Raw genomic sequence first — 72089 nt, forward strand, 5'->3', positions numbered from 1 at the left:
GCTGTTGGCAGGGAAGGCGAGGAGCGCCGCGCCGGTGTCCACCACGAAGTCGGAGCCTATCACCATCACAGAGAAGTCGCTCCCCCACCGCCGCTGCCGGAGCCCGATGCGAGCGCCATGGCCGCCTCTCCTGCTCCACGCGTCCCCTCGTGCAGACGGAAGTCCAGATCGACGCCCTGGTGTGATCCGCGCGAGATCCCTCTTCTCTTCTGATGGGAGGAGGGAGGGAGGGGGTGGCGGGTGTGGGGGGAAGAGACCGGGAGCGGCGAACGGCGACGAGGTCGGACGGGGCGGTGGGTGGCGGCGGCGAGGTCAGACGGGACGGTGGGTGGCGGCGGCGATGTGTGGGTGGGAGGGCGCGGTCGACGTGTGGGACGTGCGCGCCGGATCTTGTCCAAGGGGAGGATGGAGCGGAGGGGAGGGCATCGGGCACCGTCGGAGGGTGCAGGAATCGGGCGGCATCGGGCGCTGTAGGTTGGAGATGAGGAGTGGTGCAGGGGAACGGGAGTAGGTGGCAGCGGCGAGGAGATGGGGATGAGGGAGGAGGGGTGCGACTGGGGGATCTGAGCTAGCTAGGGTTTGGGCTGCGGGTCAGGGTATGTCTTTTTATTTTCTTTTTTCTGTAGATAGATGGATGGATGGATGTGGGATGAAGAGATGGATGGATGGATGGATGGGCGTCATGTCATCGATCCGTGGGAAGAATTTTGATTGATTCGGAAAATCAGTGATTTAAAATAGTTTTCAATTACTAAAAATTGAGGTATTTTATGAAGAAGCTTACAAAAATATTTTGCAAAAGGGCACCACACAAATTTTCACTAGATTTAGACAACATTTTATGGACAAATTTGTATGCATTTTTGATCTTTCTAGCTATTTTTAATCATTTTCGAGTGTCTAAAATGAGGGTTTTTTCTGAAGAACCTACCAAATAATTGATGCAAAATTGGACCAATTCATTTTTCTAAAATACTAGGCCATATTTAATACACAACTGACCAAATGGTTGGGTGTAAAAAGTTTTGATCCATCTCTGATGAAAAAGACAAATTTTCATCGTTTGAGCTGGAAACGGGTCAAATTTGAACTGCGGCTGCCTCATAGTTTGCTATTTCTTTTTTCCAAAAATCATTCTTTGGGTACAAAAGTATCTATTTAATCAGAGAAACACCAAAAAAATCCAAGATTCAACCAGTAGCTAGGAACGGCCATGGCCGCCGTTTTGACCGCATTTTGAAACGGACATAAAAAATTCAAAAAAAATCAAAAAATTGGAAATCTTCGCATTGTGTCATTATATGTGGCCAAGTTTCCAGGAAAAATAACAAACTTGTAATATGGCAATTAATTTAAAAAAGTGTTCTCAGAAACGAGCTATCACGTGTGGAGATCAATGACTTTCAAGCCAAATGATCAATCTTATGCCCACATTCATGGTATAGTTTGTTCAAATGATCTCATATTGTGCACAAATGTGCATATTGGAATGTCAAACTATGTTGCCTAAGAAAGTTTTCATTTTCTTTGGACGGAAAAACCATTTTCCATTTTTCGAGTGTCCAAAAGAAGGTTTTTTTTACGAAGGACCTCCCAAATAATTGTTGCAAAATTGGACCAAATATAATTTCTAAAATACTAGGACATATTTAATGCACAATTGATAAAATGGTTGGGTGTAAAAAGTTTTGATTCACCTCTTGTGAAAAAGACAAATTTCCGTCGATTTAGTTGGAAGCGAGTCAAATTTGAACTACAGCTGCCTCGTAGTTAGCTATTTATTTTTTCCAAAAGTTATTTATAGTTACATAAGTACCTATTTAATCATAAATACATAGTTTGATGGCGATACGTTGAGGTTTGGGCGGTGGCCGAGAGCCCCAACTCTACAGCGCGTAAACTCGCATGCCCGCCGCGTGGTCACCGCGTGACCGTGGCGTTCCCATGTGTTCTGGGCGGCCTAGGCCTGTCTAGTGGGTTCAACACTCCCCAAGTAGGTGCTAGGAAGAAAATTATAACATAAGATTCTCACGAGGAGACCGATTGATGCTGAAACATGAATTAGCAGCCAAGTGTTTGATTAGCGATACAGGAAATGTACATGGCTAATGGGCATAAGTTTTGGATGAGGATGATCAGTTACTAAGAAGACCGTCTTCACAAATTTTCAGCTCAAAAGAAGGAGCCTAGATGGTACTTGCTTTGCAAAGTAACACACTGGACATAAATACGAATGTTGAAGCTGGGCTCAAAATAATGAATGGATTGAGCTGACATTTGGTGGAGGATGGTTATTTGGGTATAGGAAAGCACTGTCGAAAATGGATACTATTTGAACATGCCAAAGTGGTACTACCTTCACAAAGTGCTGCTCTGAACAGAATAGGAAAATGAATATTGTTGAATTATTTTTGAACTAGACAAGGAAGGTTTTTGACATATTTGATGAAGATATGATCCAAACTATTTATGAGAATTTTTTGGGAATTTTTTAAATAACAGAAATATAGGTTGCTTCACAATCTAGGGCAAAAATTGACACATGAACATGACACATAGGCAAAACTGATGAGATGACGTCTAGTCATCGCAACCATCACAATTTACAAGGCTATGACCATCTATATTGGTCGTTAACAACTAAAAATAAGTCAGTGGACTAGCGTTGTTTGCTTTATGACCATTTCGTGTAAGGAAATTACGACATTTCTGATCAAAATGGTCGCAATGGTTTAGGGTTTGGAGCCCCCCGAACAACTTTTGAGCAATTGGTCTCAAATGGTCATAGATCTATAACCAATTCTTCTGGGGTCACTGACAGAAGGTTACTAGTTGAAATATTTCTTGTAGTGATCGAGGCGCGCACTGGCGAGGTTGGCAGTTCGGCACGCGATATCTGCTGTGTGCGGCGGCGAGCTCCTGGACGTGGCCCTGGTACGCATGCGCGAGCTCAAGGGCCTCTCACTTGGCCTCGCGAAGCTGCACGCACAGCCGCTCCTCGGCCTCCTCCGCCGCCTCGGGGCGCAGTCACGCGGCCTCCAGCTCCACCCGCAACATCGCCACCTCCCACTCCAGTTCGGCGTCTACGCCGGTGCCGGAGAGCATGGCCTGGCACGGCCGGCAGTCAACAGAAAAGCGCGGGGAGGTGGCGACGCCAACAGAAACTAAGCCAATCACGGTGGACAGAGGAACGTCTGCTCGTGTGCCATGGAGGAATGGGTGCAACGCCCGCTGGACAGCAACAACAGCACCACCCTAGACGACATCCTCCCGTGCGCCGACGCAGCGGCAACCTCGGAGGCACTGCACCGAAGCAAGGAGGTGAACCACCAGCTGGTGGCCACCCTCAACGACGTGCTCGCCAATGTCTCCAACGCCAACGCCTTCCCGCCGGGCCGCCTCTCAACTACAACCAGTCGGGCCCGCCGGTGCCGCTCCTCTGCAGCCCCTAGCGCGCCGACCTGTCCGACCACCCCTACGCCGCCGGCGAGGTGCCGGCCGCCTTCGCGCCGCAGGCATGGCGGGGCCACGTGTGCCAGGTGGTGGGCGCGCCGGGCCTGGAGACGTGCGCGACCCCCGGGTGGCTCATGCCGTCGATATACGCCTAGGCGCTGGCCGTGGTGAACGCCAGCGCGGGGCTGGTTGGGTACGGGCCGGTGCTGGGGGAGCTGGCGGACTGCGGCGCCGCGGAGCCGGCACACAAGGAAGACGCGATGAGGACGACGAGGAGCAGGAGGAGTGCGCGCCGGCGTGGCTGGCTGAGCGGACGATGGTCAAGAGTCAAGACAAGAGTACTATTTCACTGGCTTGGGACCGAGATCATCAATTTTTTAATAACTAGTAGTTTTGCAAAAAAAAAAACAGCGTGCATGCGTATTCGAACTAGCTAGGCACATGTGGCAGTCACGCTTGACATCGGTTGACTAGAGCCAGCTCAGCACATACGTACACAAAACCGTATAATGGACCGTAGATGATCCCCTAGAGAAAGTTTGATGACCGTATTGCGGGTATTTGTAGCCACAGAGACTATAGCTGGCGCCAACGCAAGTAATAGAACCTATAGTGAATTTTTCTCTTTCTGCATCGATGGCAACATGGAGATGCGAGGCCATGGAGGTCGCATTGGGCATGCTGAATCGCCTAGTAGATGCATGGCAACGCTGCCACAACTGAACGCCGCAGCGAGACGACCTGCCTGGGTGGCGCGAGCGTTTCGCAGGAGCTATGAGCAGCCCCGTCGATGTTTATTGCATCTGATCGTTGTTTGCTGGTACTAAAATCCATGGTATCTTTGTCGCATCCGTTATCTTCCCCTTTTATGTACGTTCATGGTGCCCTTTGCTGTTGTCCTCAAAGAGGCGGTTTAGGTTCTAGTCGGTATTGAATTGTCTTTCATTTTCTATATTACAGTGTCGGAATGGGAGACCGAGCCCAGCTAATTCATCTTTTTAGGTAGATACTAACGAGCAGGTTGTATTTTGTGAGACATAACCAGAGTTATGTATTGTCAGTACATGCATCTATTTGATTGACTAGCAAAAATGTCCGTGCGTTGCACCGGGAGAGAAAAACACATGCATTTAGATCCATCACCGCTATACAAGGTTGGAAAAAGCGGTAGGTGTAAGCGACGCAGTTGACCTTCACCTAGTGCCTAGGCGGTGCTTAAGCGCCCTAGGCATGGCCTAGGCGGTAATATAGTTTTACTATCAGGGCATATTTGTTGATATGATATGCATGTCGATATTAATTTAGGGCATATAAATAAGTTAACTACCAACTACTACCATTGGCATATCGCCCATTTGGCATATATATGAATGTAATATGGCATCGTTTACCGCTTCGGGAGACAATTCTTTTCTTGCCCTGCCTAGACTTCCATTTATGCCATAGGCGAGGCGTTTGGCCATCGCCTAGCGCCTAGGCATGCCTAAGCGCCTCCTAGGCACTGCCTTTTCCAACAAAGCCGCCAATCATAAGTCGACTGCCCTCCGAAACATGACAACTCTTAGAAAGCCATTATATGGTGCACTGCTACCACGTACCAAGATATAGTAACAACCCATCTAAAAAAATATAGAGTAGCAGCTGGAACCTCGTCACATGATGACATGCGACGCGAACAGACCATGCAATGCAACAAACAGGGGAGCCATTATGCATTCAAATAGCCTCATATACTCAAATTATTTTCCCTTTATGTAGAAAGTCACTATACAGTTGTCATAGTAAAAGCAAAAGGGCATAAATAGCCTCATATGAAACCAACGCCTAGCTAGCAAATATAAGACTTACATGATTTCGAATTATATGACAAACTCATCATATATAGAATCAAAGTTGAACTATGATATATAGTAGATGAGCCCGAGCAGGGGCCATGCATGCACACACGATTAAGAATATCAACTGCTGCTAACATGAGGTCAGAACTAATGGCCCCACAAAAGATGATTAGTTGATCAAAACATAGTTCTCCAAAATATTCACCTTTGACAGTAGCAGCTACAACCGGATTCGATTGTCCATGCATGGGTAGATACTGCATTGCAACTGCACTACACCTAACGATCCTAATTAAGGTTGCCACCACAGCCACAACCGCGTCTAGAGATTAAAGGAGGCATCATGAGTGGATTAATTACTGAAAGGTTGCATAATGTCATCCACGAAGGTGAATACTCATAGAACAAAAAACGTGTTACTTAAGAAACAAAGTAGATGAATTAGAACATCGATGGATACCATATTACCATCTGCGTTTAGGTGAGCCAACCCGTTGACCCCGCCATGGTCTCTAGATGCAGCTGGCAGTCGTGGTCTGAAGCGACCCGGCCGTCGTCGACGGCGCGTAAATCGCTGAGGCCTCCGCCGACAACCGTTGTCTACCACCTCATCGGCAGCGTGGGGGCTTGCAGCTGCGCCAGTTACGCCGGGGCTGAGCTCGCGTGTCACCGCCGTCCCTAGACTGTGCACACCACCTCTGTAAGCTAGTGCGCCGATGTTCCTGTCTGTCTGAGCTGGTGCGTAGGCGAACACAACCTAGCCATGGGCATGCACACTCTTCTTGGAGCCGAGCCCAACACCTACGTCATGACATCAACCATCAAGAATCTTATTAGCCTGATATTGACCAGATCGATACACTACTAGGGAAAAGGCTATACACAGAATCTTACCAGCAGCGCGCTATAAAATCAGGAGCTGCTGCTAAGTAGCAGTAGCGCGGGCTGTGGAAACTCGCTGCTGAAACAAGTTTATCAGTAGCGCGCGCACTCCAAGCGGCGCTACTGCTAAAATTCCCACGACGCCGCTGCGAGGCCAGTTATAGCAGCAGCGCATTAAAATAGACAGCACTACTGCTACGTAACGTAGCAGCAGCGCATTCAGGCAATAATCGCTACTGCTAAATTAACTACAGATCTCACTAGCCTCATCCACAGATCACACTCACACACACTCACGGTCTCCTCCTCACCCCCCGCGCCGCCGGTCCTCCCCCGTCGCCCCTCCCCCGATCTGCGCCGCTGTCGCCTCATCCTCCTCGCTGGACTCGGTACCGGCCTCCTCCTCTGTCCTCCCTCCACTCACCGCTGGCCGCCCCCTCCTCGCTCCGCCTTCCTCCTCGATCCGTCCTCCCTCCACTCGCCGCCGGCCGGCCCCTCCTCGCTCCGCCTTCCTCCTCCGTCCTACTATCTTCTCCCTCCTCGAGTCGCCCCTCCTTGTCCCTCCTCCCTGATACATTTTGATTTAGTAGGCTTTCATATGTAACATTTTGATTTAGTTGATTTAGTATGCTAGTGGATTTAGTATGCTAGTTGATTTAGTATGCTAGTTGATTTAGTCGATTTAGTTGATATGATTCAGTTGATTTAGTAGGCTAGTTGATTTAGTTGATTTAGAATATTTTGATTTAGTTGATTTAGTAGGCTAAATTATTTAGTTGATTTAGTAGGCTAGTTGATTTAGAACATTTTGATTTAGTAAAATGGCGCCACCACCAGCACCACTATGTCGACTGTGCAAGTCAAGGTGCGCCAACGGCCTTGCAACTGGCAAGTTGTTCGGCATCTACTTCCATCCGAGTTTTCGTCATGCGGCGGTAAGAAATTAGATGAAATGTAACAACTATTTTATTTTTAGTGTTGGCATTACTGCATTGTGTCATTTTGCTTTTCTTACAAAAATCGTCCCATGCAATGTGAGGTTGAAATTCAACAAGCTGACAGGAGACACTGTGACGTTTGAGGCTCCTGGGGGGCCGTACACTATGGAGGTCGAGAAAGGACGCAATATGTCGTAGATTGGAGGAGATGGATGGGCCCGTTTCCTCGCTCGCATGCGTCTTACTGGTGGTAAGTTGATCAGATTCTCCTTCAGAGCAGAAAGACTCAAGCTGGTTGTCATTTATATCAACCTGGTGGAAGATGATGAAGATGACGAAGATGATGAAGATAATGAGGACCCACTCAATGAAGATGATGAGAACCCACTTCATGAAGCCATCATAGCTCAAAGAATGAGGCTGAGCGAGGAGGAGGTGTGCAACCTATGGGACATAATTCCGCCACGTGATGACTTTGTCGGCGTGCCATTCGTGACCCGCCTGACAAGTACCATGGTCGATCGGCATGAAATGGTATGTTATACGTACTGCATGTAGTAATTTGATGATATATATATATATATATGCTTTATTGTTATACTTACAAATGCAAATTATGCAATTATATGCTTAGTGAATCCGATGATATGCTTAGTGTAGAGTCCAATGATATGCTTTGTGGAATCTAGTCGATGATATACTTTAGTGTAGAGTCTGATCACATGCTTAGGCTATTTATTAATTGATATGTTTTTCTTATTCAGAGATTGCCAAAGAACCAATCTGTGAGTTGTGGTATCGAGCCTGATGAAGAAGGCTCAGTTGGACTACGCCTTACCGCAAGGGGCTCCGTCACCACATGTACTTACCGCATGGGCACAGATGGTCACACACACTTGAACTTGGTTGGGTGGAAGAGATTCCTCGTTGGCAAGAATCTTCGTGCTGGACAGGCCATCCTAATTACTATCAGGAACACCCACCGCCCAGGCTTGAGGATGATGATCGTCGTCGATATCATCTAGAACTACATATGATGATCATCGTCGATATCATGTAGAACTACATATGATGATCGTCGTCGATATCATCTAGAACTAAATATGATGATTGTCGTCGATGTCACCTTGTACTACTTGAGGATGCATGTTGAGTATATATGAAATTGTTATCTAATACTCCCTCGGTTCCAAATTACTCGTCGTGGTTTGAGTTCAAATTTGAACTAAAACCATGACGAGTAATTTTGAACCGAGGGAGTACTACCTAGTACCTATAATGCTTTATGAAATTGATATCTAGTAGTACCTAGTATCTAGAAATTGCAGTTTATCGAAGCCAGAATGGGGAAATGGTGAAAGATATAACAGTAGCGCTGGACCGGGAAATTGCTACAGCTAAGTAATAGCAGCGCGTTCCTGAAAAGCGCTGCTGCTATAGTCAATAGTGGTAGCGCGGGTACAGGCAGCGCTACTACTAAGAGTTAGCTGTAGCGCCTTATTGGTAGCGCGGGTACCCGCGCTGCTGATAGGCCTAAAACCCGCGCTGCTGCTAGCCTTTTCCCTAGTATTGATATGAGGATTGATGGAGACTCCGTCCATGGCAACCAATGGGACAATTTGTGAACTCAGATCATGTTGCACAGTCACGGGGTCCGTGACGGCGCACTTCATGGAGGCGAGGACGCATGGGAGACAGATGCATGGCATGCGACTCTATGATCGTGAATTCCGCAGGGAGTGTTGGCTATTGGGGTGCGGAGGACGACAACCACGACGGCGGCGGTGGCGGCTGCTCGTGGTCAGGCAGGGAAGCAACACGGCATCGGCGGCGACTGCTCGTGGTCGCGCAAGACGGCAACCACGACGGCGGCAGCGGCTGTTCGTGCTCGCACAGCAAAGCAACACGGCGTCGGCGGCGACTGCTCGAGGTCACGCAGGGAAGGAGCGCCTGGGACAGGGGGAACTCGAATCTAAGAGAGGAGAGGAGACGGGTTAGCCCCGGCTGGTTTTCTCCCGATTTATGTAGCAGATTTTTTTAGCGTAGCGTGCGCCTGCAGAGGCTGGTTCCTGTTGTTTTTTTATCTGACGGTGATAAACATACTAAACTTATCTTATTTGGTGACTGATTCCTGAGCCGGATATAGATGCGTGGTGAGTTGCAACACTTCGACGGCTTATAGGGAAAGATTGATTGTGGGTTAATTCTCTAAGACAATAGGGATTTTTTTGCAAAACTGTCGCGACGGTGAATCCGGAGACTCAATCCGTGTGTGTGTGTGTGTCTATATATATACATGAATAACATTACAATCATCCAATACAATCATGGTCCGACTACGGTACAAAAATAAAAGATCAACCCCCACATGCGACACGGTCCCGATCGCCCCAACTGGGCACCACTACTGATCATCTGGGAAAGACACATAGTAACGACAAGAGTCCTCATCGAACTCCCACTTGAACTCAAGCGCATCGTCTGGAACGGTATCATCGGTCCCTGCATCTAGTTTGGAAGTAATCTGTGAGTCACGGGGACTCAGCAATCTCGCACCCTCGCGATCAAGACTATTTAAGCTTATAGGTAAAGGCAGGGTAATATGTGGAGCTGCAGCAAGCGACTAGCATATATGGTGGCTATCCTGTTCGCAAAAGAGAGCGAGAAGAGAAGGCAAAGCACGGACGAATAACTATGACCAAGAAGTGATCCTAGAACAACCTACGTCAAGCATTACTCCAACACCGTGTTCACTTCCTGGACTCCGCCGAGAAGAGACCATCACGGTTACACATGCGGTTGATTCATTTTAATTAAGTTAAGTTACATGTTATCTACAACCGAATATTAACAAATTCCCATATGCCCATAACCGCGGGCACGGCTTTCGAGAGTTCAAATCCCTGCAGGGGTGTCCCAACTTAGCCCATCACAAGCTCTCACGGTCAACGAAGGATATTCCTTCTCCCGAGACATTCCGATCAGACTCGGCATCTCGGTTTTACAAGACATCCTCGACAATGGTAAAACAAGTCTAGCAACACCGCCCAAATGTGCCGACAAATCCCGATAGGAGCTGCACATATCTAATTCTCAGGGCACACTCAGATAAGCTCTCCATACAACTAAAACCAAACCTCGAGTTTCCCCAAGGGGGCGCTGCACAGGGCTCTAGTTCGGACCAACACTGAGAGGAGCACTGGCCCAGGGGGGTCTAAATAAAGATGGCCCTTGGGCTCCGGAAACCCAAGGGAACACGAGGCTAGATGGAAAATGGTAAAACCAAGGTTGGGCATTGCTGGAGGAGTTTTATTCAAGGCGAACTGTCAAGGGGTTCCCATTATAACCCAACCGCGTAAGGAACGCAAAATCCGGGAACATAACACCGATATGACGGAAACTAGGGCGGCAAGAGTGGAACAAAACACTAGGCAAAAGGCCGAGCCTTCCACCCTTTACCAAGTATATAGGTGCATTAAGATAAACAAGATAATATGGTGATATCCCAACAATAAACAATGTTCCAACAAGGAACGATCTCCAATCTTCACTTGCAACTAGCAACGCTATAAGAGGGGTTGAGCAATGCGGTAACATAGCCAATCAACGGTTTGCTAGGACATGGTGGGTTAGAGGTTTGACATGGCAATTTGGGAGGCATGATAAGCAATTGGTAGGTATCGTAGCATAGGCATAGCAAAAGAGCGAGCATCTAGCAAGCAAAGATAGAAGTGATTTCGAGGGTATGATCATCTTGCCTGCAAAGTTGTCAGAGTTGACTTGATCCTCGTAAGCAAACTGAACGGGCTCCTCGTTCGCGAACTCGTCTCCCGGCTCTACCCAAACAAGACAAACAAGCAAAAGGAACACAATCAACCACGTGCAATGCTCCACTACTAGGGAAAAGCCTAGCAGCAGCGAGGGTTTTGGGCCTCTCAGTAGCACGGGTGCCGGTGCTACTAATAAGGCGCTACAGCTAACGTATAGCAGTAGCGCCTGTTGTCCCACGCTACTGCTATACATGAATAGCTGTAGCGCTCTTTGGGAAAGGGTGCTACTGATATTATCTGCAGCGCTATTTGCTGGGACGCGCTACTGGTAAGGAGGCGCTACTGCTAAATTTCCCCCCTCGCTACTACTAGTTTATTTATTAGTTTTTTTCCAGCATATTTGTTTTGTATTTGTTTTATATTTGAATAGGCTTTATACAATAATCTTTAGCATATCATACACATACAAATGTAATCATAGCATATACATACAATTAGTCTCATAAAATCATGTCATCATCATAATCATCATCCAACACAAAGTGGTCTCTCGTCATCATCTCGAAAATAGCGATACAAGTCTCGATTACTTGCAAATACATCGTCATCCATTTAAACAATGATATACACGAGAAGAGCTATCACTTTGAGAACATGAGTTCGTATCCCTCTCTCGCATTAGCGTGAACCTAAACTAACTACTGCCTGTCGCTCGGAAACCGGAAACGGGTACACCTGGGCGGCCTGATGCTCCGGCCACTTGTCGTATATATACTCCTGGCGTAGCAGTTCTTTGCCATCACTGGTAGAAAAAGGGCCTATAGTCCCGGTTCGTAAGGGACTTTAGTCCCGGTTCAGGAACCGGGACTAAAGTGTCGGTACTAATACCTCCACCCTTTAGTCCCGGTTCAATCCAGAACCGGGACTAAAGGCCCTCCACGTGGGCAGTGCGCAGAGCCCAGTCAGGAGACCCTTTGGTCCCGGTTGGTGCACCAACCGGGACCAAAGGGTCTCCTGACTGGGCTCTGCGCACTGCCCACGTGGAGACCCTTTGGTCCCGGTTGGTGGCACCAACCGGGACCAATAGGCATCCACGCGTTAGCACTTCTGTGGCTGGGGTTTTTGTTTTTTTTTGAAGGGGGGGGGGTTGGGGGTTTTAGGGGGTTAATTTAGGTGTTTCATATATTGTGTTAGCTAGTTATAATTAATAGAGAGAAGTGTCCTCTGTTATGTCTGTACTTGGTCGACGCTACGTACTATACACGTATATAGAGAGGACTAGACACGCTAGCTAGCTAGTAAGCAAACGAAGGAAACAGAAGATCGTCATGAACATATATGCATATATACAGAGAGAAGTGATATCGACCACCTCTCCTTCTCCGAGAGATTGGTCGAACAACAAGTTCTCGTATATCTATCTGACACTACCGGCTACATATATACAGTAATTATCTCTTACAAATATAATCATACGGACTCAGGGTTAACATAGAATTCACGTCTTCAGGGATCACGTGGTCAAGAAAGAATGCTGCCAATTCCTCTTGAATTCCTCGCATGCGAGCTGGTGCTAGGAGTTCATCCCGCTTCCGAAACATCTAATTTAAAGAAGGGGGTCAATACATATATATATGAATGAATGAAACTCAACACAAATGATGGTAATAAAATAAAATTGTGAATGTTGTTATTTACGTACTTCATATTGTTCGTTAGTGTAGCCCCGCTCACAGGTCGTGTGGCGGATGGACTCGCAAACATAGTAACCACAAAAATCATTCCCTTGTTGCTGCCACAACCACTTTACAAGAAATAGAGGTTAATGAAACTGATAAGCAAGAATGCCAAATGGTATTGATGAAACTAGCGCTTGAATGACTAGTAGATGCGCTTAAAATGCTACTATAGCTAGTACTTACTTTCGGGTGTCTAAATTGCAGCTCCTTCGGCAGTCCCGGAGCTTTTCTGGTGAATTTTCTCCAAACCCTGCCAGACAAAGAAAACAATTACTTGATATATCAGGAAATGAACAAAGTTGCTGATATGGTGGATAATGATCGATTTAACTTACTTCTCGAGTATTTGAGTCATGTCTGCATAGTCCTTGGGATCTTTTCGTCTTGAGTCTAAGACGGTTACTAGTCCCTGCTCAAGCTTAATATGTAGGAGAATATAGTGGAAACTGCACACGCATGCATAACTCATCAATTACATTACTATAACCTTGACTAATATATAAGGGAAACCGAATACGCACAAGACAGTAACACTCACTTGAAGTTGTAAGGAAAGAGTATTATATCTTTGTTTTGATTTATTATCAACGATTCTAGCATGCTGGCCTCGGTTTCTGTGGCATGAAATTTAACCTGAGTTGCATCTATGAGATTTGTGTTAATGAACCCAATATCACCGACTTGTCTTTTCTTCAATTCGATGATCTTCAATCTGCATAATATAGTGAGGATGATTATAAATACATGCAATGAAAGAGCTAAGCTATACAGAGAAACTTAATGACAGAAGTAGTACTACTTACAGACAGTAGCAGGTGGCAGTTGCTTTATCGAGGGCCAATTGATTGAAGAACTGATAGAACTCCTCAAATGGAACAGGAAACAGATCAATTCCAACGAGGTCATGCTCCGGTTTAACTCTCGCATACAAAGTACTCCTCCCCCCAGAGTCTCTGCAGATTTTTAAGTACCAATCATGCAATCTTCGCATCATCGTTGATAGAGATCTTTCATCTTTGACGAGAGGCTTCCCGTACTCGTATCTTTGTATCTGCACGTCCATGGGGTCATAATGTACTTCGTCGGGCAGGTAATCTGCAGGATTGCTATAACCGGGCACCATCCTCGGATCATTATCGACGTTGTGGCTAGGCACCTTGAGCGGGGGGCACGATTGCTTCGCTTGTTCGCCGAGCTGGGCAATTTGTTTCCTAGCTCGTCGTTGTTTCTTCTTTTTTTCTTCTTCCTCTTCTTTTTTTATCCTCTTCTTCCTCTCATGTTCGATAGGATCGCCGAGGGGTCGGGAGGTTGCGTAGTGTCTCAGGATTCAACAAAACCATGTCTTCATCATTAGGCGAAAGTAACATGTGCATGATGGTACGAAGCTCTTCAAAGTTGTTCTGGAACGGACTCCCAGATAGGATAATCCGCCTTTTGGTACAAAGTTCAGCAAGAGCCTTCCGAATATCGCTATTTGGAAGGCCTTTGCTGAATTCATACCAAAAAGCGGATTATTCTATCCGGGACTCCATTCCAGAATAACTTTGCAGAACTTTGTACCAACATGCCCTGGTTACTTCCGGCTAATGATGAAGGCATGGATTTCTTCAATACTTTGACACTAGGAAACCTCTCTCTACTTCCGGCTAATAAGAAGAAGAAGAAGAAGAAGAAGAAGAAGAAGAAGAAGAAGAAGAAGAAAAGAAAAAAAAAGAGGAGAAGAAGAAAGGAATAGTGGAGAAAAGAGAAAATAGAATATATTCTATTTTCTCTTCTTCTCCACTATTCCTTTCTTCTTCTCCTCTTCTTTTTCTTCTTTTTTCTTCTTCTTATTTATTTCTCCTCTTCTTTTCGGTAGAGGAAACCCTAAATAGCTAGCAAGTTTCGTGGGTGTGAGATACATGTGGCCTTCGGTGTCGGACACTACATCCACGTCCCACAAGTGACGTGGGCGTCGAAGCCCACGCCACTTGTGGGATGTGGGTGTAGTGTCTGACACCGACGGTACATGTATCTCACACCGACGATACTTTCTATTTAGGGTTTCTCCTCTACCGCTCCTCGACCTCTCGACGACCCTCATTCCCGATAAAATAAAGAGGAAGAAGAAGAAGAAAAAAGAAGAAAAGAAAGAATAGAGGAGAAGACTTCCTCTTCTTCCTCTCCTCTTCTTCTCCCTCTTCTTCCCCTTCTTCCTCGCCTCTCTCCTGAATGTCCGACGTTCTCGACCCCCCCCCACGTGTCGAAGAAAAAAAAGAAGAAAAAAAAGAGGAGAAGAAGAAGAGAAAATATAATATATTCTATTTTCTCTTCTTCTCCACTATTCCTTTCTTCCTCTCCTCTTCTTTTTCTTCTTTTTTCTTCTTCTTATTTATTTCTCCTCGTCTTCCTCTCCCCTCTCGACGACCCTAGACCCCCTCTCGACCCTCAACCCCTAGGCGACCGTCGACCCCTCTCTTTTTTTTCTTTCTCTTCTATTTTATCCTCTTCTTCCTCTACCGCTCGGCGACCCTCGACGACCCTCGTTCCCGATAAAAAAAGAGGAAGAAGAAGAAAAAAAGAGGAGAAGACCTTCTCCTCTATTCTTTCTTCTCCTCTTTTTTCTTTTCTTATTCCTCTTCATTTTTTATCCTCTTGCTCCTCTCATGTTCGACGACCCTCGACCCCCTCTTCTTCTCCCTCTTCTAATTCATTTGTTCATATGAATATACAAACATTTTCATATTTACAATAATTAATATCACCAAAAAAAATCTATGAACAGAAAAAAATCCTAATTTTTCTAATCCTAATCTTTTGCATATATAACATAGCTAGATATATATATATACACAGAGAACATATGTATACATATATATAAAAAATCCTAATATTCTTCTCCCTCTTCTAATCCTAATCTTTTGCATATATACATGAACATAGATATATACACAGAGAACATATGTATACATATATATAAAAAACAAGTATATATATATATGAAAAACAAGCATATATATATGAAAAAAATCTAGGGCGCCGGCCGGACCAGAGGAGGACCGCGGAGTCGGCGGCGAGGATGGTGACGGGGCAGTGGGCGCGCGCTTGGGGTAGGAGACGCGGGCGACGGCGACGGCGGGCCGGGGCGGCGGGCGTCGGGCAAGGGGCCGGCCGGCGCGGCGACAGGGGCAGGGACGAGGGCGACGGCGAAGGGGGCGACGGGGGCGCGGCGACGGGGGCAGGGACGAGGGCGACGGCGACGGGGGCGGGCCGGGGCGGCGGCGTCGCGGGCGACGGCGACGATGGGCGCGGGCGACGGCGACGATGGGGGCGGGCGGCGTCGGGGAAGCCTGGCGGCGTCGGCAACTGCAACTGCAAGATCAGAATGAAAAATTGCAAAGTGTGGCCTTATATAGCAGAGGCTTTAGTCCCGGTTCGTGGCAGCAACCGGGACTAAAGGTGGGCATTAGTCCCGGTTGCTGCCACGCACCGGGACCAATGGCCTCTTTTCGGCAGCCCAAAGGGCGGGAAGTGAAGCCCATTGGTCCCGGTTGGTGGCACCAACCGGGACTAAAGGGGGGCATTGGTCGCGGTTGGTGCCACGAACCGTGACCAATTTCCCCCTTTAGTCCCGGTTGGTGCCACCAACCGGGACCAATGCCCTTGTGCTGCCCGCGCCCATAAGTTTAGTCCCACATCGCTAGTTGAGAGCGCCCGGCACTGGTTTATAAGCTCTGCTGCCTCCCCCCTCTCGAACTCCTCTGAATAGTAGGCCTCTGGGCCTAATTTGACACTGCTTTGCCTGTGGGCCTATTGGGCCTTCTGCGGGCCTGAATCCTGGCCCATGTAGGGTTTCTAGTCGTATTCAGGCCGTGGAGGCCCAATAGGTGGCATTTTTTTTGGTTTTTTCTTTTTTATTTCTATATTTTTTTGGTTTTTTATTTTTTTATTTCTACTTAAAACTAAAAACTTACAGTTTTTTAGTGATTTCTTTTTGCTTTTAGGTCACAAAAATTATAAACTTTCTGTTCGTGCCATTAGTTTTAAATTTTAAATAGTTTAAATTTGAATTTTTAAAAATTTGTGTGAATCACTAGTTTATGAATAACTTTACTATAAAATTAGAATTTTTTTTCTATTTATTTTTTATTTCTACTTACAACTAAATACTTACAGTTTTTTAGTGATTTCTTTTTGCTTTTAGGTCACAAAAATTATAAACTTTCTGTTAGTGCCATTAGTTTTAAATTTTAAATAGTTTAAATTTGAATTTTTAAAAATTTGTGTGAATCACTAGTTTATGAATAACTTTACTATAAAATTAGAATTTTTTTTCTATTTATTTTTTATTTCTACTTACAACTAAATACTTACAGTTTTTTAGTGATTTCTTTTTGCTTTTAGGTCACAAAAATTATAAACTTTCTGTTAGTGCCATTAGTTTTAAATTTTAAATAGTTTAAATTTGAATTTTTAAAAATTTGTGTGAATCACTAGTTTATGAATAACTTTACTATAAAATTAGAATTTTTTTCTTCTTTGCTATTTATTTTTTATTTATACTTACAATTAAATACTTATAGTTTGATTTTAGGTCACACAAATTATATTCTTTTTGCTATTGAAGAATATTATAGTTTTATTTTAGTTGATCATAACATAATATTTTAATTGATTGTTTTTATTTTCATAAAAGTTTTGTAGTTCATTCTGTTTGCTATTAATTCATTCTTTGAGCTAAATGACTCTGAAATTGGAAAGCATTTCAAAATGAACTCTGAAAAGGTTGAAAATTGGCATGGTATCATCATTTCACCCACATAGCATGTTCCAAAAAGTAGAGAGGGTTACGACAAAAACTTGATGCACTTCGTGTACAAAATGGACAATCACTTTCGAAGTATCAAAGTTTCGAACCATAAGACATGAAAGCATTTCAAATGAACTCTGAAAAAGTTGAAAGTTGGGATGGTATCATAATTTCACCCACATAGCATTTTCTTATTGCGGGAGAAAGTCTTCACTTTTTCTTTGCTTGTGTCATTTGCTTATTGCGCCGTAACCATGGATAATCTTCATTGTTTATCAGGATGCTTGGGTCAGCCTTGACATTGAAGGGAGGAATTTCATGAAACTTTTCATAATCTTCAGACATGTCTGTCTTGCCGTCCACTCCCAGGATGTCCCTTTTTCCTGAAAGAACTATGTGGCGCTTTGGCTCATCGTATGATGTATTCGCTTCCTTATCTTTTCTTTTTCTCGGTTTGGTAGACATGTCCTTCACATAGATAACCTGTGCCACATCATTGGCTAGGACGAACAGTTCGTCAGTGTACCCAAGATTTTTCAGATCCACTGTTGTCATTCCGTACTGTGGGTCTACCTGTACCCCGCCGCCTAACAGATTGACCCATTTGCACTTAAACAAAGGGACCTTAAAATCAGGTCCGTAGTCAAGTTCCCATATGTCCACTATGTAACCATAATATGTGTCCTTTCCGCTCTCGGTTGCTGCATCAAAGCGGACACCGCTGTTTTGGTTGGTGCTCTTTTGATCTTGGGCGATCGTGTAAAATGTATTCCCATTTATCTCGTATCCTTTGTAAGTCAATACAGTCAAAGATGGTCCCCTAGACAACAAGTACAACTCATCACAAACAGTGTTGTCACCTCTGAGACGTGTTTCCAACCAACTTCTGAAAGTCGTGATGTGTTCACATATAATCCAGTCATCGCACTGCTCCGGGTGTTTGGAGCGCAGACTGTTCTTGTGTTCATCGACATACGGGGTCACCAAGGTAGAGTTCTGTAGAACTGTGTAGTGTGCTTGAGACCAAGAATATCCGTCCCTGCATATTATTGAGTCTCTTCCAAGAGTGCTTTTCCAGTCAGTGTCCCCTCATACCGCGATTTAGGGAGACCTATCTTGTTAAGGCCAGGAATGAAGTCAACACAAAACCCGATAACATCCTCTGTTTGATGGCCCATGGAGATGCTTCCTTCTGGCCTAGCGCGGTTACGGACATATTTCTTTAGGACTCCCATGAACATCTCAAAAGGGAACATATTGTGTAGAAATACGGGCCCCAGGATGACAATCTCGTCGACTAGATGAACTAGGACGTGCGTCATGATATTGAAGAAGGATGGTGGGAACACCAGCTCGAAACTGACAAGACATTGCGCCACATCACTCCTTAGCCTTGGTACGATTTCTGGATCGATTACCTTCTGAGAGATTACATTGAGGAATGCACATAGCTTCACAATGGCTAATCGGACGTTTTCCGGTAGAAGCCCATTCAATGCAACCGGAAGCAGTTGCGTCATAATCACGTGGCAGTCATGAGACTTCAGGTTCTGAAACTTTTTCTCTGGCATATTTATTATTCCCTTTATATTCGACGAGAAGCCAGTCGTGACCTTCATACTGAGCAGGCATTCAAAGAAGATTTCTTTCTCTTCTTTCGTAAGAGCGTAGCTGGCAGGACCTTTATACTGCTTCGGAGGCATGCCGTCTCTTTCGTGCAAACGTTGCAGGTCCTCTCGTGCCTCAGGTGTATCTTTTGTCTTCCCATACACGCCCAAGAAGCCTAGCAGGTTCACGCAAAGGTTCTTCGTCACGTGCATCACGTCGATTGAATAGCGGACCTCTAGGTCTTTCCAGTAGGGTAGGTCCCAATATATAGATTTCTTCTTCCACATGGGTGCGTGTCCCTCAGCGTCATTCGGAACAGCTAGTCCACCGGGACCCTTTCCAAAGATTACTGTTGGAAATATGCCCTAGAGGCAATAATAAAAGCATTATTATTATATTTCCTTGTTCATGATAATTGTCTTTATTCATGCTATAATTGTGTTATCCGGAAATCGTAATACATGTGTGAATAACAGACACCAACATGTCCCTAGTAAGCCTCTAGTTGACTAGCTCGTTGATCAATAGATAGTCATGGATTCCTGACTATGGACATTGGATGTCATTGGTAACGAGATCACATCATTAGGAGAATGATGTGATGGACAAGACCCAATCCTAAACATAGCACAAGATCGTATAGTTCGTTTGCTAGAGTTTTCCAATGTCAAAGTATCTTTTCCTTAGACCATGAGATCGTGTAACTCCCGGATACCGTAGGAGTGCTTTGGGTATGCCAAACGTCACAACGTAACTGGGTGACTATAAAGGTACACTACGGGTATCTCCGAAAGTGTCTGTTGGGTTGACATGGATCAAGACTGGGATTTGTCACTCCGTTTGACGGAGAGGTATCACTGGGCCTACTCGGTAATGCATCATCATAATGAGCTCAAAGTGACCAAGTGTCTGGTCACGGGATCATGCATTACGGTACGAGTAAAGTGACTTGCCGGTAACGAGATTGAACGAGGTATTGGGATACCGACGATCGAATCTCGGGCAAGTAATATATCGATTGACAAAGGGAATTGCATACGGGGTTGATTGAATCCTCGACATCGTGGTTCATCCGATGAGATAATCGTGGAGCATGTGGGAGCCAACATGGGTATCCAGATCCCGCTGTTGGTTATTGACCGGAGAGTCGTCTCGGTCATGTCTGCTTGTCTCCCGAACCCGTAGGTTCTACACACTTAAGGTTCGGTGACGCTAGGGTTGTGAAGATATGTATATGCAGAAACCCGAATGTTGTTCGGAGTCTCGGATGAGATCCCGGACGTCACGAGGAGTTCCGGAATGGTCCGGAGGTAAAGAATTATATATAGGAAGTGCTGTTTCGGGCATCGGGACAAATTTCGGGGTTATCGGTATTGTAGGGACCACCGGAAGGGTCCCGGGGGTCCACCGGGTGGGGCCACCTATCCCGAAGGGCCCCATGGCCTGAAATAGGAGGGAACCCAGCCCATAGTGGGCTGGGGCGCCAGCCCCTATAGGCCCATGCGCCTAGGGTTCCACCAAGGAGGAGTCCAAGTGGTGGAAGGCACCCCGAGGTGCCTTTGGGGGGAGGGAAACCCTCCCCTGGCCGCCGCACCTAGGAAATCTGATCTCCTAGGCTGCGCACCCCCCCCGCTGGCCCTCCTATATATAGTGGGGGGAGAGGAGGGATTTCAGACCAGCCCCTGGCGCCTCCATCTCCCCCCGTTACGTCTCTCCCTCGTAATCTTGGCGAAGCCCTGCTTCTATGATGCCCTGCATCCACCACCATGCCGTCGTGCTGCTGGATCTTCATCAACCTCTCCTCCCCCCCTTGCTGGATCAAGAAGGAGGAGACGTCTCCCGTCCCGTACTTGTGTTGAACGCGGAGGTGCCGTCCGTTCGGCGCTGGTCATCGGTGATTTGGATCACGTCGAGTACGACTACATCATCACCGTTCTTTTGAACGCTTCCGTGCGCCATCTACAAAGGTATGTAGATGCATTAGATGACTCGTTGCTAGATGAACTCCTAGATGATCTTGGTGAAACGAGTAGGAAAATTTTTGTTTTCTGCAACGTTCCCCAACAGTGGCATCATGAGCTAGGTCTATGCGTAGTTCTTCTTGCGCGAGTAGAACACAATTAGTTGTGGGCGTGGATTTGTCAACTTTCTTGCCGTTACTAGTCTTTTCTTGCTTCAGCGGTATTGTGGGATGAAGCGGCCTGGACCAACCTTACACGTACGCTTACGTGAGACCGGTTCCACCGACTAACATGCACTAGTTGCATAAGGTGGCTGGCGGGTGTCTGTCTCTCCCACTTTAGTTGGAGCGGATTCGATGAACAGGGTCCTTATGAAGGGTAAATAGAAGTTGACAAATCACGTTGTGGCTTTAACGTAGGTAAGAAGACGTTCTTGCTAGAACCCTAATTCAGCCACGTAAAACTTGCAACAACAATTAGAGGACGTCTAACTTGTTTTTGCAGCAAGTGGTTTGTGATATGATATGGCCAAAGTTGTGATGAATGATGAATGATCTATATGTGATGTATGAGATGTTCATGCTATTGTAATAGGAATCACGACTTGCATGTTGATGAGTATGACAACCGGCAGGAGCCATAGGAGTTGTCTTTATTCTTTTATATGACCTGCGTGTCATCGAGAAACGCCATGTAAATTACTTTACTTTATTGCTAAACGCGTTAGCCATAGTAGTAGAAGTAATAGTTGGCGAGCAACTTCATGGAGACACGATGATGGAGATCATGATGATGGAGATCATGGTGTCAAGCCGGTTACAAGATGATCATGGAGCCCCAAGATGGAGATCAAAGGAGCTATGTGATATTGGCCATATAATGTCACGTTTATTATTTGATTGCATGTGATGTTTATCATGTTTTGCATCTTGTTTACTTAGAACGACGGTAGTAAATAAGATGATCCCTCATAACAATTTCAAGAAGTGTTCTCCCCTAACTGTGCACCGTTCCTAAAGTTCGTCGTTTCTAAGCACGCCGTGATGATCGGGTGTGATGGATCCTTATGTTCACATACAACGGGTGTTGACGAGCCTAGCATGTACAGACATGGCCTCGGAACACATGCAAAACACTTAGGGTTAACTTGACGAGCCTAGCATGTACAGACATGGCCTCGGAACACAAAAGACCGAAAGGTCGAGCATGAGTCGTATAGAAGATACGATCAACATGAAGATGTTCACCGACGTTGACTAGTCCGTCTCACGTGATGATCGGACACGGCCTAGTCAGCTCGGATCATGTAATACTTAGATGACTAGAGGGATGTCTAATCTAAGTGGGAGTTCATTAATAATTTGATTAGATGAACTTAATTATCATGAACTTAGTCTAAAATATTTTACACTATGTCTTGTAGATCAAATGGCCCACGTAGTCCTCAACTTCAACGCGTTCCTAGAGAAAACCAAGCTGAAAGACGATGGCAGTAACTATACGGACTGGGTCCGGAACCTGAGGATCATCCTCATAGCTACCAAGAAAGATTATGTCCTACAAGCACCGCTAGGTGATCCTCCCGTCCCACAGAACCAAGACGTTATGAACGCTTGGCAGACACGTGTTGACGACTACTCCCTCGTTCAGTGTGGCATGCTTTACAGCTTAGAGCCGGGGCTCCAAAAATGTTTTGAGAGACATGGAGCATATGAGATGTTTGAAGAGCTGAAAATGGTTTTTCAAGCTCATGCCCGGATCGAGAGATACGAAGTCTCCGATAAGTTCTTCAGCTGTAAGATGGAGGAAAATAGTTCTGTCAGTGAGCACATACTCACTATGTCTGGGTTACATAACCGCTTGTCTCAGCTGGGAGTTAATCTCCCAGATGATGCGGTCATTGACAGAATCCTCCAGTCGCTTCCACCAAGCTACAAGAGCTTTGTGATGAACTTCAACATGCAGGGGATGCAAAAGACCATTCCTGAGTTGTTCTCAATGCTGAAATCAGCGGAGGTAGAAGTCAAGAAAGAACATCAAGTGTTGATGGTCAATAAAACCACTAAGTTCAAGAAAGGCAAGGGTAAAAAGAACTTCAAGAAGGACGGCAAGGAAGTTGCCGCGCCCGGCAAGCAAGCTGCTAGGAAGAAGCCAAAGAATGGACCCAAGCCTGAGACTGAGTGCTTTTATTGCAAGGGAAACGGTCACTGGAAGCGGAACTGCCCTAAATACTTAGCGGACAAGAAGGCCGGCAAAACAAAAGGTATATGTGATATACATGTGATTGATGTGTACCTTACCAGTACTCATAGTGACTCCTGGGTATTTGATACCGGTGCCGTTGCTCGTATTGTAACTCACAGCAGGAGCTGCGGAATAAACGGAGACTGGCGAAGGACGAGGTGACGATGCGCGTCGGGAATGGTTCCAAGGTCGATGTGATCGCCGTCGGCATGCTGCCTCTACATTTACCTACGGGATTAGTTTTAAACCTCAATAATTGTTATTTAGTGCCAGCTTTGAGCATGAACATTGTATCGGGATCTCGTTTAATTCGAGATGGCTACTCATTTAAATCTGAGAATAATGGTTGTTCCATTTATATGAGAGATATGTTTTATGGTCATGCTCCTATGGTGAATGGTTTATTCTTAATGAGTCTCGAACGTAATGCTACACATGTTCATAATGTGAGTATCAAAAGATGTAAGGTTGATAATGATAGTTCCACATACTTGTGGCACTGCCGCCTTGGTCACATAGGTGTCAAACGCATGAAGAAACTCCATGCAGATGGACTTTTAGAGTCTCTTGATTATGAATCATTTGACACGTGCGAACCATGCCTTATGGGTAAAATGACCAAGACTCCGTTCTCAGGAACAATGGAGCGAGCAACCGACTTATTGGAAATCATACATACTGATGTGTGCGGTCCAATGAGTGTTGAGGCTCGCGATGGCTATCGTTATGTTCTCACCCTCACTGATGACTTAAGTAGATATGGGTATGTCTACTTAATGAAACACAAGTCTGAAACCTTTGAAAAGTTCAAGGAATTTCAGAGTGAGGTTGAGAATCAACGTGACAGGAAAATCAAGTTTCTACGATCAGATCGTGGAGGAGAATACTTGAGTCACGAATTTGGTACACACTTAAGAAAATGTGGAATAGTTTCACAACTCACGCCGCCTGGAACACCTCAACGTAATGGTGTGTCCGAACGTCGTAATCGCACTCTATTGGATATGGTGCGGTCTATGATGTCTCTTACTGATTTACCGCTATCTTTTTGGGGCTATGCTTTAGAGACTGCCGCATTCACTTTAAATAGGGCTCCGTCGAAATCCGTTGAGACGACACCGTATGAATTATGGTTTGGGAAGAAACCTAAGCTGTCGTTTCTAAAAGTTTGGGGATGCGATGCTTATGTGAAGAAACTTCAACCTGAGAAGCTCGAACCCAAGTCGGAAAAATGCGTCTTCATAGGATACCCAAAAGAAACTATTGGGTACACCTTCTACCTCAGATCCGAAGGCAAGATCTTTGTTGCCAAGAATGGGTCCTTTCTAGAGAAAGAGTTTCTCTCGAAAGAAGTAAGTGGGAGGAAAGTAGAGCTTGATGAAGTATTACCTCTTGAACCAGCAAATGGCGCAACTCAAGAAAATGTTCCTGAGGTGCCTGCACCGACTAGAGAGGAAGTTAATGATCAAGATACTTCTGATCAAGCTCCTACTGAGATTCGAAGGTCCACAAGGACACGTTCCGCACCAGAGTGGTACGGCAACCCTGTCTTGGAAATCATGTTGTTAGACAACGGTGAACCTTCGAACTATGAAGAAGCGATGGCGGGCCCGGATTCCGACAAATGGCTAGAAGCCATGAAATCCGAGATAGGATCCATGTATGAAAACGAAGTATGGACTTTGACTGACTTGCCCGTTGAACGGCGAGCCATAGAGAATAAATGGATCTTTAAGAAGAAGACAGACGCGGATGGTAATGTGACCATCTATAAAGCTCGGCTTGTCGCTAAGGGTTATCGACAAGTTCAAGGGGTTGACTACGATGAGACTTTCTCACCGGTAGCGAATCTAAAGTCCGTCCGAATCATGTTAGCAATTGCCGCATTCTACGATTATGAAATATGGCAAATGGACGTCAAAACGGCATTCCTTAATGGTTTCCTTAAGGAAGAATTGTATATGATGCAGCCAGAAGGTTTTGTCGATCCTAAGAATGCTGACAAGGTGTGCAAGCTCCAACGCTCGATTTATGGGCTGGTGCAAGCATCTCGGAGTTGGAACATTCGCTTTGATGAGATGATCAAAGCGTTTGGGTTTACGCAGACTTATGGAGAAGCCTGCGTTTACAAGAAAGTGAGTGGGAGCTTTGTAGCATTTCTCATATTATATGTAGATGACATACTTTTGATGGGAAATGATATAGAACTCTTGGACAGCATCAAGGCCTACTTGAATAAGAGTTTTTCAATGAAGGACCTTGGAGAAGCTGCTTATATATTAGGCATCAAAATCTATAGAGATAGATCAAGACGCCTCATAGGTCTTTCACAAAGCACATACCTTGATAAGATATTGAAGAAGTTCAATATGGATCATTCTAGGAAGGTACCAAAGTAATCCCGGCAAGGAACACTGGACAGCGGTCAAGAATATCCTGAAGTACCTGAAAAGGACTAAGGAAATGTTTCTCGTTTATGGAGGTGACGAAGAGCTCGTCGTAAAGGGTTACGTCGACGCTAGCTTCGACACAGATCTGGATGACTCTAAGTCACAAACCGGATACGTGTATATGTTGAATGGTGGAGCAGTGAGCTGGTGCAGCTGCAAGCAGAGCGTCGTGGCGGGATCTACATGTGAAGCGGAGTACATGGCAGCCTCGGAGGCAGCACATGAAGCAATATGGGTGAAGGAGTTCATCACCGACCTAGGAGTCATACCCAATGCGTCGGGGCCGATCAAACTCTTTTGTGACAACACTGGAGCTATTGCACTTGCCAAGGAGCCCAGGTTTCACAAGAAGACAAGGCACATCAAGCGTCGCTTCAACTCCATTCGTGAAAATGTTCAAAATGGAGACATAAAGATTTGTAAAGTACATACGGACCTGAATACAGCGGATCCGTTGACTAAACCTCTCCCTAGAGCAAAACATGATCAACACCAGAATTCCATGGGTGTTCGATTCATTACAATGTAACTAGATTATTGACTCTAGTGCAAGTGGGAGACTGTTGGAAATATGCCCTAGAGGCAATAATAAAAGCATTATTATTATATTTCCTTGTTCATGATAATTGTCTTTATTCATGCTATAATTGTGTTATCCAGAAATCGTAATACATGTGTGAATAACAGACACCAACATGTCCCTAGTAAGCCTCTAGTTGACTAGCTCGTTGATCAATAGATAGTCATGGTTTCCTGACTATGGACATTGGATGTCATTGGTAACGAGATCACATCATTAGGAGAATGATGTGATGGACAAGACCCAATCCTAAACATAGCACAAGATCGTATAGTTCGTTTGCTAGAGTTTTCGAATGTCAAAGTATCTTTTCCTTAGACCATGAGATCGTGTAACTCCCGGATACCGTAGGAGTGCTTTGGGTATGCCAAACGTCACAACATAACTGGGTGACTATAAAGGTACACTACGGGTATCTCCGAAAGTGTCTGTTGGGTTGACATGGATCAAGACTGGGATTTGTCACTCCGTTTGACGGAGAGGTATCACTGGGCCCACTCGGTAATGCATCATCATAATGAGCTCAAAGTGACCAAGTGTCTGGTCACGGGATCATGCATTACGGTACGAGTAAAGTGACTTGCCGGTAACGAGATTGAACGAGGTATTGGGATACCGACGATCGAATCTCGGGCAAGTAATATATCGATTGACAAAGGGAATTGCATACGGGGTTGATTGAATCCTCGACATCGTGGTTCATCCGATGAGATCATCGTGGAGCATGTGGGAGCCAACATGGGTATCCAGATCCCGTTGTTGGTTATTGACCGGAGAGTCGTCTCGGTCATGTCTGCTTGTCTCCCGAACCCGTAGGGTCTACACACTTAAGGTTCGGTGACGCTAGGGTTGTGAAGATATGTATATGCAGAAACCCGAATTTTGTTCGGAGTCCCGGATGAGATCCCGGACGTCACGAGGAGTTCCGGAATGGTCCGAAGGTAAAGAATTATATATAGGAAGTGCTGTTTCGGGCATCGGGACAAATTTCGGGGTTATCGGTATTGTACCGGGACCACCGGAAGGGTCCCGGTGGTCCACCGGGTGGGGCCACCTATCCCGGAGGGCCCCATGGGCTGAAATAGGAGGGAACCCAGCCCATAGTGGGCTGGGGCGCCAGCCCCTATAGGCCCATGCGCCTAGGGTTCCACCAAGGAGGAGTCCAAGTGGTGGAAGGCACCCCGAGGTGCCTTTGGGGGGAGGGAAACCCTCCCCTGGCCGCCGCACCTAGGAGATCTGATCTCCTAGGCTGCGCACCCCCCCCTTGGCCCTCCTATATATAGTGGGGGGGAGAGGAGGGATTTCAGACCAGCCCCTGGCGCCTCCATCTCCCCCCGTTACGTCTCTCCCTCGTAGTCTTGGCGAAGCCCTGCTTCTGTGACGCCCTGCATCCACCACCACGCCGTCGTGCTGCTGGATCTTCATCAACCTCTCCTCCCCCCCTTGCTGGATCAAGAAGGAGGAGACGTCTCCCATCCCGTACGTGTGTTGAACGCGGAGGTGCCATCCGTTCGGCGCTAGTCATCGGTGATTTGGATCACGTCGAGTACGACTACATCATCACCGTTCTTTTGAACGCTTCCGTGCGCCATCTACAAAGGTATGTAGATGCATTAGATGACTCGTTGCTAGATGAACTCCTAGATGATCTTGGTGAAACGAGTAGGAAAATTTTTGTTTTCTGCAACGTTCCCCAACAATTACGTAGTGTAAATCATTGACCATAGCAAGCACGTCATCACCGGTGCGCATGGCGGGCTTCTTCCGGTGATCTGCCTCGCCTTTGAAATGCTTGCCTTTCTTTCGACATTGATGGTTGGTCGGAAGAAATCGACGATGGCCCAGGTACACATTTTTCCTACATTTGTCCAGGTATATACTTTCAGTGTCATCTAAACAGTGCGTGCATGCGTGGTATCCTTTGTTTGTCTGTCCTGAAAGGTTACTGAGAGCGGGCCAATCATTGATGGTCACGAACAGCAATGCCTTAAGGTTAAATTCCTCCTGTCTGTGCTCATCCCACGTACGTACACCGTTTCCATTCCACAGCTGTAAAAGTTCTTCAACTAATGGCCTTAGGTACACATCAATTTCGTTGCCGGGTTGCTTAGGGCCTTGGATGAGAACTGGCATCATAATGAACTTCCGCTTCATGCACATCCAAGGAGGAAGGTTATACATACATAGAGTCACGGGCCAGGTGCTGTGATTGCTGCTCTGCTCCCCGAAAGGATTAATGCCATCCGCGCTTAAAGCAAACCATACATTCCTTGGGTCCTTTGCAAACTTATCCCAGTACTTTCTCTCGATTTTTCTCCACTGCGACCCGTCAGCGGGTGCTCTCAACTTCCCATCTTTCTTTCGGTTCTCGCTGTGCCATCGCATCAACTTGGCATGCTCTTCGTTTCTGAACAGACGTTTCAACCGTGGTATTATAGGAGCATACCACATCACCTTCGCAGGAACCCTCTTCCTGAGGGGCTCACCGTCAACATCACCAGGGTCATCTCGTCTGATCTTATACCGCAACGCACCGCATACCGGGCATTCGTTCAGATCCTTGTAGGCACCGCGGTAGAGGATGCAGTCATTAGGCCATGCATGTATCTTCTCCACCTCCAATCCTAGAGGGCATACGACCTTCTTTGCTGCGTATGTACTGTCGGGCAATTCGTTATCGTTTGGAAGCTTCTTCTTTAATATTTTCAATAGCTTCTCAAATCATTTGTCAGCCACAGCATTCTCTGCCTTCCACTGCAGCAATTCCAGTACGGTACCGAGCTTTGTGTTGCCATCTTCGCAATTGGGGTATAACCCTTTTTTGTGATCCTCTAACATGCGATCGAACTTCAGCTTCTCCTTTTGACTAATGCATTGCGTCCTTGCATCGACAATGACCCGGCGGAGATCATCATCATCGGGCACATCGTCTGGTTCCTCTTTATCTTCAGCAGCTTCACCCGTGGCAGCATCATTGGGCACATCGTCTGGTTCCTCTTGATCTTCACCAGCTCCCCCCGTTGCAGCATCACCGTATTCAGGGGGCACATAGTTGTCATCGTACTCTGCTTCTTCGCCGTCTTCCATCATAACCCCTATTTCTCCATGCCTCGTCCAAACATTATAGTGTGGCATGAAACCCTTGTAAAGCAGGTGGGAGTGAAGGATTTTCCGGTTAGAGTAAGACCTCGTATTCCCACATTCAGTGCATGGACAACACATAAAACCATTCTCCTTGTTTACCTCAGCCGCATCAATAAACTCATGCACGCCCTTAATGTACTCGCGGGTGTGTCTGTCACCGTACATCCGTTGCCGGTTCATCTGCGTGCATTATATATAATTAAGTGTCCAAATTAATAGAAGTTCATCATCACATTAAAACCAAAGTGCATACATAGTTCTCATCTAACAACATATAGCTCTCCAGAGCATCTAATTAATTAAACCATAAATTGAAACTATGTAAAACATTTCAATGCGAAAACAAATGCGATCATAATCGCAACCAAGGTAACAATTGATCCAACGGCATAATGATACCAAGCCTCGGTATGAATGGCATATTTTCTAATCTTTCTAATCTTCAAGCGCATTGCATCCATCTTGATCTTGTGATCATCGACGACATCCGCAACATGCAACTCCAATATCATCTTCTCCTCCTCAATTTCTTTTATTTTTTCCTTCAACAAATTGTTTTCTTCTTCAACTAAATTTAACCTCTCGACAATAGGGTCGGTTGGCATTTCCGATTCACATACATCCTAGATAAATAAAATCTATGTCACGTTGGTCGACATAATTTTCATAAACAATAAATGAACAAATAGTTATGAAGATAATATACATACCAAATCCGAATCATAGACAGGACGAGGGCCGACGGGGGCGGATACCAAAACCATCGCACTATATAAGATGCAATAATAAATGTAAGAAAATGATACAAGTATCTATCTAAACAGACAAGTAAGAATATTTTTCCTTTCAGAAAGAAGATAAGAACAAGAGGCTCACCACGGTGGTGTCGGTGATGAGATCAGCGCGGGTGATCGACGGCGGTGAAGACGGGGACGGGGCGTGACGGACCGCTAAATCTAGACAAATCTCGAGGAAAATGGAGCTTGGAGGTCGAGCTTCGAGAGGAGAAAGTTTAAGTAGTGTGGCTCGGGCATTCCATCGAACACCTCATGTGCATAGGAGGTGAGCTAGAGCACCACAAACCCCTCCCCTCGCCGGCCAGAGAAAAACAGAGCACTGGAGTGCTCTGCTCGCGGGCGAGGGTATATATAGGCACCTCATTGGTCCCGGTTTGTGGCAAGAACCGGGACTAAAGGGGAGCCTTTGGTCCCGATTCAGGCCACCAACCGGGACCAATGGTGGTGGGCCAGGAGCGAGGCCCATTGGTCCCGGTTCGTCCCACCAACCGGGACCAAAAGGTCCAGACGAACCAGGACCAATGGCCCACGTGGTACGGCCGGCCCCCTGGGCTCACGAACCGGGACCAATGCCCACATTAGTCCCGGTTCTACACTGAACCGGGACTAATGGGCTGAGCCGGCCTGGACCATAGCCCTGTTTTCTACTAGTGCATCTATGATCTATGCACGTGCATCATCACATGAGTCGATGATATGCAACATATATAGTTGAGCAACAGAAAGAGACATACTTGGCAAAAATAGAAACAACATATCATAAGCATAAATAACAAAGTTCATCGTACCCCAAAATGCCCTAACTAGAGTGATTTTCGCTAGTCGAGGAGGAGGACGGTTTAATTACATCACAAATAAAGTTTCACCGTGCATAACTCAAAGTTTTGTCATACAGAAAGTATGGACTAAACGGACACATTGTCATATATCGACAATCACTCTAACATGTCGTTTCATACATCCAAGTCAGGGAGATAGTCCCCGAGCCTAGTGAAAGGCTTCAGGTCGAGACGCTGAGAGGCTATCCATGTTCGGACGTCTTCACGCGACATTTGTCCTTCTCCGTAGAACATCCCTGTTTTTCCGATGACCTCCTTCATGATGATTTGGGAAAGTTCGCGCTGGATGTTATAGAACTCAGCTCGAAGTCGATGATCGTCGATATCTCCTATGTCCTTTGCCCATTGTAGAATATGGGCATCACCAGAAGAAGGTGCCATGCGAAGGTTCTGGTGATCCCGTCTGTACTCCAGCATGTGGTGTAGGACATAGAATCCATCATTAAGAGAATCGTTCGGTTGCTGGATGCAGCAGAAGTCGGTCTTATGGCCGAAGGCGACCCTGCCGCCCCTTATCTTCTTGTCCCTGACCTCTCCACCCATTGATTGGTAGTAATACATAGCACTGTCGAGAACATCCTTGATGTGGGTGTAATCCTTTTTGTGAATATTCTTCGACGAGTCCAAATAAAGAGCGTGGGAGAATCGGGGGTAGAGGATGATGAGGACGGCGCGCCCGCCGCTGCGCAAAATAAGTCCTCAAATTAATTAGCCTCCACCGTGCAAATGAATGATTGAAATTGAAGGACGAAGGATAGCAGCGCGGATGACTTACACGGGATGATAAGGCACGAGAATCGCCCCCTTGTCCTTATTGGCAAGCATGAAACTGACGATGTAATCCCTCGCGTATTCACGGTGATTTGCGCAGACTCCCAAAAAGCCCTCGTGCATGTAGTATGGGTCAGCGACACAGATATGAGATACCTGCTCAACCCCGATGATGTAGTTCATGTGCAAGGCATAAAGGCGGACAAACGTAAAATCCAGCTTCTTCACGTGAAACATGTTGAATATGTAATCGAATCGGAGGAAGAACTTATCCGCGGGGAAGTTGTCGACGTACGACATTTGCCGCGGAACGTTAACCACGTAGAGTGGGTATCCTGGATCTTTCGAGGCGATGAGGTCTTTCTCTACCCGCAGCACATCGTCATGAAGTCTCTTTAGATCGCCGAATATGGCCCGTAGCGCTATTGCAGGTAGGATTGGTTGACGGGGGATATGCCATTTATTCGCATCGGGGATATCTATACGGTCCTGAAGCCGAGGCTGCTGAGGCGGTTGGATCATAGAAACAGCTTTTTTTGCCTTTCCTCGCTCTCTTCCTAAACTTCTTTACTACCGGAAGGTCGTCCATAATATGTTGAGACGGCAATTCAGGCACCGACTCATGACGCTCAAACCCTGAGGAGGCGCCATTATAGACATACTGTTCAGCAGCGCCATCGTCGTCCTCATCCTCATCCATGGCGACGTCATCAGCGACTAATGGAGCCTCCTCCTTACCCCGTCCGCTATCACCCAACCCGACACCCGACGATAATTGGGTAGGTGGGGTGTTGATGTTCATACCTTGCTGAGGCTGCGTGCTCGTGGGTGTGCTCCCGGCCGCCTCCAGACGAAGCAGACTCTTTGGCCACAACAGGACCCACCCAGCATTGCAACAATCACCAAGCCGCCGCGGTGTCTCGTTGTCATCCCCTAGTAGTACTAGAGGAGGCAAATTCTCGTGGCCCAGTTTGACACTGGCCACGGAAGCCTTGAAGACGTTCGGGGGGATCGGCCAGCTGTGGAACAATGGTTCCTTCGGCTCCATTATCGTCGCCTTCCCCACATCCACTTTCTGGTCGCCGATGGTGTACAATATGGTGCACGGGGTTTCATCGGCCTGCAAAGAAAATTCTGCGACGTGAGACATCCGAAAGGCAACAAAAACGGGAGATTATACATTTATATTGAAGGGGGCCGGTGTGACAGATACCGTGAGGGCGTCGAGCTCAGCCAAAGACGAAGCACCTCCTAGCACGTCCGGTGTGGGGGTCGGTGCTGGAGCAGGTGCAGCTGCAGGTGCTGGTGCAACACTAGTCGAGTTGCTCCCCGCCAACAAGACAGCAAGGGAAAAGTCCGCTGCATTTTTTTTCTGGATTTTGCCTGGTCCAATTGAAAACGACCGGAACCAAGGTAGTAGAAATATCTACAGCCACCTGTTTTGCGGCAGCTACCGCTGTTGCCACTGTCTGAGTTGATTTCTTCTCAACCGCAATCTCAACCCTCTTGTCGATGTTTTCTTCATTTAACCTTCGTCTTTCCTTTCTCTCCTCTGTGGTCTCACGGTAGTACTTCTTCCACGTGGCGCCGTCTCCGACACCGTGCACGCGTCCATACGACGGTCGAGTATCCACCGGTTGTCGTTTCAATATGTTCAACGCCCGGTTGAATGGAGTGTCCCACTTGGGCCTCGCCAATGCCTCTGACGGCGAGTCGCTTTCGGCCGCAATCCTGTGCTGCTCTCTCTGCAAAAGGCACAACGATCGTTTACAAATATGACTAACGTGTGCAGTCGAATTGATCAGAAACTAAAATTACCAGCAGTCTTATGAACTCCATAATGACCGGTGTTGTCTCGTAAATCTTTTTCACTGGGTCCCAACGGTGCCGGGCCCTGAGGACGTCACGCTCCTGCTGGACGGTGAACTCCGCCAAGGGGTCTGCGATGCCCAGACTCGCGGCTTCCGCGTCCTCTTTGGCCCATTTGGACCTCTTTCCGCCGTAACCACGGCTTCCGAGGTGGTGGCTCCCAAAGTTCCTCTCTTGAAGCCCCTTCATGTACTTAGACTTTTTTTGGCATCTTCGGCCTTGCAAGCCTCCTTGAATATTTGAAACTGCTCTTCTGTGATTGTCGGATTATCCTTTACAATCTCGGAGTAGGGTTCCTTCTTGTCTATGATCCTTGCTTTCACTCGATTTTTCCAGGCGGCCAACGCGTCGCTAAACTTGGTCATGCCGTGTTTGTTTACCTTCTTCATTGCCGGGTCCTCATCTGGATCTTTATAATCACTAGTAGAATGCCCGTGTGTTGCTACGGGCACAAGAGAAATATAGATAAGCACAAAGGCATAAGTTGTGGTCATCTTTTATCTTGTTCACCAAGATGCAAACCCTCGGCTTCTCTATATACATAGATAATGTAATTCTAGATACATATCAGAATTGTGAGAAAAATTGTGGGAATACATAAGACAATCATTCTCTTCTCTCTGTTTCTTTCTATTTACTCCTCGCTCAAAACTGCATCAAGACAATGACACCATCTTCATTCTATTTACTCCTTAGTCAAAGCCGCAACAAGACATGACACCATCTTCATTCTCCCTTCCGGCGTCCTATTTTCAGCGAACCCTACGACCTCATCTCCGATATTGCTATCACATAGTGATTGCTCTTCTTTGTCATGGTTCATATCCTTTCTATCCATGGATGATAGTACATTAAACACCTTCCGTTAATATTCTCTCACTATCACATACATTTGACAATAGTGACAAGTGTCTAGACATATCAACATATTGGTTATGCATTTCTAGAAATATATTATACACATACCGTGGTCCTAATATGTGTTGTCTTCTTTCTTTGTTTCCTTTCATATTTATAACACTGAGTTAAAATAGTCCATTGCCTCCAATGCCATTGTGACATTGCATTGCTCCACACTGTGTCGTAGATGTTGTGACACGCCAGGGTTCTCTTTTAGATGAAAATATGATAAAATAGCTAGTCCTTGCTGGCAATTATAAGGAGTAAAATACATAATTACAAAGAAGGTTGGTTCGTTTATATCTTTGTAATTTCTTATCTACAAAATCACATCAAAATGTTCAGACATGCATTCATGTGTGTACATGCTAGTATTACCATGAGTCAATCTAAAAAAGAAATGGCAATTTACTCCAAGACAGGTTAAAAAAATCAGGAACTTTTGTGTACGATTGACAGCAAAGATTATGAGTTGAAATCTTCCATGGGTTCAATTCAACCTGTACCACCGGCGCCCCTGCACTTTCGCACAAACTCTCTACCCCTATAAAATCTGCAAAAGAAAAAACAACATTTCCAACATTAGAACATGATTTAGAATTTCCAAGGACTTGAAATGACAGGATACAAAGTAACATGGCACTCTTCTGTTAGTAACATGACGCTCTTTTGGTAGGCATAGACCGGCAAATATTAACCCCCCCCCCCCCTTCACCCACCCACCCAAAATCATATAAATATAATTTTGAACTTATGTTTTTAAAAATTAAGGGTATGATGATACATAGGCGTAAATCAAACTGAAACCGAAATTGTTGTTCATTGATCCAACATTACCACACATGCTTATCCTGTATATTTGTTGTCTACCCATCAAGATCTTTCATAAGATATTTCTACTTTGGAATATCCTATTCCGAAATAAAAAGTACAATCATAAAAGGAGAACCCAAAGTTTCTTCTCGAACATAAATCGACCCCCACCCCCCTCCCCCACCAGCCTGTTCTAGTTGCATTGAACCATACGCAAACCTTTCTCTTGCACATCTGTGTAAGTATAAAGTGAAAAAGGAATCCTATGTTATTGAATATTTCCAATATATAATATGGTAGTGTGAGCTATAAAACAAAATGCATGAAGAATTATTGGCGTGCATTTTGTAGTGTCAAAGAATACAACTTTTGGATGTAAAACGTGAATCGGTTTTTACCAAACAGCACATGGAGTTAAATGGAGCGGCATCCAGTAGTGCAAACAAGCTTGGACTGTACCAAAAAAATACAAGTTATAGAAGCTTGTTACATGGGTGCACTTCTTAGAAGCAATGAGCTTGTTAATGATGTGATGGAATTAGGGCAAGAATAATATAAAATAAACAACCTTCAGAGTCATAGTATATTTATGAAATGATAAATTTAATACGGGAACTTTCTGAACACGCATAAAATGACAACGCCTAAAATATGATATTACTGAACTAAATGATAGATGTTCTCTTTTGTTTCTCCATTGTGCTGACCACATGATGTACTGTAAGAAACAAGATATTTTTCTGAACTACAAAGCTTACACGACAATTCGTCAAATATAGTACATAGTTAATTCACATAGCGTGTTTCTTTAGAAGTTTAGATACATACCTTCTATTATCTAAAAAAAGATGCATACCTCAATCGCACCAATAACTTGGTGATGTGAAGCAATGAATGAAACAAGCATGATTTTAGAGAAGGTAAGCAAAATTTTATGGCGTGCTACCAATTCCTCCAATCCCCTCAACACAGCATGTGCAGACTGCAGTAATGTAGTAGTGCCGATTGCGTTTGTTCCTGGAAGGGAATCAATACAATTTGAGAAAGCATACATACGTTCAAGACCAACACAGTTTGTGCCATACTAATTGACCCTAGAAACCTCATTAGTCCAAAATAGATCACCAAAATTTACTATGTACAACCATTCACATAGAGAACCAAGATCCAATCTAATGGTAGCTAACAAACATCGGAACATGAGGGGAATAAGGAAGGAAGTCAAGCGCAGGTTTACCTTGGGTGATGAAGGATCCCCGACGTGCCACTGGCGCCACGCTATGTAGGGGCATCCGCATCTCCAGACCTGACGCCGCTGATCTGCAAGCAATCTCGACATAATTAACATCCGTATTAACGATCTCAGCTTGCAGCCGCCGCCGTCTTCTGTCGATGTCGATCCATCTCCAGAGCAGGTACTGACGCATCCACCATGCCAGGCCTATCGTCAATGCCACCACGGCGTTAGACAACGCCACCATCCTGCACATATCCATCCACACATGCCCGTCGCCGGAACTCCGTGGCGCCTTGCAATAGATGTAACACCGTTCCCCCTCTTGTCCCCTCTAGCCAGCACTTGATCCAAAACAATGCCCCCAGGAGGGAGAACGGCACCAAAGGTGCCGTCGTTGTCCGATCCGGTAGACCCAGATGTAGGGTTTCCCCCAGAACATCCCGATCGAGTTGACGTGACCTGCAACGACAAGGCCTTGAGAAGGAAACGACATCGGAGACACCGCCATCGTCCGCCAAGACCGCAGTCAGACGCGGTTTTCACCGAAAGCCGTGTCGTCCCTATCTCGCGGCTGGCTAGAACCATGCGGAGCTTTTCCATAAAGACGTATGCTGCCGTCGAAACTCCGCTGGAGACCCTCCATCCCTTCACCGGGGCCCTCATCGCGCCACCGACCATCCACGTGAAGAATCAACGACGGATCTGGATGGGATCCAGATCCGCGGCCGCCACCATGCACACCATCGCCAGCACCACCAGCCATGGGGTTGTCGGTTGCCACCACATCCAGATCCGCGGCCGCCACCATGCACACCATTGCCAGCACCACCAGCGATGGGGTTGTCGGTTGCCACCGCACGGCCAGGGAGCTGCCCTGGACTCAGCGCAAAGCCCCCAGCCCGAGGTGCCCCAGCCACCTCGAGTGATTGCCGCCGCCTCCGCCATCCACTTGAAGAAAACGCCAAGTGACTTTGAAGGGGCACTAATTTGGGTTGGTTATGAATCTCCCCTTTAAAAGATAATGGGTACTAATTTTCTGAAATTGTACTGGAATAAGAACGCAGAATAAAACAATCAAGAAATTGCACTAATTTTTTAACTTTTGCTTTGCCTAAAGGCTAAACTTATCTTCATAAAGAAGGGCCAACATCTACAGCTAGGCATTGCTCCCTGCTTCAGCTAGATCAAGATCTGTAGTAGATCGGTGATGCCAATCACCAATGCAAACAGTAGAAGTTCGCATACTCTAAGTGGGTCTGACGAGCTTAGGTTGAGATGGAAGTTGCAAAATCGAGCAACAATATTAAGAGTTTTCTTACGTTTTTGTAGTAGTTTTAACTGAAGCTCAGCTATTGATAAGCAGTTCAAGGTTAGATTACAACTTGTAAGGAAATAAGCAAACAGGACAAAGTTTCGGAAATAACCCCATAGGAATCAGTCACTATCAGACTGAAAGTACAATAGACACGCACCTTCTCGAAGTTTTGCGGCATTTCTTCGTCTCTGAAAACTGAGCCTTCACTTCTACAAGTGTGTCAATCTCCTCAGGGTGTTGGTCACAATACCTCACTTGTTCTTTAAGCTTAGGCCTGGAAAAAGAAGATATCCACTGTAATAGAATAGTAACTCACATTGTTTACTCTTTTCTGAACCATGCACATTGCTCATACTAATAGTAATTTGTTATTCACGTTATATGATTAGACACTTGCTAAAACTTTTGAAATATTGCACAGATATCACGGAAAGTATCCATTTTCTTGTTTGAGGCTATTGGTAGTAGCACTTACGGCCTCTTCTCCGTTTTTATTTCTTGGTGAATTCCTCCTTAACCCTGTAGATGAAGCCAACTGGAAGTTACTGACCAGCAGACTCGTAGCAACAACACCATATGCACTCTCACATAAAAACTAACTGAATCTGAGCCCCTCGTACATAAGTTTCCTACACTAACTATTCTATCTCTCATACTGAACCACAGTGCAAAAACACAAAATGCAGTGACTTATCAAGATGAAGATAAAAAGGTGTTATTCACAAAAAACACAACATGGCATTTCCATACCTGCGCAGCTTGGTAGTATGCTCGCAAGATGGACGATGCTGCAGTTGGTGTTGATAGTCATCTGCCCAATCACCACGAATCAAAATATTCATTGCATCTTGGTCTGGTGTCTCCTCTTACTCCACATTTCACCTATCAAATTCAGCAAGCATGAGTTTATGTTATGAACATTATATACTGGAAAAAGAAGAGTTTGCGGTCACACATACGAAGGAGTTCTTTGTAGAACCAGGACCTGTTATCTGGTACTCTTAGTAACTTCAAGATTCGTGCAAACATTTAAGAGGTGTACAGAAGCAAAACTCTTTAAACCAAATTACTAACAGGGTCGATGTTCTGACCATGATATAGTTACAATGCCCTTCCTAGGGAAAACAAAAACAGATCGATGATTGCACATGCCTTATTTTATAAAATATGTAAGATGCTCCTAGAATTAATAACAGGGTGGAGAAAATAATCCTGGACTTTACGCATCAAAGCAGATTCCGGAACCAACATGATAAATATCAGATGGAGAAATGAATCCTGAACAAACGTGCTACTCTTTGCTTATATCCTATTCCTACCCATGTGAGCCTAAGGTACCAAGAAAAAAGAAAAACCTAAAAACTGCAGAGATGAATACTTCGATGCATATATTTTGTAGGCTGCATATACATGGGATGTATATATGCTTATTAAATTATATGTGCATTTGGAACAACCAAATCTTCCCACCTCTCCACTGACCGCAACACCTTCCTGAGGGACCCGATGCACTAATTCACCACTCTGCACCTCCCAAGTCCCAAGCGACCCTCGGACATACCTTGCTAGGAGTTGGCCAGTGTGGCAACAAGCTGCATGTGTGTGTGTGTGGGGGGGGGTGGGGGGGGGGGGGGCAAAAGAAGACTTGTTACGTTTTCCTAAATGTGGTGACTTTAAGAGCATCTCCTTTTCAGTTTCCTGTGCCAAGACCTGAAGAAAAAAATGCAGAGTGTGGGGGCTGACCTTGCTGCTGCAGGCTAGCGTAGATCGAGGAGGCAGTGGCTGCGGGAATATGTTTTCATCATGAACTCTTCAAACTGAACTATATGTTCCCTAAAAACCAAAGGATTGGAAGCTTAAACTCGTATTTTCTGGACCTTTTTCAGAAAGATGGCAATAATTTTGTTGCTCTTTTAAATTAAGTTAAATTACTTCATTGTGTGATGCTAGTTAAATATGTTATATCCAGTGCAGTGAAAACTTATTGTACCGGCATATCATAACAAAGCTTAACCAACCTTATTTTAGAACCCTATATGCAGCACTGACGCAGGTCAGAAGAATTTAAAACAAGGTAGCAAGTGTTAAACAGGAACAGAATATACCTGTGGGGTTCCTTCCGAGTGGTTCCACTTCTCCACAAGGCTAATTATCCTGCAGTTGGTTGAAAGAGCGATCCTCAACTCTGGGATTTCAGTACTAACAGAACCTCAAAATCAGGACTGCCAAAAAACTACCTGTGTGACGTATCATTCATGTAGAACATGGGAGGACTCGTGTCCAAACATACAACATGAAACTGGTTGCTATCTGCACAAGTTAACCTGGCAAAGGATTCAAATTCACAATTCTTGATGGCCTCTTCCATTTTCAATATGTGACTTGGCACTACAGTCTGGAATATAAGAAAAAGTAGTGCAGTGCAGAGTGAGAGCAAGAAACAGTAAGCTGCAGCTAAAGAGATAAATGGCCAAAAGACTTTAAAAAAATTGAAACAACAAAACTTGAGGGTCCACACAAGAGGAGGGATATTTTGTTTCCTTGATGATTCGTAAAAAAATTGTACTATATGTGCCAAAAACAAGTTAAAGATGAAAATGCAATCACCTGGGCCCTGTACTGCAAGAGGGGGCTTGTTTCAACAGTGTCCCGCATCCCACTGGTGCTACTGGTTTCCTTCTGCTTTGAACTGACCTAATTCCACTAAGCAACATAATAAGAGAAAGATGTTGGGATAAAAATGGTAAAATGGTGTCACTATATAGTTAAGGATTGGTGTTAATGGAACCATGACTCGATGAGCAATATCTGTTATACAACAGAGATCACATTGACATACCACTGCTATGATTATAACAAGATCATCCCAATGCAATTCGTCAACAAGCTGTACTGCCATACTGTCACTTCCATCATCATTCTACAAGTATAGGGTCAAACTCAATCGTTTTACAATAGAAAAACATGCATATTAAGCAATTCAATTTCTCTGCCTTAACCAAGAGAAAACTTACTTTTCCATACACCATTTCACAAATCCACCGTATATACTGCGGCATGCACTTCCAGACCCCTGCCTGCATTGAAATTTGTCAGCCCGAGAGAAGTATAACTAAAGAGAGGACATAAGTATACAGAGTAAGATGAAGTAAAATTGTTGTTATATCATGAAGCAAACATCATGAATAGGATAGTGCACAAACAGAGTGTTGCTACATAATGTATCAGTATATAGTACAGACCTTGCTATTGACAGATGCTATTGGACCAAACGCAGGCAGCCACAATAGCCAAAGCATTCCAGTCTCGCGTTGAGAGGAAGAAACGGGCGGGCAGGCAAGTACCTGCACTTGCCGGTGCGCGGCGGCGAGGGCCCTGGAGAGCGGCAGCACCCGCTCGATCTGCGCCTGCATCTGCTCCTTGCGGCGCTCGACGCCCTCGGTGGCCCTCCGCCTGGCGACGAGGAGCTCGTCCGCACGCGCCCGCCGCCGCTCGAGCCGCCGCCTCAGCTCGTCCAGGGTCGCGCCCTGCCGCACCGACTCCCTCCTCACCTGCTCGAGCGCGGCCTCGAGGCGGCGCGCCAGGTGTGCCCGTTCCTCCGGCGATGTAGAGGAGGGTGGAGGTGGCTGAGCGGGTGATAGTGGAAGGCGGGGGGCGGCGGCGGTGGAGCGGGGAGATTGGGGCGGCGTTGCATCCCTAGACGAGGGAGATAGGGCGGCCGCATCGGGTGGATCGAGAGACGGATGGTGGCGTATGTTTTTTTGGTTTTGCACGGGGTGGTGGGAGGTGGGCGAAGGTTAACCGACGAAAAAAAACCGGACGAAAGTGGTGGGACGAAAATTGACCGGCGAAGACTACCAACTGCTTCATTAGGAGTAGAGATTCTCATTTCGGCCCGGGAACAAGAATATCTGGTGAAACTTCTTTAGGAGGGAGCTCCTCATATTTTCTATCTTCCGTAGTTTCTCATCGTTGATGGTGACGCTTGTCCGTACGATGCAGCCTATTTGATTGTCGTAGCATCGTCGCGCTTCCTCGGATGCCGTTGGCTCAAAATTGCCGTCGTCCACCTTCGTGACCACCACTCTAGTAGTCCTGAGTTTGGTAGGAACCCGTTGCCTCTTTGCTTTCGGTTCTACACCGGCTCTGCTCCCCGAGGCAGCGCCGGTCTCAGTCTCAGCGCCGGTCTCGATGCCGGTCTGAGTCTGAGGCGCCGGTCTCAGTCTCAGCACCGGTCTGCGTGTCGGTCTCAGTCCCCGATGCCACTGATGGGCCCAGCAATAACATCGGTTGATCGTCGGTAAGGCTAAAAAATTCATCTGCCGCCCGATAGGCGTCATCGCAATCACCAGAACCCTGTCCTTCATCGTTGCTAGCCATGTTTCCTATGATTAAATCTAGTCAATTAATTCTAGACCTAATAAAATGAATAATGACATTAAAAAGGCCTATTGTTTTGCAGGAATATTGACTCCTTCCTGGTGCGGCAAATCACGGGCACTCGATATGTCCTAGTTTGTAGCATAAGTCATTGCCAAATTCACGAAAAATTTCGGCATGACCTTTGCTAAAAAGTGGACAAATCGAGAACCTGAAATTTGCCGGAAAAGAAATGAATCAACAATCCGGCAAAACATAGGCCACTAAGCATCAATCCCTGGAAACAGTGTCCAAATATACACGAGCAACCACATGTCCAAATTTCACAAGCTAATTCAAAAAGAAAGTGTAGAAGAGAATTCATTTAACTACTAATAGAACAAAATTCAGTTAACTTTAGTGCTCTATAATGATGAAAGGAATTTTTTTTCAGTTAACTACTAATTCATTCATTTAGGTTATTCATTTAACATCACCTAATTAACCTACTGTACCACTAGTACTAGCAGCACTACTAACCTAATTAACCTAGCAAAACTCTAGTTCCCTAACTGAAAAACATCTAATTAACATCTACTAGTACCACTATTGCCCTAACCTAATTAACATCTACTAGTATCACTATATACTATACAAGCAGCATCTACACTAATTAAACCCTGCTGCCCTAACTAACTTTTGCTCTACTAATTTTGCTCTACTAATTTTTTCTCTAAAATGCAGAGAGATGAGTGGGGGGGAGGGGTGGGGGACTTACAGAGAGGGGAGAGAGGGCGGGCTCGGGCACGGGCAACGGCGGTCCTGGGCGGGCTCGGGCGGCGGTCAGGTGGAGGGCGCCGACTGTGACGTCGAGGGCGGCCTCGGGCGGCGGTCAGGTGGAGGGCGCCGACGGTGACGTCGAGGGCGGCCTCGGGCGGCGGCGGTGAGGCTGAAGGCGGCCTCAGGCGATGGCGGTGAGGATGACGGCGGCCTCGGGGGGAGACGGTGAGGTTGCGGGCGTCCACGCCGGCAGAAGACGGCGGCGAAGTGGGCGACGGTGAATTGGGGATACGGCGGCGAGGGCGAGGGATTTGGGGAAGAAGTGGTGGCCAGGGGGCGGGGGGGGGGGGACCACTGTTTAAGTGAAACGTAACGGTAGCGAGTTTCCAGAAACGCGCTATAGCTATGTTACTATAGCGCGTTTACTGAAACCCACTACTGCTATTCCTTTCTCCTTTTTTCCTTTATTTTTCTTTACATTTTATTTTTTTCCTTTCTCTTTTTTCTATTTCTTTCATTTTCATTTACTTTTCTACTTGTTTTCACTTTATTTTATTTCCGTTAGTAGCAGCGCCTTACACGTAAGCGCGCTACAGCTAAGGAGCGTAGCAGTAGCGCTGGCCAGTATACGCGCTACTGCTAGGTTGGGCTAGCCATGTGCGCCCAGTTCAAACATAGCAGCAGCGCTTTTCGCCAGTACGCGCTACTGCAAAAGTCGTAACAGTAGCGCGGTTTATTTACGCGCGCTGCTACTAATTAGCAGTAGCGTTTGATTTTGTACAACACTATTGGTAACATTCTGTGTATAAGGTTTTCCCTAGTAGTGCTCAAACAACATGATGCAAACATGGTATGCTATGCGGGACGCGATATGCAAGATTTAACAAGGAATGATTGAACCTGGCCTCAACTTAGAAATCCAAGAGTGCCACTGTAAAGGTGATATAATTTCGGTTGAAATCGATATAAAGATCACCGGAATCGGATGCACGGTTTGGAAATGCCAAGCAAAACAAATATGGCACCAGTCTGCGATAATCAGCAAGTGACCAACTAAATGCATCAAGATAAATATGCTACACCACTCAAACATGACAACAAAATACATGCCAGGGATCCATTCATGATGCTTGACAAAAGATGAACACTGAGCTACGGCTAGTTCATCCATTAACAGGTTCAAACAAGCATGGCAAAAATGCAAATGATAACAGGTTTTAGACTTAGTGAAATTAACACAAGTCTGAAATTTATCATCAGGAAGCACACTTTAGAGCATGAAAACTACATGCTACATGACATGAAGCTACTCAAAGCACGTAACAAAAGTCCCTTAGTGACCTTGAGCCAAAAGATTTCAGAAAATACAATTTCAAGCATGTGAACATGGCAAAAACATAAAGAGATCTCAGACTTAGTGAAAAACTGGAGCATGCGCGGTTTATTTATGAGCTCGATGCACTCACTACAGAGCATGGCATGACAAACTAAGCATACAACCATCAATAATACATATCATACAAGCTAGACATGGCAAGAACAACAACATAGCATGCACGGATCAATAGCAACATCCTCGGCAAAATCGCTAACAAGTCAACAATCTGCCAGGATTCACGATATAGAAAAAGTAGAGCTCGATTGACTCAAGCTAGGGTGCTCCATAAATGCAAACAAAGACATGGATGGATATAGCACCACAATGTTAACAAAACATCCTTACTGATCATTCTCAAAAGAGGCACGGATCACTAGGAAACAACATTAACATATGGCATACCGACAAAAACAGAACAAGGAGCATTACCGATTACGCTACTTTGCAAGCTTGTGCTAGTCACCACACATATCACAAAAATACATGGTAAGCACCTCTGTAAAGATGACATGACATATAACAAAACTCATGTAGAGCTCAGGAGTATATCGTGCACACATTAATCATGGCAAAAATGACAAATATCTATTTGATGAAACAGATCTGGCAAATTTATCACATACCCCTCTTCCAACAGCATTTCGGGCATCAAGATGAGCTCAAATGAGAATGATGCAATGAGATAAAATGATGTACTCGTTGAGGCGAACATTTGATATGATACATGCGCAAATCGGAGCTACGGATGCGGAGATACGGCATGATGAAGTTTGCAAAAAAATTAAGGGGAGAGGGGGAAAGTCAACCCTAGAACTCCCAGATCTGGAGCGGAACACTGTAGCAGCGTGGCACGGTACTGTTCACCGGTTGAACCCGAGGTCGCCGGTGAGGTACCAGACTCCGGCGAAGTGGTGAGGGCGCGGGGGAGGCCGGAGGAGGCGGGATCTGCCCGGATCCGGCCCGGGACGGCGCAGCGGCGAGGTAGAGGAGGCCGGGCGGCGAGGAGGCGAACTGGGGCGGCGGAGGCACCGTCGAGGCGACGCGGAGGCTCGCCGGCGTTGATCGGTGGCGCGGCGGAACTGGAGGGAGTCGGCGGCGAGGAAGAAGCAGGCGGGCGGCGGCGGACGGATCTGGGCCGCGGGGGCCCCGAGCGGGCTCGGCGGGCCGCGAGCGCGAGGTGGTGGCGCCTACCACGTGGTGTGCTACGAGTGGCAGCGGCGGTCTGTCCGGCGGACTTCGGACATGTCCGGCGGCGCGCGAGGTAGAAAGCTAGGGTTTGGAAGGAGGGGATCCGAGATTTTCGAGAGGGGATCTATATATAGGCATAGAGGGAGCTAGGAAGCTCCAAATTGAGTGTGGTTTGCCTCCACGCGATCGTGATCGAACGCTCTAGACGATGGGAGAGGTTTTGGAACAAATTTGAAGGGTGTTGGGCTGCAACACAAATGAGGACTTCTCGGTCCCTCGGTAAACCGTTGGAGTATCAAACGAAGTCCAAATGGCACGAAACTTGACAGGCAGTCTACTGGTAGTAAACCAATGCCGCATGACAAGTCTCAGTCCAATCCGGAAATGTTTAACCCCCACACATGAAAAGAGGTAGAAAGGACCACCGGAGGAGATAGGAGCGCCGGAATGCAAAACGGACAACGAGGAAAATGCTCGGATGCATGAGACGAACACGTATGAAAATGCAATGCATATGATGACATGATATGAGATGCATGACACAGACAACAACACAGGGAGACAAAAACCAGAACTTGAGGAAAATAAAATAACTTAGGCCGGAAACGGCTAGAGTTAGAGTATAGATAAGGTAAATTACAACACTCCACCACTACGAAAGGATCTTGTCTCGAGATCTAGGACTGGAAAAACACCGGGTACTCAGAACGGAGGTGATCCTCGCGTTCGCAGGTGGCTTCACGGTCAGAATGGTGTGACCACTTGACTTTGAGGAATTTGATTGACTTATTGCGAGTCTTGCGTTCAGTCTCTTCAAGAATAGCAACTGGGTGCTCATGATAAGAAAGGTCTTCTTGGAGATCAATGTCTTCGAAGTTGACGGTGCGGTCAGGGGTCTTGAAGCACTTGCGGAGCTAAGAGACATGGAACACGTCGTGCCCATTTGCAAAGTTGGAAGGAAGCTCGAGTTGATAGGCGAGATCGCCTCTATTTCTGACGATCTTGAAAGGGCGCACATTTCCTCTACCTCTGTGATCAAGTCATTTCCAAGAAGTTGACGTTCACCGGTCTCTGACTAGTTAAAAGGAGTACGACCCTTCCTGCCATAGAGAATTTCAAATGGGGCCTTGCCCGAACTCGCTTGAAAGCTGTTGTTGTAGGAGAACTCGGCATATGGAAGACAATCTTCCCACTTCATACCGAAGGAGATAACGCAAGCCCTGAGCATATCTTCGAGAATCTGATTGACACGCTCGACTTGGCCGCTAGTTTGAGGATGAGAAGCTGTGCTGAAACGGATGTTGGGGCCCATGGCCTTCTGAAAAGAATCCCAAAACTTGGAGGTAAAGATGCTGCCACGGTTTGAAGAGATCAACTGTGGAGTGCCGTGCAGAGAGACAATCCGAGGGGTATAAAGCTCCGCCAATTGAGCTGCAGTGATAGACTCTTTGATAGGCAGAAAGTGAGCCACTTTAGTGAGTTTGTCGATGACAACGAATATAGCATCATTGCCACGCTTGGACTTTGAATTGGAAGGAAGCGAACTTGACAAAGTCCTCAGGCCTGACGTTACTGCACTCTAAATGCTTGCATATGCCCATGAGCCAATCATCATCGTCTGTTGCCTCAACACAATTGCTGAAGGTCTTTGGCTGGTTAGCAAGGAACTGGTTGAGTGTAGCAAACTGATTCTGATTGTTGCCATGACCCTGGTTCCCTTGGTTGCGCTCTTGAAGAAGTTGCATGATCAGCTGCGTATTTGCATTGGTAGCGGCCATCACAGCTTGCCATGCCTCCTGAGGTGGAGGTGGTGGTGGCGGATCAGGACTCAGAGTCGTGCACGTTGGAGGAGCCATCCTGAAGAGGTTGACATCCGTTAGCACATTGACAGACAAATATTGAATCTGAATCAAACGAGTTGAAATTGCAACATATAGTCTTCACATCCGAACCAAATGAACGAATGCATTCCAATCGAAATGGTCACATATCCATAAATTGAGAAGCCACTTAGAATTGAGGTAGAAGAAAAACAGCAAGGTACGGAATAAGAACAAATACTTGGTGAGGATTACCCAATTCCCAACCAAATATCCGCGGAAGAAGAACTAGAGCTACAAGAATTCCCACCTATGAAACTCCCGAACCTTTCCGGTTATGCAATCATGTGTTGGGGATACAGGGGAAGCATAATATCTCATCCAAATCTAGCAAATCCTATATCGAGCTGTATCCATCCTTCAACACATAACCGAGACAAACTTCAGAAATCGTCTACCTCAACCTTCGAAAAGCATCCGTTATACAAGTTATGGCAATACTCCCGAACTCCCACCCCAGTACTGGGTGGCGTCGAGGTTATCTCACCAACAACTGCATAAAAGAGATTTTCGATGTCGGCGAAACTCAGGTATTCCAGAATCTCAACGATAAAATTGTGACAACAACACCTTGGAGCTCAACTCCCTAGGACACTGCCACAACCCCTAAATGACAGGAGGCACGAAGAACAATGTTCTCGTCACAAATCAATCGAAACGATTCCAGGATACCTGCATGATCCTAAAATTTTAGTGAAATTTGAGAAGAGAAGAGTCAAAACTCTACGTCAGGATGCCTTACCAGAGCGATGAAGGGACTGGGGAGTAAAAAGAATTCCTAAACTCTCTGATATATATAATCCTAAATGACTCAAAACATTTTTCTAGACTCAAAAACGCCAACGATTTGATCAAGCAGGGGGCTCCTAAGGTTGGGGAAGGCTCTGATTACCAACTTGTAACGCCCTCGATGCGGCTATATCTCCTACATGTCGAAGCACGACTTAGATGCATAACCGCATTGAAAGCAATGTCGCAAGTAAGGTAATCTTCACAACAACCCATGTAAATAGATAAAAGGGGTAAAGGTACATAGTTGACTTACACTCGCCATGTCACACAAATACATAAATAACATTACAATCATCCAATACACTCATGGTCCGACTACGGTACCAAAATAAAAGATCAACCCCCACATGCGACACGGTCCCCGATCGCCCCAACTGGGCACCACTACTGATCATCTGGGAAAGACACATAGTAACGGCAAGAGTCTTCATCAAACTCCCACTTGAGCTCAAGCGCATCGTCTGGAACGGTATCATCGGTCCCTGCATCTGGTTTGGAAGTAATCTACGAGTCACGGGGACTCAGCAATCTCGCACCCTCGCGATCAATACTATTTAAGCTTATATGTAAAGGCAAGGTAATATGTGGAGCTGCAGCAAACGACTAGCATATATGGTGGCTATCCTGTTCGCGAAAGAGAGCGAGAAGAGAAGGCAAAGCACGGACGAATAACTATGATCAAGAAGTGATCCTAGAACAACCTATGTCAAGCATTACTCCAACACCGTGTCCACTTCCTGGACTCCGCCGAGAAGAGACCATCACGGTTACACACGCGGTTGATTCATTTTAATTAAGTTAAGTTACATATTATCTACAGCCGGACATTAACAAATTCCCATCTGCCCATAACCGTGGGCACGACTTTTGAAAGTTCGACAATGGTAAAACAAGTCCAACAACACCGCCTGAATGTGCTGACAAATCCCGATAGGAGCTGCACATATCTCGTTCTCAGGCACACTCAGATAAGCTCTCCATACAACTAAAACCAAACCTCGAGTTTCCCCGAGGGGGCGCTGCACATGGCTCTAGTTTGGACCAACACTCAGAGGAGCACTGGCCCAGAGGGGTCTAAATAAAGATGACCCTTGGGCTCCGGAAACCCAAGGGAAAAAGAGGATAGGTGGAAAATGGTAAAACCAAGGTTGGGAATTGCTGGAGGAGTTTTATTCAAGGCGAATTGTCAAGGGGTTCCCATTATAACCCAACCGCGTAAGGAACGCAAAATCCAGGAACATAACACCGATATGACGGAAACTAGGGCGGCAAGAGTGGAACAAAACACTAGGCAAAAGGCCGAGCCTTCCACCCTTTACCAAGTATATAGGTGCATTAAGATAAACAATATAATATGGTGATATCCCAACAATAAACAATTTTCCAACAAGGAACGATCTCCAATCTTCACCTTCAACTAGCAACACTATAAGAGGGGCTGAGCAAAGTGGTAACATAGTCAATCAACGGTTTGCTAGGACATGGTGGGTTAGAGGTTTGACATGGCAATTTGGGAGGCATGATAATCAAGTGGTAGGTATCGTAGCATAGGCATAGCAAAAGAGCGGGCATCTAGCAAGCAAAGATAGAAGTGATTTCGAGGGTATGATCATCTTGCCTGCAAAGTTGTCAGAGTTGGCTTGATCCTCGTAAGCAAACTCAACGGGCTCCTCGTTCGTGAACTCGTCTCCCGGCTCTAACCAAACAAGACAAACAAGCAAAAGGAACACAATCAACCACGTGCAATGCTCAAACAACATGATGCAAACATGGTATGCTATGCGGGACGCGATATGCGATGCATATGCAAGATTTGACAAGGAATGATTGTACCTGGCCTCAACTTGGAAATCCAAGAGTGCCACTGGAAAGGTGAAGTAATTTCGGTTGAAATCGTTATAAAGATCACCGGAATCGGATGCACGGTTTGGAAATGGCAAGCAAAACAAATATGGCACCGGTCTGCGATAATCAGCAAGTGACCAACTAAATGCATCAAGATAAATATGCTACAGCACTCCAACATGAAAAAAATACATGTCAGGGATCCATTCATGATGTTTGACAAAACATGAACACTGAGCTACGGCTAGTTCATCCATTAACAGGTTCAAACAAGCATGGCAAAAATGCAAATGATAACAGGTTTCAGACTTAGTGAAATTAACACAAGTCTGGAATTTATCATCAGGAAGCACACTTTAGAGCATGAAAACTACATGCTACAGGAATTTAACATGGCAAAGCAAGGCATGACATGAAGCTACTCAAAGCACTTAACAAAAGTACCTTAGTGACCTTGAGCCAAAAGGGATCAGAAAAGACAATTTCAAGCATGTGAACAGGGCAAAAGCATAAACAGATCTCAGACTTTGTGAAAAACTGGAGCATGCAAAACAGTTAACGAGTAGGCATGTTTACGAGCTCGATGCACTCACTACAGAGAATGGCATGACAAACAAAGCATACACACATCAAGAATACATATCATAGAAGCTGGACATGGCAAGAACAACAACATAGCATGCACGGATCAATAGCAACATCCTCGGCAAAATCGCTAACAAGTCAACAATCTGCCAGGATTCACGATATAGCAAAAGTAGAGCTCGATTGACTCAAGCTAGGGTGCTTCATAAATGCAAACAAAGACATGGATGGATAGAGCACCACAATGTTAACAAAACATCCTTACTGATCAATCTCAAAAGATGCACGGATCACTAGGAAACAACATGAACATATGGCATACCGACAAAAACAGAACAAGGACTTAGTGAAATTCTAAGTCCCTGAAATCAGCATTACCGATTAGGCTACTTTGCAAGCTTGTGCTAGTCACCACACATATCACAAAAATACATGGTAAGCACCTCTGTAAAGATGGCATGGCATATAACAAAACTCATGTAGAGCTCAGGAGCATATTGTGCATACATTAATCATGGCAAAAATGACATATCTATTTGATGAAACAGATCTGGCAAATTTATCACATAGCCCTCTTCCAACAGTGTTTCGGGCATCAAGATGAGCTCAAATGAAAATGATGCAATGAGATGAAATGATGTACTCGTTGAGGCGAACATTTTGATATGCTACACGCGCAAATCGGAGCTACGAATGCGGAGATACGACATGATGAAGATTGCAAAAAAATAAGGGGAGAGGGGGAAAGTCAAACCAAGAACTTCTAGATCTGGATTGGAACACTATAGCAGCGCAGCGTTGTACTGTTCACCAGTTGAACCCGAGGTCGCCGGCGAGGTACCGGACTCCGGCGACGTGGTGAGGGCGCGGGGGAGGCCGGATCTGCCCGGATCCGGCCCGGGACGGCGCGGCGGTGAGGTAGAGGAGGACGGGCGGCGGAGGCGGCGTCGAGGCGGCGCGGCGACTCGCCAGCGTTGATCGGTGGCGCGGCGGAGCTGGATGGAGTCGGCGGCGAGGAAGAAGCAGGCGGGCAGCGACGGACAGATCTGGGCCGCGTGGGCGCCGAGCGGGCTCGGCGGGCCGCGGGCGCGAGGTGGCGGCGCCTGCCACGTCGCGCGCTACGAGTGGCGGCGGCGGTCTTTCCGGCGGACTTCAGACATGTCTGGCGGCGCGCGAGGTAGAAAGCTAGGGTTTGGAAGGAGGGGATCCGGGATTTTCGAGAGGGGCTCTATATATAGGCATAGAGGGAGCTAGGAAGCTCCAAATGGAGTGCGGTTTGCGGTGACGTGATCGTGATCGAACGCTCTAGACGATGGGAGAGTTTTTGGTGGTTTTTGGGCCAAATTTGAAGGGTGTTGGGCTGCAACACAAACGAGGCCTTCTCGGTCCCTCGGTTAACTGTTGGAGTATCAAACGAAGTCCAAATGGCACGAAACTTGACAGGCGGTCTACCGGTAGTAAACCAAGGCCGCATCACAAGTCTCGGTCCAATCCGTAAATGTTTAACCCCCACACATGAAAAGAGGTAGAAAGGACCACCGGAGGAGATAGGAGCGCCGGAATGCAAAACGGCCAACGGGGAAAATGCTCGGATGCATGAGACGAACACGTATGCAAATGCAATGCACATGATGACATGATATGAGATGCATGACAGAGACAACAACACACGGAGACAAAAACCCGAACCCGAGGAAAATAAAATAACTTAGGCCGGAAACGGAAGAGTTGGAGTACAGATAAGGTAAATTACATCCGGGGTGTTACAACACTCCACCACTACGAAAGGATCTCGTCTCGAGATCTAGGACTGGAAAAACACCGGGTACTCAGAACGGAGGTGATCCTCGCGTTCGCAGGTGGCTTCACGGTCGGAATGGTGTGACCACTTGACTTTGAGGAATTTGATTGACTTATTGCAAGTCTTGCGTTCAGTCTCTTCAAGAATAGCAACTGGGTGCTCACGATAAGAAAGGTCTTCTTGGAGATCAATGTCTTCGAAGTTGATGGTGCGGTCACGGGTCTTGAAGCACTTGTGGAGCTGAGAGACATGGAACATGTCGTGCACATTTGCAAAGTTGGAAGGAAGCTCGAGTTGATAGGCGAGATCGCCTCTATTTCTGACGATCTTGAAAGGGCGCACGTATCTAGGGGCAAGCTTCCCTTTGATACCGAAGTGACGAGTACCTTTCATTTGAGAGACGCGGAGGTAAACATGGTCTCCGATCTCGAAAGCCAAATCACGATGCTTACTATCATAGTAGCTCTTATGGCACGATTGCGCTGCTTTGAGGTTATCACGAATGACTTTGCACATTTCCTCTGCCTCTGTGATCAAGTCATTTCCAAGAAGTTGACATTCACCGGTCTCTGACCAGTTAAAAGGAGTACGACCCTTCCTGCCATAGAGAATTTCAAATGGGGCCTTGCCCGAACTCGCTTGAAAGCTGTTGTTGTAGGAGAACTCGGCATATGGAAGACAATCTTCCCACTTCATACCGAAGGAAATAAAGCAAGCCCTGAGCATATCTTCGAGAATTTGATTGACACGCTCGACTTGACCACTAGTTTGAGGATGAAACGTTGTGCTGAAACGGATGTTGGTGCCCATGGCCTTCTGAAAAGAATCCCAAAACTTGGAGGTAAAGATGCTGCCACGGTCTGAAGAGATCAACTGTGGAATGTCGTGCAGAGAGACAATCCGAGAGGTATAAAGCTCCGCCAATTGAGCTGCAGTGATAGACTCTTTGATAGGCAGAAAGTGAGCCAATTTAGTGAGTTTGTCGATGACAACGAATATAGCATCATTGCCACGCTTGGACTTTGAGTTGGTAGGAAGAGAACTTGACAAAGTCCTCAGGCCTGACGTTACTGCACTCTAAATGCTTGCATATGTCCACGAGCGAATCATCAGCGTCTGTTGCCTCAACACAATTGCTGAAGGTCTTTGGCTGGTTAGCAAGGAACTGGTTGAGTGTAGCAAACTGATTCTGATTGTTGCCATGACCCTGGTTCCCTTGGTTGCGCTCTTGAAGAAGTTGCATGATCAGCTGTGTGTTTGCATTGGTAGCGGCCATCACAGCTTGCCATGCCTCCGGAGGTGGAGGTGGTGGTGGCGGATTAGGTGGTGGTGGAGGAGCCATCCTGAAGAGGTTGACATCCGTTAGCACATTGACAGACAAATATTGAAGCTGAATCAAACGAGTTGAAATTGCAACATATAGTCTTCACATCCGAACCAAATGAACGAATGCATTCCAATCGAAATGGTCACATATCCATAAATTGAGAAGCCACTTAGAATTGAGGTAGAAGAAAAACAACGAGGTACGGAACAAGAACAAATACTTGGTGAGGATTACCCAATCCCAAACCAAATATCTGTAGAAGAAGAATTAGAGCTACAAGAATTCCTACCTATGAAACTCCTGAACCTTTCCGGTTATGCAATCAGGTGTTGGGGATACAGGGGAAGCATAATATCTCACCCAAATCTAGCAAATCCTACATCCAACTGTATCCATCCTTCAACACATAACCGAGAAAAACTTCGGAAATCGTCTACCTCAACCTTCGAAAAGCATCCGTTATACAAGTTATGGCAATACTCCCGAACTCCCGCCCCAGTACTGGGTGGCGTCGAGGTTATCTCACCAACAACTGCATAAAAGAGATTTTCGATGTCAGCGAAACTCAGGTATTCCAGAATCTCAACGATAAAATTGTGACGACAACACCTCAAAGCTCAACTCCCCGGGACACTGCCACAACCCCTAAATGACATGAGGCACCAAGAACAATGTTCTCGTCACAAATCGATCGAAACAATTCCAAGATACCCACGTGATCCTAAAATTTTAGTGAAATTTGAGAAGAGAAGAGTCAAAACTCTACGTCAGGATGCCTTACCAGAGCGATGAAGGGACTGGGGAGTAAAAAGAATTCCTAAAGTCTCCGATATATATAATCCTAAATGACTCAAAACATTTTTCTTGACTCAACAATGCCAACGATTCGATCAAGCAGGGGGCTCCTAAGGTCGAGGAAGGCTCTGATTACCAACTTGTAACGCCCTCGATGCGGCTATATCTCCTACGTGTCGAAGCACGACTTAGAGGCATAACCGAATTGAATGCAATGCCACAAGTAAGGTAATCTTCACAACAACCCATGTAAATAGATAAAAGGGGTAAAGGTACATAGTTGGCTTACACTCGCCACATCACACAAATAGATGAATAACATTACAATCATCCAATACACTCATGGTCCGACTACGGTACCAAAATAAAAGATCAACCCCCACATGCGACACGGTCCCCGATCGCCCCAACTGGGCACCACTACTGATCATCTGGGAAAGACACATAGTAACAGCAAGAGTCGTCATCGAACTCCCACTTGAGCTCAAGCGCATCGTCTGGAACGGTATCATCGGTCCCCGCATCTGGTTTGGAAGTAATCTGTGAGTCACGGGGACTCAGCAATCTCGCATCCTCGCGATCAAGACTATTTAAGCTTATATGTAAAGGCAAGGTAATATGTGGAGCTGCATCAAGCGACTAGCCTATATGATGGCTATCCTGTTTGCAAAAGAGAGCGAGAAGAGAAGGCAAAGCACGGACGAATAACTATGATCAAGAAGTGATCCTAGAACAACCTACGTCAAGCATTACTCCAACACCATGTTCACTTCCCGGACTCCGCCGAGAAGAGACCATCATGGTTACACACGCGATTGATTCATTTTAATTAAGTTAAGTTACATGTTATCTACAACCGGACATTAACAAATTCCCATCTGCCCATAACCGCGGGCACGGCTTTCGAAAGTTCAAATCCCTGCAGGGGTGTCCCAACTTAGCCCATCACAAGCTCTCACGGTCAACGAAGGATATTCCTTCTCCCGAGACATTCCGATCAGACTCGGCATCTCAGTTTTACAAGACATCCTCGGCAATGGTAAAACAAGTCCAGCAACACCGCCCGAATGTGCTGACAAATCCCGATAGGAGCTGCACATATCTCGTTCTCCGGGCACACTCAGATAAGATCTCCATACAACTAAAACCAAACCTCGAGTTTCCCCGAGGGGGCGCTGCACAGGGCTCTAGTTTGGACCAACACTCAGAGGAGCACTGGCCCAGGGGGGTCTAAATAAAGATGACCCTTGGGCTCCGGAAACCCAAGGGAAAAAGAGGCTAGGTGGCAAATGGTAAAACCAAGGTTGGGCATTGCTGCAGGAGTTTTATTCAAGGCGAACTGTCAAGGGGTTCCCATTATAACCCAACCGCGTAAGGAACGCAAAATCCGGGAACATAACACCGATATGACGGAAACTAGGGCGGCAAGAGTGGAACAAAACACTAGGCAAAAGGACGAGCCTTCCACCCTTTACCAAGTATATAGGTGCATTAAGATAAACAAGATAATATGGTGATATCCCAACAATAAACAATGTTCCAACAAGGAACGATCTCCAATCTTCACCTACAACTAGCAACGCTATAAGAGGGGCTGAGCAAAGCGGTAACATAGCCAATGAACGGTTTGCTAGGACATGGTGGGTTAGAGGTTTGACATGGAAATTTGGGAGGCATGATAATCAAGTGGTAGGTATCGTAGCATAGGCATAGCAAAGGAGCGGGCATCTAGCAAGCAAAGATAGAAGTGATTTCGAGGGTATGATCATCTTGCCTGCAAAGTTGTCAGAGTTGACTTGATCCTCGTAAGCAAACTCAACGGGCTCCTCGTTCGCGAACTCGTCTCTCGGATCTACCCAAACAAGACAAACAAGCAAAAGGAACACAATCAACCATGTGCAATGCTCAAACAACATGATGCAAACATGGTATGCTATGCGGGACGCGATATGCGATGCATATGCAAGATTTGACAAGGAATGATTGAACCTGGCCTCAACATGGAAATCCAAGAGGAAAGGTGAGGTAATTTCGGTTGAAATCGATATAAAGATCACCGGAATCGGATGCACGGCTTGGAAATGGCAAGCAAAACAAATATGGCACCGGTCTGCGATAATCAGCAAGTGACCAACTCAATGCATCAAGATAAATATGCTAAAGCACTCAAACATGACAACAAAATACATGTCAGGGATCCATTCATGATGCTTGACAAAAGATGAACATTGAGCTACGGCTAGTTCATCCATTAACAGGTTCAAACAAGCATGGCAAAAATGCAAATGATAACAGGTTTCAGACTTAGTGAAATTAACACAAGTCTAGAATTTATCATCAGGAAGCACACTTTAGAGCATGAAAACTACATGCTACAGGAATTTAACATGGCAAAGCAAGACATGACATGAAGCTACTCAAAGCACTTAACAAAAGTCACTTAGTGACCTTGAGCCAAAAGGGATCAGAAAAGACAATTTCAAGCATGTGAACAGGGCAAAAACATAAACAGATCTCAGACTTTGTGAAAAACTGGAGCATGCAAAACAGTTAACGAGTAGGCATGTTTACGAGCTCGATGCACTCACTACAGAGAATGGCATGACAAACAAAGTATACACACATCAAGAATACATATCATAGAAGCTGGACATGGCAAGAACAACAACATAGCATGCACGGATCAATAGCAACATCCTCGGCAAAATCGCTAACAAGTCAACAATCTGCCAGGATTCACGATATAGCAAAAGTAGAGCTCGATTGACTCAAGCTAGGGTGCTTCATAAATGCAAACAAAGACATGGATGGATAGAGCACCACAATGTTAACAAAACATCCTTACTGATCAATCTCAAAAGATGCACGGATCACTAGGAAACAACATGAACATATGGCATACCGACAAAAACAGAACAAGGACTTAGTGAAATTCTAAGTCCCTGAAATCAGCATTACCGATTACGCTACTTTGCAAGCTTGTGCTAGTCACCACACATATCAAAAAAATACATGGTAAGCACCTCTGTAAAGATGGCATGGCATATAACAAAACTCATGTAGAGCTCAGGAGCATATCATGCACACATTAATCATGGCAAAAATGACAAATATCTATTTGATGAAACAGATCTGGCAAATTTATCACATAGCCCTCTTCCAACAGCGTTTCGGGCATCAAGATGAGCTCAAATGAAAATGATGCAATGAGATGAAATGATTTACTCATTGAGACGAACATTTTGATATGCTACACGCGCAAATCGGAGCTACAGATGCGGAGATACGACATGATGAAGACTGCAAAAAAATAAGGGGAGAGGGGGAAAGTCAACCCTAGAACTCCCAGATCTGGATCGGAACACTGTAGCAGCGCAGCGCGGTACTGTTCACCGGTTGAACCCGAGGTCGCCGGCGAGGTACCGGACTCTGGCGAAGTGGTGAGGGCGCGGGGGAGGCCGGAGGAGGCCGGGTCGGTCCGTGGCCCACTGTTAGCGGTGCGGCTGGAAGTAGATGACGGCCACCATTGCCCTGCCGTCGGGCGTGGGCACCGGGATGGCCTTGTGGATCAGGGTGTCCTTGTGGTGGATCAGGGCGTTTGAGGTGGACACTGAGACCGGCAGGTGTACTCTCGACGCGGTCGGCGAGGGGGAGCGCCGCGACGGGGGGCAGAAGTGCGCTCCCATCAGGGCCCCTCCTGCTGCCGTGCACAACGAAGAGGAACGGAGAGTGGAGGCGCCGGCGGCAGCCGTGGAGGGCGCTAGGCGCCAAGGTGCCTACAGGGGGGCCGGGGAGGGCGGATGCGGAGAAGAGGCCGAGAGGGCCGGAGGTAGAGGGGGAGCCAGAGCCAGGGCAGGGGAGGGAGACGCCGAAAGAGCCGACGGGAGGGGAGGGGCAGCCGTCGGTGCGATGAAGAGGATAAGATAGAAGAAAGGAGAGCGAAGGGAATTTTCACGAAATGCAGGGATTAGTTTGCAAAACCAAAACATTTTCTCAGATCCACTCAGATAGGGACTGCGGGTTCATTTACCAAAAAGCACAAGGACCTTTATGCAAACTTGCTGCGACGGTGAACCCGGAGACTCAATCCGTGCTTTATTATTAGGGAGATATATATATATTGAGTCTCCGGGTTCACCTTCACAATACGTTTTTTCTCGTGAATTTACGCTTTCAGTTTGAATTTACACATATACGCAAGGTGGTACTAATTCGATTCGGGGAACCACGTCGCAAAATTTTCGTTCATCGTCACAATACGTTTTTTCTCGTGAATTTACGCTTTCAGTTTGAATTTACACATATACGCGAGGTGGTACTAATTCGATTCGGGGAACCACGTCGCCCTAATAATAAAGCACAGATTGAGTCTTCGGGTTCACCGTCACAATACGTTTTTTCTCGTGAATTTACGCTTTCAGTTTGAATTTACACATATACGCGAGGTGGTACTAATTCGATTCGGGGAACCACGTCGCAAATTTTCGTTCACCGTCACAATACGTTTTTTGTCGTGAATTTACGCATTCAGTTTGAATTTACACATATACTCGAGGTGGTACTAATTCGATTTAGGGAACCACGTCGCAAAATTTTCGTAGTACGCGATCTGTCGTCCAACTACTACCTGGGCCTTGCCCTGAGACCGTCTCACGTGGCTGAAGCATTGCTACTTGGGCCTCAGCCCATCCGGCCATCCGCTGCGCAGTGGCCTAAAAATCTGCTAAAAATCTGCCAATCTCCACCGGACGAGGAACGAAGAGAGGGAGGCGACGGGAGGCAGTCGAGGCCATTGTTGTGACGACATGCAGGGTCGGTTGGGCGTGTGACGACGGCAGTTCGGTGGCTGATGTACAGTACTGCACGGAGAGTAGCTGACTCATCGGCGGGGTCCTGCTGCTACAGAGTTGGTCGGGCGTGTGACGGCGGTAGTTTGGAGCTCCATAAGGCGGCGCCATTGCTGTGGTGGGGGGAGCTATTGCTTCCTGTTCAAGATAGAAAAGAGAGGGTGAGGGGAGAGATGAGACCATGGATAAAAGCTAAGAGAAGCACGGGGCTCAGGCTCCCGTAGGCTGCACGAGAGGGGCGCCTGAGAGGGAGGCTGCGCTCGGGCGCGTGTGGGATTTCTCGAAGAGATTGTGAATTGACTTAATCCATCTGGATTACTGTAAACAGCTGGGCATCAGCCGCCTTGCACGGGCACACACACGTCCACTGCTCGGTCCTACGCATCGCCTATATTATCTTCCTTCAAACCTTATCTCTTCTGGTCCATTCGTTTCTTATCTACATCATCTCCATAGCACGCGTAGACAAAACAAGTTTACATTTGCTTAGCAACTGCAACATACACGAGCCTTCTTTTCCTTCAAAATACAAAGCTCAAATTTTGCATATTAAGCTGCACCGGTACTGAGTGTTTTAACAACCAATGCCGAATGAAATACTTCCTCCATTTGTAAATATAAGTCTTTTTATAGATTTTAATATGGACTACACGGATGTAGACGTAATTTAGAGTGTACATTCACTCATTTTGCTCCGCATGTGGTCCATATTGAAATAGCTAAAAAAATAAATTTAGAAACAGAGGGAGTATTACCTAGGCACCGAAGTAAAATACTCCCTCCATTTTCTAAATATAAGTCTTCTTAGAGATTTTAATATGGACTACATGTGGATGTATGTAGAAGTAGTTTAGAGTGTAGATTCACCGAGTTTGCTCCACATATAGTCCATATCATATGCCACCCTAGTTGACGATCGCCTCAGTGCTCACACAATCACAAGGCCTTTGAGTGTGGTCAATCCTAAGTCGTCTCTCTCCGCATAAGATGAGAAATCTGCTTTCCTTTTTCCCGTGCGAGGTTTTGCCGACCCGTCTATGCGTTGTTATAGATAATTTCTTTCGTGTTAATCTAATTTTACCGAGGTATTCATTTTCAATCCGAGTCTACACCGATACGAAAGAGAGGCAGATCATGCACTATTGATTAATGTTGCACCATTAATAACATTTTTTAAATGGTTAAGAAGTAAAAAACATAATAGTCAGATTCTACATATTTTTAATCGTTCCATATATAATACGGTAAAATTGAAGTTAAAGTTAAAAGATATGACTATTTTGAAAAACATATAATATGGATGCGGGTTACCTGAACCAAATGCCAATGTGTTTTCCGCAAAGAATAAATAGTTTTTCTGGAGTCAGTAAAACATGCACACTGGTTGATTCGAGGAAACAACAGGTTTTTTTTGCAAATAGTGAAACGTTTTCTCTAGAATCACTTAAACGGGGATTGTGGGTTGATTTCAAGAAAAAATAAGGGGGTTTTCTGCAAAACGACACGACGGATGGGCAGAAGCGTTCCCTACTTTATTAGTAGGTATAGATTTAGTGAGACTTGTATACATCAACTCTTTGGTTGTAAGTTTCAGACATGTCATCACTTGTCGTTCCTCATCTATCCTCACGTGCCTCGTCGTTGTAGCCGGCTCACCGATACCAACAACCACTATTGTAACCTATTGTCGAAGCAGCCGACATTGTTGCATCCAGCTCGCTACGAACCATCACTGGCATGATAATTTGCTAGGATCTGAAGTCTCGATTTTGATTATTGTAGGATGGTAATTTGTTTATGTTAGTTTTATCTTTTAAGAAGCAAGCAAATTATAGTTTGTACTAAATGATTGACATTCTACATGTATGCACTACAATATCGGCAGGGCAATAATACCCAATACCTCATTTTAATTCGATGCCCAGGTACTACTTCCTTTGTTTCTAAATATGTCTTTTTAGATATTTCAATATGGACTATATGTGGAGCAAACTCGGTGAATCTACACTCTAAACTACTTCTACATACATCAACATGTAGTCCATATTAAAATCTCTAAGAAGACTTATATTTAGAAAATGGAGGGAGTATTTTAATTCGGTGCCTAGGTAATACTCCCTCTGTTTCTAAATTTATTTTTTAGCTATTTCAATATGGACCACATGCGGAGCAAAATGAGTGAATGTACACTCTAAATTACGTTTACATCCGTGTAGTCCACATTAAAATCTATAAAAAGACTTATATTTAGAAATGGAGGAAGTATTTCATTCGGCATCGGTTGTTAAAATACTCAGTACCGGTGCAGCTTAATATGCAAAATTTGAGCTTTGTATTTTGAAGGAAAAGAAGGCTCGTGTATGTTGCAGTTGCTAAGCAAATGTAAACTTGTTTAGTCTACGCGTGCTATGGAGATGATGTAGATAAGAAACAAATGGACCAGAAGAGATAATGTTTGAAGGAAGATAATATAGGTGATGCGTAGGACCGAGCAGTGGACGTGTGTATGCCCGTGCAAGGCGGCTGCTGCCCAGCTGTTTACAGTAATCCGGATGGATTAAGTCAATTCACAATCTCTTCGAGAAATCCCACACGCGCCCGAGCACAGCCTCCCTCTCAGGCGCCCCTCTCATGCAGCCTACGGGAGCCTGAGCCCTGTGCTTGTCTTAGCTTCTATCCATGGTCTCATCACTCCCCTCACCCTCTCTTTTCTATCTTGAATAGGAAGGAATAGCTCCCCCCACCGCAGCAATGGCGCCGCCTCATGGAGCTTCGAACTACCGCCGTCACACGCCCGACCGACTCTGTAGCAGCAGGACCCCGCCGATGAGTCAGCTACTCTCCGTGCGGTACTGTGCATCGGCCGCCGAACTGCCGCCGTCACACGCCCAACCGACCCTGCATGTCGTCACAACAATGGCCTCGACTGCCTCTCGTCGCCTCCTTCTCTTCGTTCCTCGTCCGGTGGAGATTGGCAGATTTTTAGCAGATTTTTGGGGCACTGCGCAGCGGATGGCCGGACGGGCTGAGGCCCAAGTAGCAATGCTTCAGCCACGTGAGACGGTCTCAGGGCAAGGCCCAAGTAGTAGTGGGACGACAGATCGCGTACTACGAAAATTTTGCGACATGGTTCCCCGAATCGAATTAGTACCACCTCGCGTATATGTGTAAATTCAAACTGAAAGCGTAAATTCACGAGAAAAAACGTGTTGTGGCGGTGAATCCGGAAACTCAATCCGTGCTTTATTATTAGGGAGAGATTAGTATATAGGTGGACCCCTATATCCGTTTGAGCCAGGACACAGGCGATGTTTTCTTTTTGACGGGTGGGACACGGGCCACATAATATAATATACAAAGAAATATCCGATCAAGTAAGAGTCCACCAACATCAAGAAAAGATACTTACTTTAAATCTTAACCGTCAATCTTTATGAATGGGTTCGAAAAACCGCCACACGTGTGGCATGGACAGGAACCTGCCCGCACGCCTCGTGTGGCATGGACGGGAACCGGCCCGCACGACCACGTCCGCACGCACAAAAGCATGGCCCGCACGTCCGGTGTGTGGCAACCCCGCCCGCACTGCCCCGTCCGGGCCAGACGACCCGCTGCCCGCACGACCCAGCCGTTCCCGGCCTCCGATCCATACCCTCTCTTGTCTGCCGCCATCGTCCCCCACCTCTTGAACCCTGACCTCCGTCGCCGACCATCTCTGGTTGCCATGGCAACCAGGGCAGATCCGTAGGGCGCTCCCATCGCAAACCACACCCCAACCCTCCCCACCCCAGCCCCCACTCCAACCCAGCCCTCCAGAGACGATCATCTAAAACCAGGTGAAATCTCCCGATCTCATCCTTCTCATCCTTAAGGCTCAAAATCTCCCGATCTTGTACTGGGTCCATGCTATAGGGGTAGAACACTGCACGGTTCAGTGTATATTCGCGATTGCCAGGCAGAATACACCAGATCTGCCATGTACTACGTTTGAGATTAACTTAAGTTCATAGTTTAATTGACGTAAGTAGTTGGGTATGAAATGGATGAGTAGGAATCCCTAAAAAAGGGCAGGAAGGACAATTTTTGGAATGAAGGGGTGGGAGAAATTAATTGCCACTTGTGTATAACGACAGTTGCCACCTTTCGTTGTCAGTAGCTGCCACCTATTTTGACCTGTTGCTTGCCATCCCTATCTTTTATGTGCAAGCAATAGAAGAATACAATTCTTGTGGATTGTTGATGCCTTCTTGTTCATCCAGTGATTGAGAACACATCGGGAAGAAGCGAGACACGGAAAGAATGAATCACGAAGATGGCGCTGATGCTTGGGGTTCTCAAAGGCCAGAAACGCCCCCTTGGCATGCATCAGAGTATAGTCAACTCATCTCTGTAGGGCCGTTGCTGCCACTACTAGAACAGTATGCAGGCGTAGGTATGATGCGTGATAACAAAAGAGGAGAACCGTTGCCATCTTCGCAACGATGAAGATGATATTCTACTTATGTCACACACTATCATTTTTTTGCAGGTTCTTATGACCAAAACACTCTTAGGGGGACCCCGTGGCAAGTTCAGTCACAAGGCGCTAACACTGACAAATGTACGGGCAGCCAACTTCAACTAGCTAGTATGGCTAATCAAGGTAATGCAAAATGAAAAAAGAGCACATACTGCTGTGGACATGAAAAATGAACATGCAAAAAAACTGGCAAAAGGAAAAAAACTGAACCACAAAAAACAGTGCTACATTTGTTATTTGTAGTTATTTGTAGGCAAAACAATAGTTTCCATGTATGTTGAACAGTAGCTGCCATGACTGGATAGCTACAGCTGCCATACATGTCCACGCGCAGACTCACGGCTTGCTGTTTGAAATGATGTCATGCCAAATCACTCGAAGATGGTGTGATCCGTTGCGATACACATGTTTCCAAACAAAAATCTTACTCTCATACCTGTTTTTTCTATTACAGGGCCTACAACTACACTGAACAGCAGTGTGGGGACATCTACTGCGGGGAGCTCTGAGCGCATGGAAGACGCGTTCCACCAGCCAGCAGACAATCATGCCGCAAACAATTTCGAGTCAGAGTCGGGAATGACAATCATTTCAGCAATGCCGACAAGCACCCCTTTGAACACAAGCACTGGCAACACTCAAGTAGATGGAACTGCCCCGATACTGAAGTGAATGATGAAACTGACGATGACGCACAAGGGGATAATGGTGGGCAATCAGAGATCGTGGTACCTCAGCCACCGTACATTGGGCAGAGATTTGAATCGTTCGAAGAAGCAAAGGAATACTACCAGACATATGCAAAGTTCCATGGATTTGCGGTCAACACCGAGTACCATAGGAAAATTAAGAAAACTAACGAGTACAACAGAGGTGAGATGAGGTGCCACAAGGCACGGAGGAACAAGAAGGGGAAAGGTGTTGCGCCTGTCGTTCCGGAACGAAAGAGAGGTATCATTCTCAAGACTGAGTGCCCTGTCCGGTGTAAGCTAAACGTAGATGGAGCACAGTGGGTGGTCAATGAATATTTTGACGAGCACAACCACCAACTCATAAAGAAGTTCGACCTGGTAAAATTTCTGACCGCCCACAGAGGGTTCACCCCCGTCGAAAGGCAATTCGTAAAGCTGCTACATGATTGTAACGTCGGTCCATCAAGAATGGTACAGATGCTATCTCTCATCCACAGCAAAAAGGGGACTCTGAGTAGCATGCCGTACATACCAGCTGACGTCACAAACCTACAGGCCAAGTACCGTAGAGAGAGCAAGTTGGCAGACATAGAGGCCACAATGGCCTACTTCGATGAGAAAGCGAAGGAAGATCCAGATTTCTTCTACATGATAAGGTTGGACGATGAGGACCGTGTCAAGAACATGTATTGGGTGGATGGTGCTGCAAGGAGAGCCTACAAACATTTCCGAGATAGCATTTCATTTGACGCAACGTACCTCACCAATATGTACAAGATGCCATGCGCTCCGTTCATAGGAATAAATAACCACAATCAGTCGTTGCAGTTCGGCTGCGGGCTCGTCCGGAACGAAGACACGGATGGGTACGTTTGGTTGTTCAAGACCTTCTTGGAGTGCATGGATGGACTTGCTCCGATGAACATAATAACATACCAAAATTTCAGCATGCGTGCAGGCATAGAGGAGGTCTTTCCGTTGGCAGTGCACAGGCACTGCAGGTGGCACATTATAAAGAAGGCTGAGGAGACGCTAGGACCGTTCTTTGCTGACCGTCCAGAGCTGCACAAGGCATTCGAGCTGTGCGTGGACCACAGCTTGACGGTGGAGGAGTTTGAAAGGAGCTGGATGGCCATGACTGAAACACATCAAGTCCAAGACAATGAGACTCTTGTTAGCCTGTGGGAGAAGCAAATGTACTGGGTGCCGGCCTACTTCATGCAGTGCTTCTTCCCCTTTCTGCAGACTACGCAACGCAGCGAGGGGTTCAATGTTGTTTTGAAGCGGTACGTCAGCCCTAGCAACTCATTGCTACAGTTTGCCAAGCAGTACATAGCTTTGCAACACAAAATTTTGGGATCTGCGCTACAGCAAGAAGCGACAACGGCACTAAAGTAGCCTAAATTGCTAACGTATTTACCGATGGAGAGGCAAATGAGCAAGATATACACCAACAAGATCTTTAACAAGTAAGTCAGTTGCGTTACAGTCTTATTTGCAGAAAAAGCACCAAGTCAGTAGGTGCCTTATAGAGTGCAATGCAGTTGCCATGATATGCAGTTGCCATGTTTAATGAAATACTATTTGCCATGCTTACTCCGCTGCATGTTGCCATGTTCAATGAAAATTCTGTTTTGCCATGCTTGCCCGGGTGCATTTTCCTTGTTGAATGAAGTGCAGTTGCCATGTTTAATGCACTGTGCTTCAATTGGGGCATGTTGGCATGCAAATGCCAATGTCAACTGGAAAAAATGTTATATTGGCGACACATATGCTGAAATGCAGTTGCCATGTTTAATAAAATGCATCTGCCATGTTTGTTGAAATGCAATTGCCATGTTTACTGAACTATAGATGCCATGTTTAAATAAAAGGGAAGTTGCCATGTTTTATGCAATGTGCTTCCATTGGAGAATGTTGGTGTGGAAAAATGACGATGTCCAGTTGAAAATGTACTACAGTTGCCATGTCTAGTGTACTACAGTTGCCATGTCTAGTGTACTGCATTTGCCATGTCTAGTGTACTGCATTTGCCATGTTCAACATACTATGTTTGCCATGTTCAATGAACTATGTTTGCCATGTTCAAACAAAATGTATTTCTATTTCCATGACAACATAAGGTGGTACAAGAAAAGAGTGCACGATAGTTTAAGAGAAAACACACAAAACTTGCAGATTCCAGGAAGAAATAAAGCGTGCCAGCATGTTCACGGCTTTCCAGGTGGACGAACATATGTTCAAGGTGTGTTCTATTTTGGGCATGTCAGATTTAGAACCTGAAGACCCGGACAAAGGAAGGAACTACTTCGTCAAAGCCTCGATAGGCGAAGGCGAGTACTACTGCCAATGCTGCAAGTTCAAACGGGACGGCATTGTGTGCTGTCACATTGTAGGATCGAAAGTATGTCTAGAGGGGGGTGATTAGACTACTTGACCAAATAAAAACTTAACCTTTTCCCAATTTTAGTTCTTGGCAGATTTTAGCTAATTTAGGACAAGTCAAACAATCATCACACAATTCAAGCAAGCATGCAAAGAGTATATAGGCAGCGGAAAGTAAAGCATGCAACTTGCAAGAATGTAAAGGGAAGGGTTTGGAGAATTCAAACGCAATTGGAGACACGGATGTTTTTCCCGTGGTTCGGATAGGTGGCGCTATCCTACATCCACGTTGATGGAGACTTCAACCCACAAAGGGTAACGGTTGCGCGAGTCCACACAGGGCTCCACCCAAGGGTAACGGTTGCATGAGTCCACATAGGGCTCCACCCACGAAGGGTCTATTGGAAATATGCCCTAGAGGCAATAATAAAAGCATTATTATTATATTTCCTTGTTCATGATAATTGTCTTTATTCATGATATAATTGTGTTATCCGGAAATCGTAATACATGTGTGAATAACAGACACCAACATGTCCCTAGTGAGCCTCTAGTTGACTAGCTCGTTGATCAACAGATAGTCATGGTTTCCTGACTATGGACACTGGATGTCATTGATAACGAGATCACATCATTAGGAGAATGATGTGATGGACAAGACCCAATCCTAAACATAGCACAAGATCGTATAGTTCGTTTGCTAGAGTTTTCCAATGTCAAGTATCTTTTCCTTAGACCATGAGATCGTGTGACTCCCGGATACCGTAGGAGTGCTTTGGGTATGCCAAACGTCACAACGTAACTGGGTGACTATAAAGGTAGACTACGGGTATCTCCGAAAGTGTCTGTTGGGTGACATGGATCAAGACTGGGATTTGTCACTCCGTATGACGGAGAGGTATCACTGGGCCCACTCGGTAATGCATCATCATAATGAGCTCAGAGTGACCAAGTGTCTGGTCACGGGATCATGCATTACGGTACGAGTAAAGTGACTTGCCGGTAACGAGATTGAATGAGGTATTGGGATACCGACGATCGGATCTCGGGCAAGTAACATATCGATAGACAAAGGGAATAGCGTACGGGGTTGATTGAATCCTCGACATAGTGGTTCATCCGATGAGATCATCGTGGAGCATGTGGGAGCCAACATGGGTATCCAGATCCCGCTGTTGGTTATTGACCGGAGAGTCGTCTCGGTCATGTCTGCTTGTCTCCCGAACCCGTAGGGTCTACACACTTAAGGTTCAGTTACGCTAGGGTTGTAGGGACATGTATATGCAGTAACCCGAATGTTGTTCGGAGTCCCGGATGAGATCCCGGACGTCACGAGGAGTTCCGGAATGGTCCGGAGGTAAAGATTTATATATGGGAAGTCCTGTTTCGGGCATCGGGACAAGTTTCGGGGTTATCGGTATTGTACCGGGACCACCGGAAGGGTCCCGGGGGTCCACCGGGTGGGTCCACCTATCCCAGGGGGCCACATGGGCTGTAAGGGGGTGCGCCTTGGCCTAATGGGCCAAGGGCACCAGCCCCACATAGGCCCATGCGCCTAGGGTTAAGAGGGGAAGAGTCCTAGGAGGGGAAGGCACCTCCTAGGTGCCTTGGGGGGGGAGGGAAACCCCCCTTGGCCGCCGGGCCCCCTAGGAGATTGGATCTCCTAGGGCCGGCCACCCCCTTTGGCACCCCTATATATAGTGGGGGAGAGGAGGGACTTCATACCTGAACGCCTTGGCCTTTGGTTGCCTCCTTCTCCCTCCCCAACACCTCCTCCTCCTCCATAGTGCTTAGCGAAGCTCTGCCGGAGTACTGCAGCTCCATCAACACCACGCCGTCGTGCTGCTGCTGGTGCCATCTCCCTCAACCTCTCCTCCCTCCCTTGCTGGATCAAGAAGGAGGAGACGTGGCTGTTCCGTACGTGTGTTGAACGCGGAGGTGCCGTCCGTTCGGCGCTGGTCATCGGTGATTTGGATCACGTCGAGTACGACTACATCATCACCGTTCTTTTGAACGCTTCCGCTCGCGATCTACAAAGGTATGTAGATGCATCTAATCACTCGTTGCTAGATGAACTCCTAGATGATCTTGGTGAAACGAGTAGGAAAATTTTTGTTTTCTGCAACGTTCTCCAACAGTGGCATCATGAGCTAGGTCTATGCGTAGTTCTTCTTGCGCGAGTAGAACACAATTTGTTGTGGGCGTAGATTTGTCAACTTTCTTGCCGTTACTAGTCCTTTCTTGCTTCAGCGGTATTGTGGGATGAAGCGGCCCGGACAAACCTTACACGTACGCTTACGTGAGACCGGTTCCACCGACTAACATGCACTAGTTGCATAAGGTGGCTGGCGGGTGTCTGTCTCTCCCACTTTAGTTGGAGCGGAATCGATGAACAGGGTCCTTATGAAGGGTAAATAGAAGTTGACAAATCACGTTGTGGCTTTAACGTAGGTAAGAAAACGTTCTTGCTAGAACCCTAATTCAGCCACGTAAAACTTGCAACAACAATTAGAGGACGTCTAACTTGTTTTTGCAGCAAGTGGTTTGTGATATGATATGGCCAAAGTTGTGATGAATGATGAATGATCTATATGTGATGTATGAGATGTTCATGCTATTGTAATAGGAATCACGACTTGCATGTCGATGAGTATGACAACCGGCAGGAGCCATAGGAGTTGTCTTTATTCTTTTATATGACCTGTGTGTCATCAAGAAACGCCATGTAAATTACTTTACTTTATTGCTAAACGCGTTAGTCATAGAAGTAGAAGTAGTCGTTGGCGTGACAACTTCATGAAGACACGATGATGGAGATCACGATGATGGAGATCATGGTGTCAAGCCGGTGACAAGATGATCATGGAGCCCCAAGATGGAGATCAAAGGAGCTGTGTGATATTGGCCATATCATGTCACGTTTATTATTTGATTGCATGTGATGTTTATCATGTTTTGCATCTTGTTTACTTAGAACGACGGTAGTAAATAAGATGATCCCTCATACTAATTTCAAGAAGTGTTCCCCCTAACTGTGCACCATTGCGACAGTTCGCTGTTTCAAAACATCACGTGATGATCGGGTGTTTTATTCAGACGTTCACATACAACGGGTGTAAGACAGATTTACACACGCAAACACTTAGGTTGACTTGACGAGCCTAGCATGTACAGACATGGCCTCGGAACACAGAAGACCGAAAGGTCGAGCATGAGTCGTATAGAAGATACGATCAACATGAAGATGTTCACCGATGTTGACTAGTCCGTCTCACGTGATGATCGGACACGGTCTAGTTTAACTCGGATCATGTAATACTTAGATGACTAGAGGGATGTCTAATCTAAGTGGGAGTTCACTAATAATTTGATTAGTAGAACTTAATTATCATGAACTTAGTCTAAAAAACTTTGCAATATGTCTTGTAGATCAAATGGCCAACGTAGTCCTCAACTTCAACGCGTTCCTAGAGAAAACTAAGGTGAAAGACGATGGCAGCAACTATACGGACTGGGTCCGGAACCTGAGGATCATCCTCATAGCTGCCAAGAAAGATTATGTCCTACAAGCACCGCTTGGTGACGCACCCGTTCTCCCTGCGGAACAAGACGTTATGAACGCTTGGCAGGCACGTTGCGATGACTACTCCCTCGTTCAGTGCGGCATGCTTTACAGCCTAGAGCCGGGGCTCCAAAAGCGTTTTGAGAGACATGGAGCGTATGAGATGTTCGAAGAGCTGAAAATGGTTTTCCAAGCTCATGCCCGGGTCGAGAGATATGAAGTCTCCGACAAATTCTTCAGCTGTAAGATGGAGGAAAACAGTTCTGTCAGTGAACACATACTCACTATGTCTGGGTTGCATAACCGCTTGTCTCAGCTGGGAGTTAATCTCCCGGATGATGCGGTCATTGACAGAATCCTCCAGTCGCTTCCACCAAGCTACAAGAGCTTTGTGATGAACTTCAATATGCAGGGGATGGAAAAGACCATTCCTGAAGTATTTGCTATGCTGAAATCAGCAGAGGTAGAAGTCAGGAAGGAACATCAAGTGTTGATGGTCAATAAAACCACTAAGTTCAAGAAAGGCAAGGGTAAAAAGAACTTCAAGAAGGACGGCAAGGAGGTTGCCGCACCCGGCAAGCAAGCTGCCGGGAAGAAGCCAAAGAATGGACCCAAGCCCGAGACTGAGTGCTTTTATTGCAAGGGAAGTGGTCACTGGAAGCGGAACTGCCCTAAGTACTTAGCGGATAAGAAGGCCGGCAAAACAAAAGGTATATGTGATATACATGTAATTGATGTGTACCTTACTAGTGCCCGTAGTAGCTCCTGGGTATTTGATACCGGTGCAGTTGCTCACATTTGTAACTCAAAGCAGGGGCTGCGGAATAAACGGAAACTGGCAAAGGACGAGGTGACGATGCGCGTCAGGAATGGTTCCAAGGTCAATGTGATCGCCGTCGGCACGCTACCTCTGCATCTCCCTTCGGGATTAGTTTTAAACCTTAATAATTGTTATTTAGTGCCAGCTTTGAGCATGAACATTGTATCGGGATCTCGTTTAATTCGAGATGGCTACTCTTTTAAATCTGAGAATAATGGTTGTTCCATTTTTATGAGAGATATGTTTTATGGTCATGCTCCTATGGTGAATGGTTTATTCCTTATGAATCTCGAACGTGATGCTACACATATTCATAATGTGAGTACCAAAAGAAGTAAGGTTAATAATGATAGTCCCACATACCTGTGGCACTGCCGCCTTGGTCACATAGGTGTCAAACGCATGAAGAAGCTCCATGCTGATGGACTTTTAGAGTCTCTTGATTATGAATCATTTGACACGTGCGAACCATGCCTTATGGGTAAAATGACCAAGACTCCGTTCTCAGGAACAATGGAGCGAGCAACCGACTTATTGGAAATCATACATACCGATGTGTGCGGTCCAATGAGTGTTGAGGCTCGCGGTGGCTATCGT

At 46.1% G+C, this 72089-nt stretch overlaps 1 long non-coding RNA gene and 1 pseudogene across 1 annotated transcript; both read right to left on the reverse strand.

The window, feature by feature from the left end:
• Window positions 1-3604: 3604 nt before the first annotated feature.
• Window positions 3605-41365, reverse strand: LOC123153020 (uncharacterized; annotated as a pseudogene).
• Window positions 38770-40040, reverse strand: LOC123151094 (uncharacterized). The gene is made up of 3 exons (XR_006475489.1): window positions 39956-40040; window positions 39681-39770; window positions 38770-38819 (listed from the first exon to the last, which is right to left on the reverse strand). It is a non-coding gene; the product is annotated as an uncharacterized lncRNA (long non-coding RNA).
• Window positions 41366-72089: the final 30724 nt, after the last annotated feature.

The sequence above is a fragment of the Triticum aestivum genome, chromosome 7A, assembly GCF_018294505.1.
Source record: "Triticum aestivum cultivar Chinese Spring chromosome 7A, IWGSC CS RefSeq v2.1, whole genome shotgun sequence".
Taxonomy (NCBI): Eukaryota; Viridiplantae; Streptophyta; class Magnoliopsida; order Poales; family Poaceae; genus Triticum; species Triticum aestivum.